This window comes from Ammospiza caudacuta, chromosome 2 (assembly GCF_027887145.1).
Source record: "Ammospiza caudacuta isolate bAmmCau1 chromosome 2, bAmmCau1.pri, whole genome shotgun sequence".
Classification (NCBI taxonomy): domain Eukaryota; kingdom Metazoa; phylum Chordata; class Aves; order Passeriformes; family Passerellidae; genus Ammospiza; species Ammospiza caudacuta.
In genome coordinates this window covers 61,738,574-61,810,662 of record NC_080594.1, presented here as the reverse complement: position 1 = coordinate 61,810,662, position 72,089 = coordinate 61,738,574, and the positions used below count along the sequence as shown (strand labels likewise).

Here is a 72,089-nt window from a genome sequence, read left to right as displayed (position 1 = left end):
TTTCCTCTTGGTGGACTAAGGTAATCAGGCCTCTTGTCAAAATCTGGATTTATTTCCAGGAAGGAAGACATAATTTCCCCTGCTGTGCGTGATCCCAGAAGGATGGACTGGCCTGATAATTTTATGTTCTTATTTTACAGAACACTTACCACTAAGGTAGAGGGGCAAAGTGTAATTTTACTCTTTCAGTCTTGCAGAAGGGGAATTTAGGCCAATATTAAATATCATCTTAGAATATCATATTCTGTTGCAATAGCCTGAAGAAATGTGCAGTACTTGGCTTCACAGTCAAGCCTTAAGACAGCAATACTTCTGTTGGTTTCACTTGTGCAGCAAGCAATAGATCCAGCTGAAATCAGGAGTTAAAGTCAGGGAAAACACAGCCTGGAGATTCAGTGGGGAAAAATAAGTGAGCCTGGGCTCACTGCAACTTGCTACCTCAGGTAATCATTGTCATTTCTACAAGACATTGTGTAAATAGGAACGTGGGACAATGGAGTGTCCTGACCAAGAAACATTTTGTACCCCCATTATGTAAACATCACACAGAAGAAACTGTGGCTCCTGCATGGCCAAAGTTGGTGTTCAGGGCAGAGGATCTCTCCAAGGGCTTTAGCAAGCCTTTTGGACCACTAGAAGTGGTTCTACAGGCCTCAGGGGTTGGTGCAGAGGGGTTCTGGCTTCCCAATAAGCATATTTCTCAGTATTTCACTTACAAAGAGTTCTAGTCTGGCTCTATGGACTAAGTGCCTGTCTACAGCTCGTGCATAATAGGTGATCTCCTCAGTCATCACTTCCAATTCAGTTCCAAGCCAAAATAATCATGAATTATCATGAATGCTGAGATCACTTCACGACAGAAATCAAAGCACAGAACATGATGGAGAGTTTGCTTTTAAGATTATGGAGAACTCTTGGAGGTTCCTAAGCAGTAGAAACACGTTCAACTTACTAATTCCAATAATGCATTTACAGTAGGTAGTGCCTATCACACCAATGACTCCTTCAGTGGTATTAATTGCAATTTGTTATGCATGCATTCATTAGGCCCATTCCTCCAGATCTGGCTGTGCTCTGCTTGATTCAGCACCCGGGTGCAGCATAATTTTCCTTGCACTTTCCGGTGCCTGTACTCATCATTTCAGCCCCTAGCATAATTAGATTCCCTGTTGGGAATTACTGATTCAGTCAGAGGTTGCTCAAAGCAACAATGATCCACCAGTGCTCTTTCTTTTAGGAAAATTTATCTCAGGGTAAGCTTGGTTCTGCACCAGCCAGGGATTACTCCCAGCTTGGGTAACCTCACAGCAGCTCAAGAAGGACAGGATCAGTTTGATTGCATATTTCCAGATTATCAAACCTAATATTTCACTTGCTGTTGTTCTGATTTGTTTATCACCATATATCAGCAGCAGACATTAGGCTTGTGTTCATCATTCCAGATTAAATCTAGCAACACACAAAGTTCTAGTTTTGACTTTTTTTCTTACATCTTGATAAATGTCACAACCCTGTGTGAAATTCTCCCCTTACTTCTTTTTTCTTTTTTGTAATTTTGTCTCTATTCTATGCATGGGATGATGGGATGATTTCTGTAAGAATGTAAAGATGCAGCTCTAACAGAAAAAAGTGCCTAGGAAGCTCAGAGCATTTGAAATCAGAAGATGAGAAAAGAAACCATTCTGCAGACTTAATTAAGGCTTTTGCTGGCAGCAAAAACTATAATGCAACATGACAGTTATTTGAATGATTTTTCTTAAGATGACTATTGCTTTTCATTATCTAATTTGACATTAAGGTTGGTGCTGTATGTCTTGCCTGCAAAACAAAAATAAAAGTTAATAAAACACATGCTAGAAATAGAAAACAAGTTCAGAGGGAATGCTCTGGGAGTTAGGCCTTTCTCGTGCTTTGGGGAGAAATATACTACCATACCCTTGTCCTAATTTTTTCAGTGTAGTTTAGAAAAGGCCTTATGGCTAATATGTCACATCTAATATAATTTGCTATTTCTGCCTTGCATATTATTGAACCTTACTTTTTCATATTATAACTGCTCTGCTAGAAGGGCTATAGATAAAGTTGTGTCAGCATTTCATTATTAACACTGGCTTTTCAGTGCTTTTCAAGTCAGACATTAACATAATTCTCATCCCTGGCTTTAGACTGGTAGATATTTCAAACTTAGGTGAGAATCATTTGGAATAATTTTTAAAGAAACAATCTGGCCTACTTTTTATCCAAAGATCCATTTTTTCTTCTCATCAGGGAAAAAAAAGCAGGAGTTCTGCAAAGTGCTGGAGCTTAAACCCCAATGAAGGCAATTTCTCCTGGTGGTTCAACCTTCCAGGATCTCTTCTTCCCAGTTCTCCAAAGTATGCCAAAAGTCTTTTGAATAGCAAAGCCTGCCCTTTGCAAGGGCTGTGTGCACCTCACACAAAATGAGGATCAAGTGGATCACTGGGGCTCAAGAGTGTGCTTTCACAAAACAGGGAGCTGTGTCTGCAGAATCTGTAGATCCACACAATTGCCACACAGTTTAGTTTCAGGCTTGAAATCAAAGATTAAATGCAATGTTGTCTTAAGGATAACATTTCTAAATAAAACTGCTCGTGAAGGTTTCACTGCATAAGAATAAATGACCAAATCTTCTGGGACTTTTACTTAAAACACAGCAAGAAATAAATAAATAAACACAGTAATTCTCCCTTGAATTATTGAACAATTGAATTTAATACCATCAATGCCAGCTGCATGAAGAAAATAAATAAAAAAGTATTTTTAATGAAGAAAAAAGGCTCTTGTCTCAACTGTGCGCCCTTCTCTTGAGCAACATAGATGCTGAACTGGAATACTGATTGATAGGTAATTAACAAAACATATCTAATTTAGCTGATGATTAAAGATCTAAGTATCTCTTTCAAGTGGATTAAAAGAAATTCAAATATAAGTATTTCATTTGTGAAACTGTATTGCTTAAGTAATTCTGTATTAATTACTTGCAAATGAGGTATTTTTGTTTCATATGCTTTAAACCTCAACAAATACCCTTAATGAATTAACTGATAATAAGTGTCTTTTTAAAGCAGATCAGATACTAATTTGAAGTAGCTTAATAGGTTCTTACTGCTGATATTGTCATTACCTTTTGCAAACATCAGCAAAATATTTTTTTTCCTTTTTTTCACTGTCGCTTTTTACTATTTTCCACTAATGCATTAACATTAACCCTACAGTAAAGAAGATTTCATAAGTTTATGTCTTCGGTATGATATTTTACAGGATAATAGCAGGAGGCCTTTGTGCACATAATGCCAATGAAAAGAACTTGTGCCCCTTATTGAAGGACAAATTAAAGAAAAAATACCATGTTTCTATAAGTGAGTTGGGAAAAAACTCACTTATAGAAAAACTCATTATTTCTATGAAATAATAGAGTGGTTGAAGTTGGAAGGCACCTCTGAAATAACCTCATGTGACACCCTGATGAAGCCAGGGTTGACCTAGCTCAGGGTTTGAGACTTCCTCAGGGCTTGAGATCTGAACACCTCTGAAAACAGAGAATCCTCAACTTCCCATGGAGCATTGCAGGAATTTAATCTTCTCTGCCTTTCTCCATGTATTTTCTGTCTTTCTTTAATGGCTTTCACTAGCCATCCTGCACCTTCTGAGGCAGACCCAGAGTATTCAGTGCCCAGACTCTTTAGATGTTCCATTCACCAATGTTCCATCTCACCTTTCTCTCATCACATCCCCCTCCAAATGTCACTGTTTATGTTTTGGTTTCTGTATCACTTATGAGTAGGTACTATTGCAATTTCCTTAACTGGAAGTAAGGGTTTTCTGACATCTTCCACACTCATTAGGTCAAGGTCAGGATACTTCCAATTCTGCATTCAAATTTTTCACTGGGGTCCTCTTCTAGTGTTAAAATACCACATATTCATATCAGCCTTTCTTATTCTCAAAGTTACATTTGCAATTAGATGTTGACTTAAAATGCCTAAAATGTTATGAAAAAAGAGGAAAAAAAATAAAAGAAAACAAACACAAAATCCCCCAAACCTTCTGGCCAAAAAAACAAACTCTGAATACTGTTAATGAAAAATGCAATTATTTTGGTGAAACTGAGTGATGCTGGCACATGGAATTTAAAACCCCACTGTCTCATGCTCCAGTTCATGGCCATACTCTACTTCCCCTTACATAAACATCTACTTTGAGACAGCTATTTAGCCAACCTTGATAGTTAGGTTGGCTAAATAGAATAAATTATACCTTAGTAGAAAGCTATAATTGTTCCAGAGAGAGATCCAGCCATTTTACAATGCTTGTCCCAAGGTGCTATTACTGCATATGATTTTCTCTCCTTGTCTCCACCCATGAGCATCTCCATCCTTTTTAAGATCCTACTGTCCATCTCTGTGCTTTAATAGTCATTGACTTCCAAAGATCTTGAGAGGATATTTCTAACAAGAAATATCTTGTGTCATCAAGTCCCTTGGACCGTGCTGTTGGCTATTGTTCCTAAACACAGCAAATGCAATCTGTGAAACTGGTTTGGCAGAGCAAATATTTGTGAAATGACAGCTGAAAATTCATTCTGCTCAGTCAGTGAACTTGGAGAAGACAGAATCAAGGCCAAGACAGAAAAGAAAAGAAAGGTGAAAATGCTGAAGGTGAAAAAAGAAGTATGGTTGATGCAGAGAAGCAGAATGGTCTGAGCAAAGAAAGACATGACAGCAAACAAGTCTGAAGTGCGCAGAACAGCTTTCGATAGATAGAATAAAACAAAACTCATCCATCAACAGATGACATGACGACTACACATGGAGAGAAGGATGCACAGCCAGAACAATGAAAAAATTAGGCTGAATATGTCTAGCAATTATTGCTAATTATCAGTACATCACTCCTAAGAGCACTACAGTGATTACACACAAAGATGTGATAAATTGTTTAGCTCAAAAGGGAAAGAGATGAAGCAAAACTGTTCATTACTGATCCTATAAATATAAATTTTTCATATCTCAGTCTGTGTCCTCTGGCAGACTCAGCCAGAAGGTGCATTCAGAGCAGACAATCTCTGAGTGCCATCAGACGTGCAAGATACACTGGTTGGAGGTAAAATGGAAGCACTTTCCCTCTGTCTGGTACAATGTGCATCCACCCACCCTCCACAAGAAAGTGAATATAAATCTGCTGCCAATAGGCTGCTTCTCATCTTTCGTGTATTCCTTCACAGGCAGGATACGAACCTCTGGGATTCTGTGGCACAAAGATACTGATTAAACACCTTTGTTATGTAGCTCACAGGCACCCCTTGGAGAGCAACACTTAATTGCATGGTGCAAGAGAAAGAGGACAGAACAGGCTACCAGATAATTTGGGAGAGTTTGTCTCTGCCCCCCATTCACTCCAGTGAGAGTGACAAAGGCACCTCCCCACTGCCATGGGGTTCCCACTCTGAGGGACAGGACTGTACACTGCACCCTTTATAAGGAAAGCTGGACAGCACTGAAAGAACACAGTAGGAGGGAAAGAGAGTATTCAGCTCTCCCCTTATTTAGTACAGTTTATCACATGTGCTGTCTCTCTTGTTTACAACCTGTATCTTCTGGAGGAGAAGATTCATGTCCAGAAAACTACCTAGATAAAAATATGATACTTTTGAAGGGGAGATATTAAATGCACTTCTGATAAGAACATATATAAAAACCCCTTTTACACTGATTTTCCTATGATTTCATTGATGCCTTGAGTGTTTTATTTGAAATGTTAGACATTCCTTAGACAGAACTGTAAGGTTTGGCTTTTAGCAAGACAACCAAGGTTTTATTCTTTTAATCACTGTCTGTTGTTCAATAAATGTCAAATTGTTCCTAACGCTATATTCTAGCATATGGGTTTTTAATTTGATTTTGTGCTCTGTGTTCATTACTGGCAACTGAGAGCTTGCCATGTAAGATATTCATTCCTTACACTGTCTTGATTCCTGTAGGAAATAAATATACACATGCATTTATACACAGACAGGCAAGCATGCAAAAGATAGGCATGATTTTCAAAGCAGAAAGCATACAAAATTTTTCTTGCAGTGGTCACCGTGACTGAGGACCCCACCAAGAATATAAAAAGAACAAGATAACAACAAATCCCTGCAACACTTTTGAGAAATAGAATTGCTGTTCTGCATGTTTCAATCAGAAAGATAAAAAGACATTTTAGATGAATATACTCTGTATGTTGCAGTGAGGTTCAGGGTGCAACCAGAGGACTGTGTCTGAGCCACTTAGAGAAAATAAATCAGACATTGACTCAGAAGGTGGTTTGGAAGTCACAGAGAAAAGTCAATACACCTTGAAACACCGTGTAAGTTCAGATTGGTTGGACTGTGATATTCAATATGAGAAGGTTTTCCTCTGATCACAGCAGAGAAAGCAGAAATGAAGTGCCTTTGATGAGCTTCTGCAAATGTCAACAGAGAAAGCAGAAATTCTATTCTGCTCCCTGATGTGGGACATCAGGTCATCTGACAGTGAGTGGTTAAATAATAGGAACACACTGTTTTCCTAAAGAGTTTTACAAATATTTCAGGACTCCTTTTCTGAAGAATTTTCTTTGCAGTCATCAAGGAGAGGTGAAATACCTTTCAACTGTCAGTGTGCTGTTAACAATTTGAGCTCTACATGACACATTTGATTGCTTGGGTCAATTCTGAAATACCCTAAAAAGCCTTGGGAAACTGTATAAAGCCAGTTGGGACAGATTCAAGGTTAGAAATACAGAACCCCATGATGGATCACTATAAAAAGCATCACAACTAGTCAGGCTGCGGCTGTTTAGATCCTCTATGAACTGATTAAAAAAGCAAACCAAGATGTCTTGTGAATGCATGTAAGAAAGTAAATGGCAGTTATCAAAATTCAAGGATGAAGCTGGTGCTCAGTATTAAATCTAATTCTGGAAATTGATGTAAGTCAGAAAAAGGAAAACCTTATTGCTGAGCTACCAGACAGGAAATGGATGCACAAACATGAGAACAGGACTTCTGGCATGACAAGAGACTGATCAGACTAGAACCATCAGCACACCACAAACAATCAAGTTTGTGTTGTTCTTCACAGATATTTGTGCAGCCTTAAAAATGCTTTTATCCTCATTCTCCTAGGTGTTTGACTGTCCTTCCAGTCAGAAAATCTTCCTAACTCCTGATCATAGTGGTTTCTTGCTGTAACTGAAGGCTGTGACTGAGGTGCTGTCCTGCTGATGTGTGAAACAGCTCACTCCCTTCTCAGTTGGCACAGTCCTTTGCCTCCTCTCAGCGTCATCTACCACCAGAAAGAAAAGCACTGAGAGAATAGGATTCTTTTCACACATTTGCACAGATAGATCATTCTGAAGTTGTCCAGGTGGGCCACAATAAAGCAACACTTTTCCATGGTGACATGGAAAGAAGCACCAAATATAGAGCTAAGAAAACAATAGCAAAGCAGTTTCTCAAAGGTAGCCAAACACCCCAGCTATTTTTTTACTTGCCACACATACAACTGGTCATCAAATAAAAAGGAAAGGGATTTGATATGCCACAAACCACAGCCAAGTGACAGTAGCCTTTGCACATGCCAACAGCAGCAATGAAGTGTATGGTACACACAATAAAAAGCACCATAGAAACAGATAGCACCACCAGATAAGACTTCATTCTTTTCCCTGCCTTTGCAGCTGAAGTGCAGCCACAAACTAGACCACAGACTCCTTTTGTACTGCTGCAGGAGCCTGCTCCAAGGCCCTGGCTGGTATATTCAGGATGTAGCAAAATCCATGTTGCCTTACCTCTCTGCAGCCAGAAACTGTTGGTAATTTCTGTTCAGGTCAGTTGGTGGGCAGAACTAAGTCCTACAACATTCCAAAAATGCTTCTATTCAATGTACACAGCTGCTGACTGGAACCATGGCCAAGGTTTTGCTGAAAATATGAGCCAAAATTCCAATCCAGCGCCTATTTTACATTACATTTTCAGAAATCTTCCTGAGGCATCTAAACACAATGATGGTTTCTGAAATGAGAGGTGGCATGGGTGGAAATAATTAAGGGCAAGGAGGAGGGGAAAGGACCACAATCATTTTACAGGAAGATTTTAACATGACCTGTGTATTGGGATTTGGAGAAAGGATCCAGGTGAGATAAGTATGATGCCCAGTGGCAGATGAAATGAAGAGGGCTTTAGGGGTGGCACTAAAAGCTCCTTTTTGTCTGCATTAAGCTTACACTGATGGCTTCAAAAACATAATTGCTTCTAAAATAGTCAAATTATGCATTATGAATACATTATCTCATAGATTTTGATTGCTTTTTCTGCCGACAAATAATTGGCAAAACAATCCAGATTTCTGCAAATGTACCCACTCAAAGCTTAGCAAGTGGTCTGAAAACAGATCTTTTCAGCACAGAGAGAAACCCCTCAGCCAGCTCAGCTCCATTGGTAGGTCAGCTAGATAGATCTTCCACTAGACAGTCATTCTCTCTCACACACATACACACACAGGTCAGGACATACTATCCAGCTCCTATATTATGGCAGCCTCCTGAACGTTTCTCAGCTTACAAGAGCAATTGCCATGGAAATGTTGTGACAATCCCCTCAAGGCAAATGAGTGGTCTACACAACAGCATTTCTGCGCTCAAGAGGTCCCTTTTCAAGGCTATATTGAATTGAGTAAGTCACACCATTACTGAGGCAGTCTCAAGACTGGCAGTGCAAAACTATACAGTGATTTGCCAGCCTTAATTGCTTTTCAGCTCTATGCAGCAGCTCTCTGGAAGTCCTGAGACATGCTTTTCCAACACTTCCACACTATAACTGAAGCATCCATTGTTAAGGAGCTGTTTTCAATTTTTCTTAGCAGTCCCTTTTGTGGCAGGGTCAGCTTTTTAAGGACGGCTAACACTCCTTTAGTGTCAAAAGGATCCCAGTTTCCAAGAAAAAGATCCCACAAATTAAAAAGAATTTAAAAGATTATTTAAATAATGTAATACGGTATTATCACAGCTCAGATTATGTCTGTCTTCATTCCTCAGCAGGGCTAACCTCCTCTGCCATTTCATATAGCTTTCAGGTATGAGCCTTGTAGGGGTTTAGGATTCTCTTTATTCTTTCCATTCTTTACCTCTTCACATCTTTTCTTCACTCAAGGTTTCTCTCTCCTGTCATTTTTGTGATACATAAATGTTAAAAATTAGTGCTTATCGTGACCTGCTGTGCAACATCATCTTCCCTCTGCCCTAGAGCTGTTATAACCTACCACAGATCAGAATATTTTCTTATGTCTTGCATATAGGAGAGACTCCAGTTTTCAGTCATTGCCTATAACCAATACTTCTTTGAGATCAAAGGTCAGGAGCACTTGAACTGAGGAAGGGAAGCTTGCCAGATATATAGCCCAACTGCAGGCTCTAAGGTCGTGCTAGCTTACACTCCTCGCTGGGGTCTGGTTCAGTGCCATCTCTCTCTGTAAGGGAGACATAACTGCTCTGTAACTGCTCAATAGAAGAGCAAGAATGACAGTCTGGGAATTTAGGAGACTTGCTCAGGGACAGAAATGATGTAGGATAAGTAAGAACGGGACAAGGACTTTAGTTCATGGTATGTGTCAATGCTGAGTTTGAGGAAACATACCCATAAAAGACATTTATTCTTCTCTGATGTGTTTGCTGATATGCCCAACAATGCAAAGCATTACAGTGACAATGCTGATGTGGGGATAACCTTTCTGTTAAGAGCCAGGCTGAAAAATAATTCATTTCCCACTGGCTGCGAAATGGTCATTTCCACAGTCACAGCCCATGGTATGTAGATGGAGACTTTTGTGTTCAAACTGCACTTGCAGACACCCTGCTCAGCCCTGCTAGGATTACATACTCTCTTAAGGAGAGGAGCCATGATGATGACAACAAATTTTAGTAACCTCCCCATAAGGAATTGGTTCTGCTAATTCACTCCCTGAAACTGCCTCCTGCATTGTCACCAGACCAGTCCCTCCTCACCAAATGGCAATCACTTCCAACATCAGGGCCCAAGCAGAAGCTGCTCCCTCTTCCCACTCAACAGTTACTCTCACCCCTCCAGTGCCTACAAAGCTTGTGTTTACCCACACCAAGGTGGGCAGATCTGAGATGGTCATGACAAGCTCCATGATGCATGTACCCTCTACCTGCACAAATAGAGACAGTCTCAGCTCACCAGGTCCACCACCATTCCCTATTTCTCCAAGCTGTCATATGCCTGGTCCCACTGTAGCCAGACTCATGAGGAAAGTGCAAGTCCATCTTAAAGTCAGGAGCCTGCCCAGCTGTCCCTTCCTAGAGAAATCTGTAGCTCTGGTTGCTAATTATAATCAACAGGCGTGGAAAGGGAAGTGGAAACTTTTGTGACCAAGCTTGGACCAGTTTCATATTTGCCTTGCCTGCCCAAATGCAATACTGTTTTTCTTGAAAGGCTCATTGCTAATATTATAGTCCACATTGGCAAGTAAATGTACACATCGCATTGATTACTAGAATGACTGAAATGAAATTACTTGCTCACATCTTTCTGTCTTTCTTATCTCTGCACATGTAATTTTCCACTCTATTGTACTTGTTCTGAACTCTGCTTTGAAGAGTTTTTCCATTTACTGAAATAGTAACCAGTCACAACAATTTATTTGCACTTCTATTGTGCTTGCCTCCCCTCAGAGAATATCAACACAAATTACAAACATCAGTGATTTTAGCCTCCATTCACTCCAGCAACATAATCCCCAGCCTACAGATGAGGAAACTAAAGCGTGACTTGTCCAAAGTCATATAGGAAACTCACTCCAGAAATCCATGGTGTCTTAAGGATGCTGGAGGCCATGGCTACTGTGAGCATGTGCATCAGAAACACCCTCTGTACGTGCAGTGAGGCAAGCTCCGTGAGCAGGAGGTGTGGATTCACTCCAGCTGAGTCTCCAGTCTGGCCGTGCCACTGCCCAGAAAGTCTGACCTATTTGGCTGCCAGGCTGCTTTTGAAGGAGAGACACAAAACGTGAGCCTTATGGCATCATAACCAAAGAAATCACTGCCAAAAATAAGAACTTAATTCCTGCACAGGTCCCTGCCAGCTGAAGTTTTTGGCCACACTTAAGAAAGTCATGTACACATCAGCAGAAACTTCATTTCATTTTCTTTCCGTCCTAGAGGTGTCTATAGTCCTTCTATCCCTAACCTCACCAGTGGTCTGGAAACAATGTCATTAAACAATAAAAACAGAATCCACTCAATCATCTTGGCTCATATGTTGAACTTTGAGTGCTAGGGTTATGATGAGGCAAATCTCCTAAATTGTGTTTCAGTCCCTAAATATCAAATATGGAATAGTGAAGACTTCAATAGAGAAGTTATGTACCCAAATCAAGAGACCAAATATAGATGGACTACATAACTTTTATAGACTTTTTTCAAAAACATTTATCATTCCCAAATATTTACATAGAAGTCAGCCTTATAAATACTTAGATAATTACTATGGAAGGATCAATTTAAATGGCAGCTTAAAATATAAGCTAAAGTTAAATACAGAAAGTAGGAGAACTAGACCTTATCTTCATCTTGCATGCCACGTTCAGCTTGTTTTGGTTTTCCATTCAATCAAAAACACTGTCAAAATTATTTCCTTAGAAATCAAAATTATTTTCTGCTCATAATCTATGCAGTAAAAATCATCATACAGCCAACCTTTTTAACACAAATACCATGGGAGCTGAATTTTCAGTCGTTCTTTTACAATGTGAAGTCACAGGGAATGAGTTGTCATCTTCCTCTTACAACTGAATTCACACTGTGCTAGTTTTATAAGTTGCCTGCTCACACATGGATCTATCCTGAAAATATAGGTGAATAATAGATTTGATAAAATATGTTGTTTTCACATGATAGAAACTGTGTAAATTTGATTTGCATTTACTTGACATTTCATTTGAAAAAAACAGGAGTGAAACTTTCAAAATGGCACATTTCATTTCAACACTTTCAAAAGGAATCTTTTGCATTTTTTATTTCAAAATGGCTTTTTCATATCAAAATTGACCTCATTTAAAAATAAGACTATAACTATATAGGGAATGGGTGGTTTTAGTTAGCTACACATTTTAGTCATGTCACTATGAAGCAAGTCATATTGTTTTGGGGTCCTGCCTCTCCCCCCAAAAAAGGAGACATGCTCCAGTTTGATGTGAGTTGAGCTACCTTTTTTTTTCTCTCACAGTTTTTTGTCTCAGCCTTGGGTAACATTAATCTCATTCAACTTAATTCCCCCCAAATGCAACAGTGGAATTCAGATATCTACGTGCAGGTGTCCAGGGTGCCGGGTCTGCATCTGAGATGCGTTTCATCCAAGAGCAAAAGAGAATAGAATCAACAGAAACTACAAAGGTAGTAGGCACAACCTAGAATAAGCACGTACACCTGATTACTAAGGAAATCTCCAATTTCAGTGACCATGACAACTGAGGGACCTTTGTTTAGGTATTCAGTTGCCACACACTGTAAGCATCTACAGAATGTAAGCATCTGAAGTGCCCTAGGGTACATTGCCTTGCCTCTGTCTGGTCTAGGCAGATGCATTTCCCACGGCCCCTGTCACAAGCACCTCTTCTAGAGCACCTCAAACAGCCCTAAAAATATCAGGGTGGGAGACAGAAGTAAACCCTACCTGTTTAATCTAACCCACCTAACATGCAAAAACACTCCAGAGTGTTATCTGGCCTACCTACTTTAACTATTTCATGTTTTCCTTAAGGAGAAGGTGAATCAGCTGGGCAGTGTCTAACTCTTTCTATGGATTGTGTGTATTCAACTACCTTAGAACAATATGTGTTTTAGACTGAAAAGGTACATAAAATAAATTTCATTCCATTTGATTCATGTGGCTTTGCGGTACAACAACAAGGGTGAACTTTGAATACTCACAGCAAACTCATCACACTGAGAGGACCATGAATGTTACACAACCAGTCGCAACAAGCACTTCATGAGCTATTCATTAATATTTTGCAAAGAGGAAATGTGGGTTCAGTTTTATAATTAAAGCATCCATGCCAAATCATTTGCTGTGTTATAAGAAAACTACTCATTACAGAGTCATAACAGCACTTAGTTTCACTTGTGGAAGCCCAGGCACTGTTGTAAATGGCACTTGGGGGATTCATGTTGCCAGCTTCAGGCATCCCAGCGAAGTGCCTAAATTAGGAGCCCAGTTTCCCTGAGTTCCTTGCATAATCCACAGGGAGAAAATAAATGGAACAAATCTCCCTGTAGAACACTTCAGTCTCAAACACCAATCCATTCTGCAGGCTTTAGAGCCCTTCTAGCCCTATAGATGATTAAAATCATTAATAAATTAGTTTGTGGTTGCTCTCACATGGGTATTTAGGACCTTGCAACACACCCTGGGGTATCATGGGTATCAGATAGGAAGCACAGACCCCTCTGGAATTGCTGTTGGGGACCAGGCACAACACCTCTGACAGCTCTAGACCTAAACTGCATTAAAGTCTAAGTGACTTCCCGCTTCACCTCAAAGTTCCCAGAAGTTTGTCCTTAATTACCCATGCACACTAAAAGGGAACTCTGTTTTGAGGCTAAGTATTTATTGACTGCCTAAAGCTCTATTGCAGTCCAGGATTAGGCAGACAGGTGACATTCAGGAGACTAAGTCTCTTGGAAAAGTTCAGTGTGTGCTGGTCTGGCAGAAATTCCATGGGAAGCCAAATGTCCCTCTTGCTGAAAAGGCTCTTTGGTGGCAGACGAGAAAGGTAATGTAACGATTTAACGGTAATATTTGAAATTCACTTCACTGTGTTTAGACTTGTTCCCTCCACAGTTGCCTCCCCCTTGTCTGGACTGAACAATCCCCATGATGTAACTATGGAGGTCCTTGAGATGTGTACCATATTTGGGACAAAACAATGCTATTATCATACAAATGATGCTGAAGAGCCTGCCTCTTGTGCAGGCTACACTAAAAAAAAATGAATGAAGAAAAGATTAGATTCTGTGAGATCCTTCCTCGCAGAAACAATGTATTGTAAAGCAGATTTGCTTCATTTCCTTCAAAATCCCTCAGATAATGCAGGACAACGCTTTTCAATGGTTCCCACTATAAGCGCTGTGTGTCTGAGTAAATGGGAACATGGTACACTTCAGAAATCATTGAAAAGAATTACTGTTTATCTGGATAAGGAAGGGTAGTCTTAAGACCTGATTATGCCTACTGATCCAAATGCATTGAAAACTCTGTTCTCATTTTCACATTCCTCAAGTAGCAAAACTTGACATCTGTGCAAAAACTGTTCCACCGAACAAAAAATATGGCTGCTAGTGCCACTAAAAGGGCTAGAGTTTGTTGCTAATGAAACTTTCACCACATTTTTATCTGTCTTTCAGAGGAGTTTGTGGTTATTGTTTTTTTAAAGTTCCCACAGGAAATCTCTGCGGTTTTATCTGCTCTTGGAGGGTCATGTAAAAGGTTGGGACATGTTTGAATGCTGAAGAAATTATTCAGAATGCAGATTTGTAAACTAGGGCTGTTATTTACTCAGAACAATTGAGCCTGGGCATAAAAGCCAGGAAACACATATACAGTGAGAGGGCTAGACGCCAGCTCTACGTGCTCACTGCCTATCTGTGGTTCTGAGCAACACTGAGCATCTCTCAGTCAGTGACACTAATGAGGGATGAGGATTTTCAGCATCTCACAAGCTCTGAGTGCTGCAGGGCTGTTTGGATGGACCATTCCAGAGTGTGCATTCCTGCTATAGTTCATGGAAATATGGCAGTGGGGATATATCAGCTTGCACCTGGACTTCTGCTCTAGCTTTAAACACATGGCACTGGTTCTGACTGCTGTTATTTGTTCATCTCTTTAACACTAGAACTGCCACAGTCACAGTTATCCTCTGTAATTTGATAGTATCCTGGCAACTATCAAATCCTTTTTAATTAAAGGATTATATCACCAAATATTCCTAAACAGTCTTTCCATGCTGTAAAACACGGCTGATGCATCCCTGAAAGACTTGTAGCTGTTTCATGGAGAGAAATGCTGAAGTCAATCATTTGGTCATTTGCGTAGTGAAATCAGTTGTCGACTGTAGTAGGGAGCAGGCTGCAAATGGTGCTGATTTCATTATGCACAAAGAGCAGGTATTGAAATGATTCAGCATTCAGGCTCTGCCTCCTAAAGATTGCCCACCTCACAAAGCAGAGTAATATAGTTAAGAACGGAGGGGTACATTTTCAGAGTGCTTTGCTCAGCAGTTTATTCTCCTGACTCTGATTAAAATTAATGGGAGTCATGCAGCTGAAACCCCATGGATTGCTCATGGTTTGATGACACAATGCAGCTGCAAACGAAGGCAGGATTGTGAAGAGTCAGGTACAAAATGGCAATTTTTGCTCCATTTAACCATAATCTCTTTTCCAGCTCTCAGCACATTAACCACTTTTCTGCTGATCATGTCTGAAATGTCTAAAACTAAGCGGTGCTCTTTAGAGTGCCCTATTTCAGCAGTAAAACTGAGACCTTGTCAATATAGCCACTAGTACCTATGGTAACACCTATACTGTAACTCGTTCCCCAAAGTAGAAGGAATTTTACAATGCGGATTGATGCAGGATGCTTTTCATATTTTTGCAGGCTGCTAATAATTCCTTACTAAGATATGTGAAGGATTAACTCCTGGGAATGCTCCACAGGTGCTACTGCTAAACCCTGTTCAGTGCATTGCTCAATTAACAAACAGTATTTTTCACTGTATGAAATAAACTGTGTGATTTATGGATACAAAATAATTCTTGGCCAAACGTACACCATGAATGTTGTGAACAAGCTATAAACACACACTATTTAAAGGTAAAATTTGTAAAAGTACTTACTTAAGAAAGTACTTAACGTCCAAGAAATTTTGGTTAAGCCTTATTTCTCTTGAAAACTGAAAGACCAGAAACCTTGTGGTCTGTCCTTGTTATGTGTTCACCCCCAAAAGCTTCTCAAAGCCAAATAATTCAAACTCTTCCCATTTTATAACAGACCTGTGTCTGCCACTTTCACTTTTGTCCTGTAAATATCACCTTTAGACTACCTTGAACACAGCACTTAGGACACTCAGCCCAAAACCCACCATAGGCTGGCAGTGGAAAAACTTCTTGCACATGTTTTACAGACACATTTCATATGGAACTCTGTTTCCCAAGATGGAAAACAAAACAAAACAAAACAAAATAGTATATCCATATGATATTCTTGGAGGCATAGAAATCCCCATGCTGGAAGCTGAAGCTATGCACTAACAGATCTCTACTCATAAATAACCAGGGATGAGGAACCATGCTGCACTGCTGATCATCCACACAGTGTTCCTTCACTCACTGTCTCTGCTCTCCAAGCAGATTTCTTCAAGAATTAGTTATGAAAGAGCTGAGGATCTCTCACCAGTGTGTCAGTCTGTGTCATTTCAACTCAGCCCATTCTTCTTTCAGTACACATAGTGCCAGTTTTTTTCCTGAGGGTTGCACAATGGATTTCTGTGATCTGCTTATGAATCCACCTCCATTCCCAGGAGGAACAAGTGCACTTACAAAGCCATTTATTTATGAATCTAACTACATTCAAATGCTTTTAGGAAGGTTGCTTTGCAACAGAAAGACATTCCTTGCTCATACTTCTCCATATAGAAACATGAAGAATTAACTGGATAAAAAAATTAACTGGATAAAAAAAAATCAACAGACAATTTTTTTTGTCTTAAGGCTCTTATGCCATGACTATCACCCCAGATTCCAGACATCACTCCAGGGATTGGAATAAGAAAAATAATTGCCAACCTCCTTGAGCCTTTTTCTGTGCTACAGATGCACATCTGAATCTCTCTGGGCCACTTCACTTACAGCTGATACAAAGAGAAAAGCAGGAATTAGTCTGAGCTACGGAAAAGAGAAAATACTTCCCATCTCCAGCAGAGAACAGACACACAGTTAAAGCCCCCAGGCCCTCAATAAGAAGACATCAAAGAATCACTTCCAAAACATAATCCGGTTGCCAAAGATTTGCACTAAGAAATCCCAGGAGCTGGTGATGCCAGGAACAGTGCCATTCCCCATCCTGGATCCTGTCCTTCATGGCAAGGCATGGTGTGAATCTGCACAGACTGCACCACAAGTTTTTAAGGGAGTCCTATTGCTCAAAAGGGAAAAAAGTCTCAGACAAAAGCCCAGGTACACACACTTCTTTTGTCCTACAGAAACCTGACTGTCCCCCATTCTGGAAAGCTGCAGATTCTTCAAAGGAAGAGAAGCTATCAAAGGAATGTTTTGCAGATAAAGAGATCTTTCCCAACTTCTAGCTGACTTTTCCTCCTTCCCCATTTTTTAAAGGCATGGAATTTTGAATGAATATGAGGATTATTATTATTATATCTTCCATTCCTCACATTGAGGTTTCCAAGTTAAATTACTGCCAGTGAAAGACTGGGTGGCCCACAGAGGAAAACCACTTTGTAAAGAGCTAACCATTATTATTATTCCTATTTTAAAAGCCAAACTAATCTTTTCCTTTTTTCTAATCTTTAAAATACACTAAAATGGAGATGCAGAAAATCCTAAATCAAGCTGCATTTTATCACTCCAAACTTTTCTGAGTTCCAAAGACTCGGCATCTTTAATGTCACTGTTACTTGGGGGTATTTTTCATCACAATAAAACAATTCAGCAGAGAATGTTTCCATCCAAAATATTTCAAATTGCATTCCTGTCAAATTTATAAAATGTCCTGCATTATGCATAAGAAGGATTTGTACCTCAGCTTTGCTAACATAAAACAGTATTTCCAGCATAGGCAACTAATAGAACAGGTTAATGCTCTGAGATCTGTTCATAATACAGATGATAATGATTTGAGCAGCCTGTGTGTGTGCTTCCCACATAAACATCAAGAACCTGAGCTCTTTTCATCAATCTTTCCAACAATGATCTTGTATCACACGGACAAAGGCAGCAATCTTCCATTACCTCGGTCTTTCCAGAGTATTCTTTGGCCCTCCCTGATTACAGGTCAGCAGCTAATTAATTGAGTCACACAGATGCATGTAAAATGAGCCAAGAACCCAGTAGGTTAGCCAAACTGCAGCTCACTAGGAAAAGGCACAAAATTTATTCCCACCCCCAGCTGCAGAGTGTCCAGCACTGAGGAAGTCACCTGTCAATGCACCCACACCACACTGCACTGAAGGGGGTCTCATCAGGAATTTCTAAACAAGCTGGGTCATTCCTGTGGCAGAGTGCTTGCACTCTGGAAGCCAGTTAGCCACATTAGCATAGCCTGCTAGCCAAGTGCTCATGTTAGCATCTGCTAGAACAGCTATCCTGTTCTTCAGCTTCAAGAATCTGCCTATTCTGCCAAATGAAAGACAGCAAAGAGGATTCTGTCCTTGGTCCAAAAGGCACTGGCAACTTTGCATCATCACAGCTGAGTGACTCAAGTGTCACTGTAAGGATTTGCACTGCAGGGCATAGACATGTCTGCAGCTCCCCACGTAAAGCTGTGAGAGACCTGAGCTTCTCACAGGAAGATGCAGAACAACCAACAGACACACTGAGCCAGCCAGAAGAAAATGCCAAAGAATGAAATCTCCCAGCAAGCTGGCACTGCAACACTAGGAGTCAGAGCCAAGCCCCATACAAATCCACATATCCTTCAACTCTCATTACAGCAAAGAAGGGAATAATACAGGTGGCTGGGGTTTGGGTGAAAATTCTCCATTTCCCCTCTGAAAACTGTATTACTGTGCAAGCAGGAATGCAATATCCCTGGGCCCTAAGGGATAATGACTGCCCAATTCTTCTGCACTTCTCTGAGGAAGAAGTGCTAGGCTGGGTCCTCTGCAGGGCAGCTTCTGTGTATCTCATGCATACCATCCATGAACATCCAGTGCAGGAGGCAGGCCATGGGACCCTCCATGTTCAGGATATTGCTTGGGCTAGGGTATTAGCCCTATCTTCTTGGTTTTTTTTCTTTTTACAGCTCCTTAATACTTTCCTTTCAAATCAGATTGGGCCAAAACTCATCAGTAATAGAAAAGATGGTGCCAGTTCAAAGTGCTGTAAACTATGAGATTACAGGTCCATTCTCCTAAAAGACAATTAAAGGAGTTGTAGGTCAACTGAAATGAGAATCAACACACATTTTATAAGGTTTAGAAAACTTGACCAAGGTGGAAGAGGCAGGAAACAGGACTTTCTTTATCTACAAAAGAGAAGATATTGTAACTTTATGAAAAGCATTATCCACTACAAAAATGGTTCTTACACAGAAGAGAATTAAGAGAGTTGTGCTTTGAACATCTTCCAGACAGACCAACAAAACATTCACAAACTTCAGGCTACAGAAGTCCAGTGGCAGGATTATCACTGCATCCTTGTCCTGTTGCTGTACACTTCTGTGAGGCTTCTGTTACTGTGTAGAGATGCTAGGGCAGCTGAGCCTTTGGTCTCAGCAACATAGTCATGCTTATCTCCTTAAATCCACTTAATCTTCAGCAGAGAAGGTTTATGAAAAATTTCCTACTTGTGAGGGTAGTTAAGTGCCAAAAGAGGCCACTAGGGAGACTGTGAAATCTCCATCATTAGAGATTTTAAAGAACAGATTACACAAACAGCTGTCAAAGGCAGCTCAGACATAACATGCTCCTACCTTCGAGCAGAGGGGTACACAGGAGATCTCCTGGGACCTGGGTCTGGGATTCTGCCCTTTTACACTGCTCTAGCCAAAAGCAGTACACTCAAATGTCTTCTTCCAGGGACACTTCCTGCCATCAGCAGATCCACTAGCAGTACAGCACTGTTGTCCAACACCTTCTCTCTCCAGCATAACACATGGACCCAAGGCAGAGAGATGTACGTGGGATATGGCTGCATCCAGTTACTCTATAGGAATCACACCTAGCAGGCAGAAGTTAAGGAAGTTTAGGAGCTGCTGAGCTGGGGACTGTGCCACCAATTTCCAACCTCATTGCTGAGGAAGAGCAATGGTTTAAAGCCAGATTTGTCTTCACATGTGTTCCAAGGACAAGTACAGCCAACCTGGCTGAACATACTGGAGAATGTAGGCCAGTGGCAGGAGCCATTCCCTGAAGGCCTGAAAGAAAGGTTGTCCATGCATCCTCCCTCCCTCCATTTGCTTCCCTGTACATGGCTGACAGCTTGCAAACTGGCAGCAACCCAGAAAGCAGAGGGGAAGACACACACATTCACCCTCACATGTGCTCACTCTTACAAACCGTCATGTTGTAAGTCCTTAATTCTCATCTCTCCAAACCCAGCTCACCAACAAAGCAAGCATTTTGTCCTATTAGGAGAACTCCTAGTCCTGCAAAACGACAGGTTGTTTGGCAGTATGAAACAGGTTGTGGCTGCAGACTCTGCACATGGCTCGCATTTGTGCCATTGCTTTGTGGCTTTCAGGGAGGAACTGTTGTGCAGTGACAAAAAAGCAAAGAAAGAAGGGAAAGAAACCAAATATTTACAGGAGAAAAAGTGATTCTACCCCACATGGTACAAATTTAGGGATGCATTGTAGCTACAGCATGTGCTATAGCTACTGAAACAGTTTCCAACAGAATGTTTACACTGTTGTCTGGAAGCATATTGTTTGTCTACTTTTCAAAGCCAATTTATATGCAGCACACATCGCAGCATGCACGAAAATTCAGACAAAAACACAGATGCATGCAACAATCCCTGGCCAGCTCTGTTGTTCCTCATTGTTTGTTTCTCAGAAGCACCCAGGAAAGAGGAGGAAGGTAGTAGCCCATTATGCTGGTGCTGTACTACCCCAAACTCAAAGACAGGTATTTCACTTGAGGAACATGCAGTCTCTGTTTAAGACAAGATATAACAAGTAAATGTAACACAGAGTGAGGGAGTGACATACGGGAATGAATAATAAGAGAGTTTCTGTGCGCCAGCTTTATGCGCTCATGTGCCAGCTAATTGGATACACGATGCATATAAATACCAGTCTATTGAAGGCAACAAGTTAACTGTAGCCAGTTAGCAATTTATCAGGAGCTTCAAAGAGAAATTAATGAGGAATTTGAAGAAGTCCAGGCAAGGGCATCCCAGAGAAAAGTGTCAGGTGGGATAAACAGAAGGGTATGTAACAAGGGAGCAGGAGGATGAAGGAGGTGGGCATTGTTGCATTGTTTAGCCAGCAAAGCAAGGAGGCTCGGGTAATTTGGTTGCTGAGAGGAAAGGATGTGGAAGTCTTGGATCAAAAATAGAGAGTTTATATCTAACCCATAAAAGGAATAGTGGGACCAAGGAGGACCGCAAAAGACAAAAAAAGGATGTCATTGCACTTTAACTAGACCAGGCAGAACAAGGTGAGTGAGGGCAGGAAGGTCTGAGTGAAAAGGGTCAGACTCCAACTCCTGTCATTGCAGGCAAAAGCCTCCTCAAGAAACAGTGTAGAGCCACCAAACCAGTAAGAGTCTGTGCTGGGAAGTATGGGGTAGGGTCTTCTCCACATCCAAGGAAAAAGGAAAGGAGGGAGCACTTCCTAAGCAAAGCAGAGGTAGCACCAGCAACTGGAGAGGGGGCAACAGGGCCAGCGAGTGAGGCCTGCCCAAGGCTGTGTGCCATGCCCGGCTCAAGAACACACCTTAATTTTAACAGCCAGCTCTACTGAACCACCTTCAGCCAAGACCTGAAAGGACAAGTCTAAGAGAAGAAGTGAAAAGATGTATTACTTCCACTTCTTGAAGTGCTCCTTTGCAGAAGATCCCCTCTCCCCACATGCCATCAATGCATGGATCAGAGCCAAGTCTCCCACCTTAGGTGTCTTGAGATAGGTGGTGTGAAAACCACTCATCAGTGAAATTACCTCTAGGTCCCTGTACTGCAGTTCCTGTGTCACCACACAGACAGATGTCCTCTCCACCTGCCTCTGTGGCAAGAACTATTTATGTTCAATATTGTTTATAGACCCCAAAACCTCCATGGGGAAATGCCAAGTCAATAGGCTAAGAGCTGAAATAAAGTCATTTTGTGCTTTTATTTTTTCTGCTTTTAAAAGGACAGTGACCTTTTTGCAACTCTGCAAAGCCCCTTATTAACAAAGCGCTGCCAGTGCCCCAGGGGCACTTATGTACCTCACTTCCCACCATGCCCACTCACTGTGGGTCCCCCCATCCTGCCCTGGACCCCATGTCAGCACCCAGGGCCATCAGCCCCCAGCCAGTGATGCCACATCCAGCTCCCCACAGCACTGTCCTGCCCAGCCCTGGACTGTCCCCAGAGGAGTGCCCAGTGCCTGGGGCTGCCCTGAGCCTGGCAGGGGCAGTGGGATGGTCCCTGGCTGCCTGGCCTGCCCTGACAGACGCATGGGGAGTCCCCACTGCACCCTGGCACCTGCCACTGAGAAGTGTTAGCGCAGGACAAAAATCTAAGGACAAGCTCAGCCTTACCAGCACCAAAACATCCCAACCCAGCCCCTCTACACAAGATATTTTGAAGTTTTGAAAGTGCAGGGATGTTTCTACTTTCTTTCTGGTACTGAACTACCAAGGGCCAACCCGGCTGTGCTTTATCTACTCTGCAGTGACATTGAGAGGCATTCTGAAGAGATGGCTGCTGTCACAATCTTCCCCTCTCAGTGGTCACAGTTGGAGCCTGGTGCCAAGCCACACATGTCAGGGCCACACTACAGCTGAACACGGTGGGCAGCCAGAGCATCCCCACCTCCAGATCACCATGGAAGCCTCCAGTCCAGGCCAAATGTGGTTTCCAAAGGGGACAAAGCTGTCCCCAGGAGTCATAGAATGATAGAATCATAAAATAGTTTGGGTTGGAAGAGACCTTAAAGATCTTCTAGTTCCAACCCCTCTGCCACAGGCAAGGACACCTTCCATTTGACCACAGCCTGGTTTTGAACACTTCCAGAGATGGGGCATCCACAGCCTCTCTGGGCAACCTGTTCCAGCATCTCACCTCACTCTCACATAAAGAATTTCTTCCTAATACCCAAAGCTGAAAGCCATTGAAACAATAAAGACATTGAAGGAAGGACTTGAGAACCACAACCAATTCATGGGAATCTATTACTTGCATTTTAATATCAACTCCCTCCTTAAAAGATGGTGAGCTGAGGAGCCTCAAGGCCCATGCTGATGACATTTCTTGATAATAAGTGAAGAGTTAGTCACATTCCATGACACACACACAGATGAAGAGTGGATTTTTATTTTTTTTTTCCAGTATTTTCTTCTTTCTTTCTCAGCTAAATCCTTATTTGGTCTGTTGCAGATTATTCACACAGCAGCCCTGCCTGTACTTCCTGATCTGATTACTGCACCAATGCCTCCATGGCTTTCAAATTCATTTCACAGGTTTCCAAGAAACAGATGCTGATACCTGATAAGTGGCAGCACCTGGATTCAAAACATGTTATCAGTTCATCTGCCTCCAATATCTTGAGTAACATCTCAGCTTGGCGAAGAAGTGTTGCCCTAACCAGCTAACATATTTCCATGCAGGGAAATAAAGCTCCTCTTCCACACTTGTTGACATACAGATTCACACCTTTCATTGCTCCTACTTAAGCACACAGAGCCCAAGTGAGTGCAGTGATCCTGTTTCAAATATTTGATGCCCAGGTTTCCTGTTTCACCACAGAAATTACCTATTTGTCACACATAACTTTAACAGCTCTATAGAACAGCTGAGATTCTTTGAAACAGTTTTTTATTAAAACAAAAGCAATCATTTGCATACATGTTGATTTTGATTATCAGAGGACACAGACATAGTTGCATATGTAACAGGAGAAAATTAATCACATGAACTGCTTTCTTTGTCATTTCTAAGCTCTGAATTTCAGTGTTTTAGCTTGCTTTCTGATGTGATGAAAATAAGACATTGTTACAGTGCACATATTCAGAAACTACCACACAATACCCATTTAAGAAAATGAAAACTCTATCATATATTCAACTAGTTTGAAAAGACTTATGTTTTCCACAAGACCTCTTACCTTGCTGTGAGACAGAATTACCCAGGGAACAAATAGGAGCTTAGATTAATGAGGCTCTCAGGAATCTAATTACAGAATGGCAAAAATGTTGAAAAGAGGCACATCAAATAACGTGTCTGTTATTCTATGGCAGTGCGTTATACACACCAAGCGCCACTCATGGCCAATAAAGTCAATGGGAGGATTTGCATAAACTTAGAAGAACATAAAGGAAAGGAAAACAGCGTTCTTTGCACTGCGCTGGCTGGGAAATAGAGTATATGGCTAGATTATAGTAAGACCATTTGTAGGGCCAGGTTTAGACACACAAAATTAATAAGGGAAGCAGAGTGAGACAGAAGAGAACATTGATGAAAACCATACTGCCAGTTTTGCCTCCACAAGCACTCCAATAAGGCAGCCTGGTAGTGCGGCAGCTTGGGAGTGTGAACTGCTTGGAGGCAGCCAGAGTTGGGGGTCCCACTGCATCAGGGCTATCGAGGGCAGGGAGCCCTGTCCCTTCCACAATGCCTTCCCTTCCTGCGGTAGCCCCTACACAGCAAAGGGCATTTTTACCCTCCCTCCTAAAGCCTTGAGCCAGATACCACTGCTTCCAACTAACAAATGGATTGCTGTCTTCCAACCAAGTCTACTTCCTAATCTATTTTAATCCTTGAATTAATTTCTCTGAGGCCTCATTTCACTCTGATGAAGATCAGTGGAAATTCATTCTGTTTCCGAGTGCCTTGCTTGTCTTACTCTGACAAATGCAAATCAGTGGGTAATTAGCTACTTGGTCACCAGATAGTCTGCACCCAGCTATTTCTGCAAACAAAAAGCACTGAATCTAACCCCCAGAAAATGGACAATTGAAAAGCACTGAGCACCAATAAACACCAAGAAAAACCTAAAAAACTCCATAATGCCAACTGCTGGCAGCAATATTAGTGGTCATAGTGGGAAATTCCTTTAAAGAGTATAAGTACCTGTAAGACACCCCCACATAAAGGTCACCAGACTAGATGAACTTTGAACTGACAGTAGCATTGTCTAAAGGTCCATTGGATCGCTCACACTGGCTGCTGCCAGTTTTGTCATATGCAAATGTCCCTGAGGTACTAAGGCTGAAAAGTCACATCGTATCTTACAAGGTAACTATCACTGTAAACATACAGTTTCTGATCTGTGGGGCTGTAATCAATACTCTGGATTGTATCTAACTTTTTATCCATGATGATACTCACTCTGTTTTCTCGGCCAGTACTTGTGTCATACATGTAGAAGATCTCCTCTTTCTTAGTGTTCAACGGCCTTGTGGCGTAAAGAACACCACATACTATGAAAGCATTGGAAACAGATGGCTTGTACTGTCTCGTCTGCCAAGTATTTAGCACATCAAGTGTGGTCTCATTGAGCTTGCTAATCACAATGTTGCCCACGTTATTTTCAGTTGAATATATTACCCATAACCCACTTTCATCCACGGCAAAATCTATGTCCTGCCATGCTACGCCTGCATAAGAGAAACGGTTACCAATAGCAGCATTTGGAAGCTCCTTCCTCAAAACCTCAGTGTTTGTGTTTATATTGTGCTTCACCATATATGTGGAACCATAACGATGATAGTACAAATAATTTTTATAAAGGGCAGCACCACTTCCTTCCCCATACGTTATTCTCCTTTCATACGTGTATTTAAACAGCAGCAAATCATCAAAGGAATTATAAATTCTAAAGTATTCTAAGTATCTACCATCGGTGTTCAATGGTGCAACCCAATAGACATCATTCTCTGGGTTAGAGGGATCATAATCTCTACCCCAGGAACCATATTTGTAGGAAAATCCTCTCCAGTTCAGCTTGGCAACATAAGGCTGGCTAACATTCATCGGTCCACGGTGAACACAGGTACCTGTAAGTAAAGAGAAAAAAACAAAAACAAACAGGTTTTCCAAATGTCGTTACTTGGGAAGAGGTTTTGCAGACCGTAGCCTCTAGACTGTGCTTAGAAGGGAATAGCTTTGTGATCAAGCACACCCATAAATGCACAGCTTTGCGTGTAAAAGGCTCCTTTTGGGCTAAGGTCAGCAACAGGATGGCACCCAGTGTTCCAAGTTGACTCAAAAACTCAGGAAAAAAAAATTGAGTCCATATTATGACACTTATTTTAAAAGGGAGGTGAGGGATTAATTCACAGAAAGTAGGTGCTCGCTGTGCTGTTCCATACAAGGGACAGATTTCTGTTTCTACCCATTTGAGGCAGGCCAACCTGATGCATTAGGAAATCCCCTGGAAAATACAATTTCAGAAGCATTTTAGGTTATTTTCTACCTCAGTGGAACTGAAAGCATGGGAGTTGAGGGGAAAAAAAGAATGAGGAGCATCTGATTTCTGTGTATTTCACTGTGAAGGGGAAGCAAGCAGCAGAAGCAGCAGTAATTCCAGAGTCACATTTCAGATTAGCATTCTGCTGTCAGAATCACAGCTTTACAACTGTGTGTCACAGCCACATGGTGCCTTCCACCTCAGGCCCTCAAAGAAATCTGCAGACATTAACAACCACAGCCCAGGAAATGCACACTGATGTTACTATGACTTTTCATGTGGGGCAACTCTAAAGAAAATATGACTTCAAGCTGAACCAGACACATATCAACTGCAAAACCATTTTCAGCATCATGGAAAAAATAATTTAAATACAAAAAAAACCAGTTTCCTTTTACTCATGCTGAATTAGTGACATTCCTGTTTCCTGATAAATTCTCAATATTATAAGTCACTTGTAGGGAAAAAACTCCACTCAGAAATGTCCCTGGGCTTCTGATGAGTGTGAAGCTGCCACTGGCAAAAACCAGCATGCACTTTTCCAAGTGTTAACATTAGCTTTTTGTATTACTGCCACAAAAGTGTCCCAGATTTATCTCTGTAAGGTTATCTTCACCTGAGTTACTGGAGACAGATATCAAGTGGCTGGCACCAGCTCACAAGCTTAGTGGTACTCCAATATGACCCAGTTCAACAGGATGTTCAAGCCACTAGACAGCCTTCCTTATTAAAGATGGAGTACTATATGAATAGACCCAAGTCTCACACGTAAGTTAGTGAATAAATTAATGGCCAGAAATTTTGGTGTTAATAATACGTCCCTCAAAACAGGAACTCTGTGCTCTGAGAGCTATGGTGGTGATGAAAGTCAAGACTAACTTTTGAGGTTTTAATACTTGGAGTGGGAACTACGTCATGATTTCTTGAAGCTTCTATGACAAGAATAGGTCATAAACTCAGTCATATGAAGGGATGTCTGGCATACAAATAACCTCTGTCTTAGCACAAAGAATAAAGAGTAATAACAGAGAAAGATTTTTTCCTTTTGCCCTCAAAGCTGACCATCCTTAAGCATGGCCAGACAATAGTTATGGAGATGAATTGGAAACTCCTGAAACCACTGACAGGAAAAGTCTAGGAAACATTTTGTTCTCAAAGGCTTTGCAGTCTACCTCACAGAAAGAAGAAAAATTAGAGGCAGACCAATCTGAAGTATTCTACTTGGAATAAGACTGGGAAACAAGATAATTAGTGAAAGAAATGCACAGTTACAAAAGCAGAGAAATTTTTTCTAATCTGCTTTGCGGAGGAGAAAGGTGCTCTGCCTGTGGGACTAGAAAACCTGAGTCCTGAATGTTAGTAGTGTCCAAGCACTGACATTTGTGCCAATGTGTAAAGGTGGTTTGGGCAGTGAAGCTCTGCGTGCCTCCCCCTTGCTCAAAATGTATTATTTCTCTGCTTCTGCTTCATACCACCTTCACTCCTCACAGTTTTGCACTGTCTTATGCTAGTGACTGTGACCTGAGGGACATGTGATTCACCTGCAGCCTTCTCAACATATGTGAGGAAGGCAGGGAGCAGTTTTATATTAAATATAAATCACTGTAATGAGATAAGTCCCTATGTCCCCAGGCCATGTTGGCAACTTCCTTGGGGGCAGTACTGCCCATGGGAGTAGCTCCTCATCACTGAGTCTCCATCTCATCTCTGATGGCAGAGAAGGTGGCACAAATTGTAAACACTCCCATCTCCTCCCCCAGATACTTGTGTCCTGGGTTTCTTGCAGCTGAAACATGGCATGACCCTGGTTGAATGCTGCTTTCCTTCATGCCACCAAGAATCCATTCGAATCAGCATTCCTGGCTTGGAGCAGATGAGCATTTAAGCATGCACTTAAGTGCTTTACAAAGGACGAGGCCCTGGAGCAGAAACCTCATTTCCAAATATAGCACACAAGGCAGGCACTGCTGGATGGCTGGCCAGGCTGGATCTCTGGAAATGGCACGTAGCACGTCTAGTAGCATGGCCTCAGCACTTGGCACAGCTACCAGCATTTGGAGGTGCTTGCACCTCAGCTCATGCAAGGGAAGAAAGCTAAGGCAGCCAGTGCAAAATGGCTTGCAGCCTGCCAACTTCATAAATCAATTTGAACTGGTTTTTTCTCATATCTCTAATATGTATTGTTACCTCTGGCATGAGGACTTCTTTAAAGCTGGCAACATATTGAATATATTACTGTGCTTAAATCACAATAAACTTATCTCAGAATTAAATGGTTATTAAATGTTCTAAAACTTTTCATTTGTTTAAAAAAATGAAGCACCAAAGCTTGCAGGTAGTGAAGCACTGCTAAGCTCATCTATATGCGACCTCGAATAATTTTTCATGTCATTAAGCAGAACACAATTCCAGATTTATTTCAATAATTTATACATTGTTTCATAAATAAAAAACAAACGTGTGTTCAGCAGAGAGACCTTTTTTTACAAAAGAAATAATAAATTATTATTTCTTCTTCCTAAAGAGATCTCTCTGCTGAACACTTGTTTGGTTTTTATTTATGAAACAATGAATTATTAAAATAAAGTTAGAAGTGTGTTCCGTTTTAATGACATCAAAAATTGTCTGAGGTTTCTATAGAGTGTGTGCTTGATTTTTATTTCCTTGAAAATTCTCCCATAATTATTATTTTTTTTAACAAAAATCCTCTGTGGTAGTTGGGGGTGATCTGTCTTTCACACAGGTTCAGAAGGATTCATTGTTGTTTATTTAATCTAAACTTGCCTCCCTGTCTAGATCTTGTGGGAAAAAAATGCACAAAGGAAACAAAGTGTCATGTAATTTTGTAAATATTAGAAGGTACTTGAAATAAATCCATATGCATTATTCAAACTTCCAAGTTTTTAACTCCTTTCTCCATTGTTTTGGACCACAGATAAATGACGTCCTGGTATTTCTGCCTTCCTTTGTCTCGTGCTTATGTAGCAAACAGAGAAAAGAAGGACTAGCACAGGTACATACACACATGCTGTCCCCACAAAAAGAACCAGTATCTCAGCTCAATTATATACCAATCCTTCTGATTCATCAGAAAAGAGCTGACACAGAGTTGTCAGGACTGCAGGGAGCCTGACTTGCTTGGCCAACAGGCTGCAGACTGAGCCTGAGGCACACGCTGCTGGGTCTCGCTTTGCCCACTTCACTGGGAAGCACTGGCAGAGCACATCAGCTTCTTAGTCCAACAATGCAAGAAAACACTCCAGCAGCCTCCTCCCACCAGGCAGCTGCGTCTGATTGCAGCAGAGAAGGGACCACCCTTGGCCTGTGCAGACAAAGGTCACAGGACAAGGTGGGACCCACATTGGAAGGAACTCCCATGAGGGGCACAGACACCAGAAGCAGGCTGGTGCTACATTCTCACACAGGCTCCCAAGCACCAGATGTGCACCCTCCCCCCATCAGATCAACCACTGCATCCAGATGTGGGAGCTGTTTCCTACCTTTACTAGGGCTTGAGATACCAAAGACTGAGCTCTAAAGGAAAGGCTCATCCTGGCTCCTACTGTCTCACTGACACAGAAAGACACACAAAGACGCTCCAGTCTTCCTCCAGTGTCATGGGGGACAGAGGCAGGCTTGCAGCTGCACAAAAGACCTGTGTGGGCAACATCTAATAGGGGATGGGGTTGAGGGAGGGCATCAACTCCCTCCAATGCCAATGGATAAATGCATGTGTCTCCAGGGGTAGTTCAGGGAGTTCTGGGGAGGACAACCGGACAGCTCTTTTCAGGTGCCCCTAGGCATATCTCTCTCTTTGTGTATGGATGCATTCACTTCAAAACACAACCCAAATATTCAAAAAAACACAGACAGCTTAGGTCCATAAGAGGTAAAACATAAGCTAAGAGTGAAACCACTGTAAGACTCCAAAAAGATTGCCAAAGTTTCAGCATTAGGCTACTCCAGGTACTCCTCTTGCTGAGACCTACTCACCAGTAGCTTGAAACCCTAATTTCTGAGTGTATAAAATACAGGAATAAAAAAAACAATTATTTTCTTTTCTTTCCATTTTGCCTTTGAATTTCACCTGACTCACTTCTCCCTGCTTCCTCTCTCAGATCATTTCAGCGAGGTGCAACACAGCATCTGCTGAAGAGTCCTCAAAAGACCATCCTGGGGTCTTTTCTGTCTATACCTACCCAATGCTGCCACATGAGATCAGCCCAAAGGGAAACTAATGGATAAATATTTCTTCCCACTGGAGTGGTGAGGAGAGCGATGCCATGAACCACTGCGGACAGAAAAGCCAGTGACACTTATGGAGATGACTACCTAGATATCAGACACTCAGACACACACCTCTTCAGTCAGGGTAAGGCAAATGGAAACCAGTGATTTCTTTCTGCTATGTTATTTGAGAACAGGCCTGCTCACTCAAAGAAATACAGCAGCAAAAGCCTTGGGGGACAGAGTCAGAGGGGCTGCATACTACAGCAGTGTGAATCAAGAAGCTTTAATTAAACTTGCATTTAGACTCATGATCTTAGACAGCTTAGGGATTAGCCAAGCTCTCTCTAGTTCATGCTGCCTACCCAAAATATGCAGGAGAGAGGATGAAGGGGGGAAGAAAAAGCAATCTGAAAACAGGACAAAGAGTGAGTTTAATACAAACATAATAAATATAACATGAACTAAAATCAGAGCAAGGCCAAGAGGTTTGGCAGGAATTCAAGACATTCAAGCTTGCAGAGAAAACATACTGAAATTGTATTCAAACACACAAATGGGTGCTAGAAAGCTCCAGAGGCTTAGCTGTGAGAGTCTATGTAGCACCTCCAAAATGACCAGGAGATGCAGCTTTCTCACATACTTACTCCATCTTCCCAAGAAAAAATATCTTACTGCTTTTAAGTGTTTTCAGGTACAGTCTGCAGGACATGTAGCTGCTCTACAAAGTCCTCTGCACAGATGATAACTGCACCCCATGAGTCACACAAAGTCACAATATGCTAGTCCTCTGTGAATTAGCAGGGATCTGAGCACAACACCTAGGTTCATCTCCCAGCATGAAGAAAACTTGCCAGCATACAACAGTTTCTCTGCCAGTTCTTTCTGCCATCCTCAGAGACCACACTCACCCTAAAGGAGGCCATGTGCTAACACACCCACACACATCCTCCAACCCCTCCCAGGTTCCTACCTCTGGACAGAAAAACTCTCAGATGACACCAAAGGTTGTCCTCAGCTGATGTCAGTGCTGGTAACTCTCTGGAAGTTGTTACACCAAGTAGGGTTTTTACCTCCTTCAATCTTTTCTGCTACAGAGCAGTGTTGCCTTATGCAAAGGTGCCTGAGCTGTCTGACCAGTCCAGAATGAGGCAATGCTGAAGCAATACCATGTTGGGACCAGATAAAATCTACTCATCTCCCTGCTGTGCCCTGAGAAATAATGCTGAATAAGTCTATTTCAGTCACAATTCCATGCAGTTCCATTTACGCACCCCAGAGCTACCATCCTGCTCTAGACCATGACTTGCCTTTCCCTGCATGGAGCTGCTCTCCAAGCAGTTTCCCCTTTCCTACACAGTGAAAGCTGCTATGCCCCACAGACACAACGACCACCCAGGTGATAAAATCAGCCCTCTCCTCCATCACTCAAGGAAGGAAAAAGTATTCTTGTTCTGGAGCTCAGGACTTTCTCACCAAAACAAAAGCTTGCTGTAGGCTTGAAGAGAAAGAGATTGTTTCTTTCCACACACCATCACCCTCAATAAATCAGTGAGATGCCCTTCAAGTACTTCTAAAACATTGTGCAGTTTTTTCATTGAAATATTTCAAGCCCTTCCTTAAGGAGCAGAGAAAGGCCTTGAGTTTGTTTTTTTTTACTGCAGGTTTTTGTTATGGATTCCTCTCCTGTCTGATTCTCAGACAAGGTGTTACTCATGCATTCTGTCAGAGAAACACAGCAACTGCTTGCATCGCCATGAAGCCCTAAGGAGGGACTGCTCACCCCAAGGGAAGCTTGTCTTTCTTCCTCTCACCTTTCAAATGAGATGTTTGAATTAGCTGACCTCAAGGTGATGAGAGCTAAATGCTGGTAGGGCAAATCTGTGCTCCTTGAAAGCAGGACACAGCTCCTCCTTTGCTATAGGCTCCTCCTTTGCTGATTGTTAACCAGCTTATGGGGAAAAGCAATAATCTTCCCCTGGGTATTGTACACAACACAGCACTTTTGCTCTTACAGTACTCTGGCTAAAGGATGCCCCTGTGTATAAAACACTCAAGGGACCAACCCGGTTTTACAAATCCTCCTGTCTGTTAGCAATTGGGATTCTTGACCTGGCATATCCAATCTAGTGCTCCCTAAATGTTTTGCTCCAGTGTGTCATATCTGACTCTCAAAATCTCTCAGACTATGGTTCACTCACAGTGTGATTTTTCAAACTGAACACAATGCCCAGACAAAAGTTCTTTCAGTTATAAACTAATTACCACACACCCTGTAACTCAACACCATTATATGAACTGCTCTCTGAAAGCCATTGATCCAGGCCCCAGAATAAAACCTTTCCTAGTTAAGAAAACTGTAAATTCTTAGTTCCATTGAACTCAGTAATACAGATCCTCCTTATCTTCCTGAGATCAGAGTTTTCCCCCAGGTCCCTTGACCACCTGTTTTAGAAGGATCTTTTGATTGTCAAGCAAAAGTAATCTCATGCAAAGCTCTCCTCTGGAGCTTACACATCTACAGCTTTAATACATCAACAGTTGCTCATACATTTTCCAAGCAGCATTAGAGCAATATTGCCATGAACACAGGTCACTTTCATAGGAACTACTGAAATCAAAGCTAATTAGTAAAAAGATGACATTCGCCACAGGTAATTGTTCTGAAAATAAAAAAAAAGGCAAGAGGGATAGAATAGAGATTCGCTTTTCAAACTATAGGTAAGAAGACTGAAACTCCTTCTAGCTGGAAACAGCTACTGTGTTTGTAAGAATTTGAGTCCTGCCTTCATTTTCCTTTTGTACCATTCATGAAACATTAGGAGCTGTCAGCTCAATTTTTCAAGAGCTAAGGAGTATCCTTACAATTGTATTTAATATTAACAAAGGGAAGTCTCTGCATTTACAGTTCTAACCATGTATTATATTACCTCTTATGTGTTCCCCAACAGAAATGCTTACCTGGTGGGAAATAAGGAGGTGGTGTAGCTCTGGTTGCGTTCTCTTCACACTCTTTCAACCGATTCTGCAGGGACACAATTTGTCGACGAATTGCAAGGACATTGTTTTTGTCCAGTGACTCTAGTTCATTTACCAGTATAGTCAGATTGGTGATCTAGAGGGGAAAAAAGACAGCAAGTTTAATGCCAGTGTTATTTTACAGATATTTGCAGGCAGCGCTGACCACAGAAGACGCTACAGAAAATGGTTCTAAGAAATAGGCCTCATGCTCGTAGCCTCAGCTTGACATTTCCAGCAGAGCACATAGCCACAAGGATAAGCTTTAAGACTAAGTTGTGTAACAGTGTGCAAAAATAGTGTTATTTTAGTCATAGTGTAAAACTATGCAGTGAGTCTTGGGGCGCATAGCTGTTAAACATAAAAAGTACTTATTCCAGCCTTACAAAGGTATCTGCAAATTTTATTTGCAAGGATAAATAGTTTTCTTAATCACCTGCTTGATGATATAGAGGACATTGGAGCAAATGAGATTTCACTTTCCATCTTAAGTAATCATTCTCTCTAGGTGAGTGATTAACTACAGTTTTGAAAATGTGATTTATAGTCTGCTAGGAAGGTGATAGTCTTTCCCACTTCTTGATTTCTTATTGATTGAGCCACTGCCTTAGCAACCAGAAGCTAATTTTTTAATTATCTAAATTAAAGTGCAGAGGGTTTCAAGCATGGGGGTCTGAAAATTAATATTTATTATAATAATTTAATCAGCTTGTGCGTTTAACACTATGCAAAACTTTTAATTTTCAGGCAGATATTTGGCAAAACCAGAATGGACTCCATTTGCTTTGGGATTGCTTTACTTTTCTGTGCTCTATACCAAGGAATAAGATGTTAATATATTTAAGGTCAAGTTTTCTTTTAATTTATGCTGATGAAATGCTAAAATAATTCCACTAGCTGCAGTAGAGACAGACTGCATTTCTGAGTGGAGACTCAACTAAACACTAAAGAGAGAATGGACTATCTGTGTACTTCAACCCTCTGTGGCTAATCAAAACCTTGGCAATACCTCCAAATATATTTGCTCAACGATGGCATTGCTTCCAACAAGGCTGGGCTTCAGCTGAGTGACCAGCCTCTCCAGGTCATTGATTTCCACTTTCAGTAACTGGAAGTCCAGCTCCGTGTAAGATACACTGCCCGTCTCCACTTGCTGCACTCTGATGGTTAAATTGAGGATTTGCTGCTGATACAGTTCAATTCTTTTTGAGTACTCCCTAACCTGAAAGAAAGAAAAAAAAAGAGATACATATTCAGGTTAGCAAACAAGACAAGGCTGGCTGACACCCTTATTGTATTTCTGAGAAATAGATATATAAAATAGATATATTTCTGAGTACCCTATGCATATCTTCCACATACTTGTCATATATATTATTCACATAAACTGCATAAATGTAATTCTCATCACATCCATTAAAAAATATAAAATTTAACCCACATTTATTGTCAGCAGACTCAAAAAATCCCCTCAGAAATGCCTGGGGATAACTGAAGGCAGAATTTTACTCACAGTCTTCCATTTTTTTAATTCATTGCCAATATTGTCTCTGTGAGCTAATTTTATCCTCAGTATGCCAAGAACTTACATTGGTGAAAATTTTATTAGGAAATCCACAGTGTATTATCTCTCAAAAGCAACCAGAGAAGGCTGCAAAATGCAATAAAGCATCCCCAAGTTTTTCAACTTCATTTCCTATTAACTCTGAATCCAAATAGGACTTTACCCTGTGTACATTTGAATTGTGTCAAACATTGGCAGAACTGATTTGATGCTTTTCTTTGGGCAAGGAGGAAACATTTAAACACAGTGTTAAAAATCAAATCTGGTTTAAATGAAAGTGTTAAATTTATGGCAGGCGTTAGCTGGAGTAATTTATATAGCAGCCTTTTCAGTCTTTGAAGCATTAAATAGTTGTCCAGATAAATATATTTTCACACATATATCTGCTGAGATAAAGGTCACAGCACAAGTATTGTGAAGCAGAATGTTAAGAATATTATATGGATTTGGGACTTCCCTTAGAAATGTTAGCTCCTTGAAATTTAATGCTTTGGTAAAGGCACATAATTTCTCTCCCATATGCTTCATATATCATTATATCACAAAGATAAGTAGGAATAAATGTAAATAGCTTGTTGCACTAGTAACTTCATATTTATACCCTCAGATGGTATTTGTGCCTCTATCTACAGCACTGTAATTTCCATTACTATTATTTCTTCAGCTGAAAGACTTACCCTACATCTTTGCATGCATTCTTGCGTTATCTTAACATTAAAATAAAGTCAACACTTCTTTCCCATTGTCTGAAATCCTGCCATGGTGTGAAGACAACAGACTCCCTGTTTTTCTGCTCTGTCAGTAGCCCTTGAGACATGGACCCAGGAAAAAACCCACATTTCTCAAATAATTCCTTTCAATCCTGCTTGAATCCCTTGGGTACCAAAGAGGAGGTATGGGAGCTCATGGCATGGAAATGTATAAGTTATATAGTGATGGGGGTTAAGGAGGAGAAGCATAAGAGTAAATCCTCTGTTCAGAAGTATAATTATCAATAATGGCACAACTACACCATAAATCTTAAGCCACTACAAAAACCCTGCATGGACATACATAGTATACACCAAAACCAGGATGCTCAGTTCCATGTATTTAAATCTGAGTTTGAAACAGACCTTCTGTTCTAAATGCATGCAGCCAGGCTTCAAGCTGCTCAAAACTGTCGAGTTTCCACAAGCTGTAGCAGAAGCACCCTGGCTCACAGCACTGGATGCTCTACATCTCCCAGATCAAGCCAGGATAACTTCAAATCATTGATTTAGGAATCAAAAGTTATATAATTCAAGTTACACAATTAAGAATCAAAAAATAACAGCTTGAAAGAGCTAGACCTAGTTCCTTGTTACTGGCTAGCAACAGTGATAGCTGGGATCCCTTGCCATAGCTGCCACCATCATCTGGTAGGGAATAGCAAGAAGAACCAATCCTTTTGGAAAAGTCAGTAGTTCTTGGACCTCACACTTTCAATGATCACAAAAATGAATTTGGTGTTGAAAGGATCACAAAAATGAGTTTGGTGTTGAAAGACAACCTGTAAAAAATCATTTGGAAAAATTATTCAAAGGTGAATGTTTAAACTGTGGGTCTAGGGTTTGTTCAACAACAAAAACAACAACAAATGTTAGGATATTATTCCAGCCTGAGAAGTATGAAGCAAGTCCATTTTTGAGCAAAATTGCATTGCTGTGTGAAGCTATGTCTATCACAGAGGTATCTGGAAATCTGTCCAGGTATTAATAACCTTTCTCACAATAATACTGGAAATAATTAATGAACTTTCTCACAGTAATACTGGTAATAATAATGCAATACAGACCAAATCTACAAACCACTGAAACAGGCTGCTAGAATTAATGATGGCTACTCATTAGTGAGCAACCTGTGAATTTGAAATTTTCTCCAGAGTTTTCAGAGCCTGGACAAAATGCTGAGGGCTGGAACAAGGCATACATAGTTATTTCAGCCCTGACTGCAGAATGCAGACCTCAAGTTCTCCTCCCATATTAGAGGATTTTCACTCAGTCAACCATCTAGGTCATTTAAGGACACGTCAACAGCATCCAGCAGAGTATAGCTGAGCCTGAACCAGCACCATCGCTCTGCAGTGCTCTGCACAGCCACACCAGCGTCACAGAGAGCTTAAGCTAATAGCTCCCCTGGCAAATTATAGGACAAATAAAATTTTCTCAGCAGTGCTGCACTAACAGGTCTACACTGCTTTTGCAGATAAATCCAGTACATATGTTAAACACTGCAATGCTCTGTGTGGAGATTCCTGCCTGCTCAGATCTGGTTTAGGAGTTTCTGCGGGTTAGAAATATCAGTTGAAAAAAGAACACAATATTGCTCTGTTGATTGGCAGGCAGATAGATTTAAGCAGCTTGTAATCCCTGCTCTTCTACTGCACCTACCTGCTAGAGACTGCCTGTAGTCTCTTGACAGGCTGGCACAGAATTTCTGTGCATATCCTATTTTTAGGGATACAGATCAATAACTAGTAGTGATTGCTGCTGCATTTGTCATAAAAGCCTCAAGTAGGGTACGATGAGTGCATAGGGCCTGGATTAGCCCCTTATGGGAAGAAAATTGAACCATGTGAGGAACATGTAAGGGGGAAAATCCTCAGTTTCAGTTTTTCCTCATTCCAAGCATTGTCACCTTCGTTTAATGAAAAGGGCAGGAAAAATCTGCAATGCTCATTTAGTGTGTCATTTACCTGCAACTGGTATTTATCAAAACAGGTTTTGCAGCATGCAAGCAGACACTTCCCCAGCACACATTTGGAGAGTACAGAAGGGGGAACAAAGGTGGAAGATGAAGATGTAAAAGAAAAAATGTGAGAGGAATGAGGGGAAATAAGAAAGAAATTACAAACCCAGCAACTTTCTAAAATCATTCAGCCCAGGACACTGGCTTAGAGCAGGTTTGACCTCTACAGATCCATAAGGAGCAAGGCTGGCAGTCTGCCTTCTGAGATGGAGAAGAATTCCATTGCAGGTCCTGTTTTGAAAAGCAGGGGGTTTTGCCCCTGTTTCTGTTAAGTCAGAATGTTGTGGCCATTGTGAGCCATGTTCTGAGGCACATTCTCTCCTTGTGATCGTGTACTGACCCACCCCTGTTACAGAATTGTCCTCTCCCCCTTCCTATTGAGAGGAACAGCCAATTCCCACTTTGCTTTAAAAGGTTAATTTTCTTCTGTAATCATAATTATGCTGGCAAAGGTTGATGTGACAGAGGAAAAATTAGCCTGGTATTTTCAGCCTACAGTTTGTACTCACTTGGCACATGAGAGCATCTCTTTATCTGCAAGCTTCCTTGCCTGCTGATTCTATAAAAGGACCCCCTTGCTTTTTGAATTAGCCAACAATCAGGCAAAAGGTTAATGATTCAATCAGGTTGTTTATCTGGGACTTTTATCACATGGAAAGCATCCTTAAAAGGGTCCAATCCTGCAGCTCCAATCCAGGAAAAGTTCCCATGAGTTTCAGAGGGCGTTTTAGCAGAGCAACAAAAGCATGGATTCTCAGAGCCAAAAAAGGAAGGATTCAGTAGAAAGTCCCACTTCTATGGTGAGCTGGGTTATGTCTGAATGCAATTCCTTAGGAATTTGCTCAGGATCATTTCTAATAATGATCAATATTGAAAGTTTGGGTTTCCTCCATTTCATTATTTCCTGGTCTCTATGAGTATAATCATGACTGAATTAAGATACAGGATTGCATAAGAAGCATTTTTATACCATTTGAAAGGTAAAGAATTTTTGAGCATGGAGATTTATGCATGACGGGATCTCAGAATACTTAAGTTCAGATATCAATAAGGCAATGCTCAAAAACTCTCTTCTTTCTATAAAAGAATAGAACATTATAACTGAGAAATCTTACACACATCAATTTACACCAAAATTCACTTTCTGACCTAAAGTGTCTCTGTGCCCATATTACACCAAAGTATATGTCACACTTCAACTAGATGCATTGTAACACTGCTTGGCTGATTGGTCTCGACAGGATGAAATTCAGTGAAGCCTGAGCTAGGTCAGGAATTTTCACTGTCTGCAGCAAGAATTGCAAGTCAAGGTCAGTGTCTACACTGCGGTACACTGCTGGGCATGGAAGGGTGACAACAGCCACAGCAGCTGACACCAGCTGGCAACCTAGACATTAAAGTCTAGGGTGGGGCTGAGTGCTTGCCCTGAATTTAGAGATGAGTTCCAGGTACAAATCTGGACACCTTATTTTAGGTATCTATAGCAGTAACTTGTGTTTTTATATGAGCAAGATGTCTGAATTCATTGGAGAGCTGAGGTTGTTCACACAGAGAAGTCAAGCAGCACTTGAGGTGCTCTCATATCTGCCTGGCACTAGCCTAAAGGGAACATGCACCATTCTGAGTAAAATACCAGTAAGAGATGGGTTACAACAGCACAAGAGACTGGGAAAGGTGGTACACAACCACCTCAAAGAATCATGCCAATGATTCTTTAGCTAGGAATCATGTCCCTCATCCTATTCCCCAGCACAATTACTTTCAAATGCTTGCACTGACCACAGTGAGAACAGTATGGGAGCCTGAAATCTCAGGGGTTTTCATGGCTCATTAACCCTGAGCTGCACTTCCATGCTTCAAGGGATCAGGTAACTCCTGCGCTTGGAGGCAGCAGGACTTATGTCAGTTTGCCCTTCATATGCCTGCTGGCAGCTGAATGTGTTTCACTGTTAGCTCCAGCTCTTTCAAAACAAGCTATTTGAACTGAAAGATCTTACCACAGAATCCTATGCCTGTTGTTGTGGGTTTTATGCACAACTTCTTATCTGTTCTTGATTATGCCAGAGAAGGGTTATGAATATTTATGATTAGAATTTATAATTTAATGCTTTGCCTTTTCTGCTGATTAATTCAAGGACACTTCGTTTCTTAAGATGCTTGGTTTCCAAAGAAAACACTTTCTGCTGGACACCCAATCTGAATCCTGAATATTCATCTACCATAAAAAGTCAAAAGCAGACTCCTGTCTTCACAGGCAGCTTCACCCAGTGCACTTCAGCATGTGTAGGTTTGCCCGAGTTCCTCAAAAAATGGATCTCAATTCATGCAGCAAGCAACCAAAGCAGTGTTTGTCTTCAACAGAAATGCATAATTCAGCAGCCTCACTGCCACAGCATCAGATGTTGAAAAGAATGATTTTTTTAAATTTTTTTATTTTTCCCTATGAGAGAAGAAGCAGTGAAGGGGCAATTATTCACCTACTTCTTCACTCTGGACTGTGATGACCTTTCTCCTCTTTCCCTTCACTGCCTTCTCACAATCTGGCTGGCTTGATACAAATAATAACACATGAAAGAGCAGGAGGCTTGGCTTCCTATAGCATCGTGTAGCAATCACAAACTAATAGAACTGAGCCAAAAGAGGAAAACATAACCATTCTTCCAAAACATACCATATGCCTCTAGCTGAAAAGGCCTAGAAAAGAGACCTGAGAATATTCAAATGTATGACATGTTACAATGTCAAAGATTAGAGATTTAGTCACCTTTCTCCTTCTTCTTACGGAGCTCTCTTTCCCACTCTTTTAAAGACACACCACAGAAAAATGCTCACTGCTGTATTTTTTGTGTAGGCAGCCATTCTTAAGAAAAGATGCAAATGTTATTTTTAAGACAAAAGAACACCTTACTTTAGAAAGCTCTGCCTCAAACTTCTCTGAGAGCGTTGTGGCTATAATTTCCAGTTGCTCAGCCTTCTGCACTGGAAAGGTGGTATCTGGCAAGTACACAGAGCACTGACAAGTTCCCTCATCATTCACAGAGCCGGACACGTTGGCAAAGAGCTGCAAAAACAAAAACAAATCGGTAAGAAAAAATGTGTTAATATTCTTCTCTAGAATCAGTACATATTAATGTCTAGCAATAATATGAGTTGTGTCAATCATGAGATCAACAATTTCTTTATTAGTCATCTTTCACCTTTTTCTTCCAAGGAACTCAAAATATCCAGCAATTTTTATTACTCATCCTTACAAATCTCTCTAAAAATAGTTAAATATTGCTTTAAAGATTTTACCATTGGAAAAATGGAGACACATAATAGTCCTTACTTTCCCAATCTTATGAACAATGTTCCTAAGATAATGAAATAACTTTTCCAGCATATAGAAAAGCAGGCAACAGCAGGAAAATAATAATGTAGTAAGTTAGGTCATACAGCTACTATTCTGTTCATATAAATTGGACAAATCATTTAGTCATTTACATCCATAGAGAAGAAAGCACTGAAATAGAACTAGTAACCGGGAATGTTAAAAAAAAAAATCATTCATTTGAAGATTTGCAGCCAGTCACAGCAAACAGACACATGCATTTAATTATACACCACTGAAAGGTGATGAATTAAATATGCAGGTTTGGCCTAGGGTAGAGATTTTTATTTTTCTACAAAATATTGCTCATAACACCCACACATCACAGCTCGCCCATCCATCCTCGTGGATAGTTGGCAAAGCTCCTGCCCATGAATTGCCTTGTCCCAGTTGTCTGCATGCTCACAGCATCATCACCAAGCAATGTGCATGAGGGACAGAAAGGTCAGGGCTGGCACCTCCTGATCTTGCCATAATTTACAGCCAAGACACACTGTAGTCTATAAACACCAGGCTGAATACTGAGTGTGCTCAGAACAGTTCTTTTTGTTTGTACACAAAATGTTTCCAATTCATAAACCTATCACAAATTTATTAATAAAGATATTTGATGTTACTTTAAAATATTCTGGCACACACTTCAATGCAGCTGCATATTTTAAAGCTACAGACTTGCTCTTTAAAAACACTTCTTTTTATAATCTCTTCTGCCTTGCAGAAATCCCAGCGTTATTCATGTGTTTTCTCTTTTTCTTTCCCTCTTAAAAATAAAAAAGCAAACAACAAAACGATGTCCTGAGAGCTAACATTTCAACACTTCTTCCCTTGCTTTTTCACAGTTGCTTTCAACTAATGCTTTCACTGAAAAACCAGCCCAGAACACACACTGATGACCAGCACCAAAGTTGTCTTGATCTGTGAGCCCAAAAAGAGACGAGCAGCAAGCAGGAATGCTCCCAGTTCACACTTCTGGCAACCTCTTTGCTGCAGCTACACAGCATGCATCTCATTTTGAAAGAAAGCATAGAAAGACATTTTATCTGTGTTATTCAAGCACCATGGGTCTTAAAACTTCACTCAGACTGCTGAAGACATTTAACATGAAAAGAAGCAGAGAAGTATCTCATGGCATTCCAGAATGTCCCAGCACATAACTTGCATTGATTTCTCTGCCGGCAGGTTAACAAAGCACTTCTGAAAATCCCACTGAGAACACATTATGTCTAAGTTTCCACATATTTTTGAAGATATGGCTACCAGTATGTAAATTACTATGAAAAATTAGTTCCTATGTCACTTAGTCCTCAGTGATTCCTCAGTGCCTTGGCATGGTTGGGATGGCAGGCAGGTTGCTCAGCAATAAAAAAGGAACAGATAGGAAAGACCAAAAGAAGAAATAAATGTGCTTAGTGACTATATGGGAGCTTCTTCAAGACTGTTGCATATTAGCATGCTAATTTTTGTGTGGAAGGTATTGTGTAACACAAATATGAGTACATGTCTACAAGAGAGAGTATGCTATACATTATGTAGAAATAGTGTGTGGTGTACCTTTGTATGCATTATACACCCTGCTGTAAACTACAGTCTCAACTGTATTATACCAATCAGTTTTCTAGACTTAGCCTGCCTATTTCACGATCTAAAAAAATCATTCATAAATGTATTCAGATATATCCAAAAAACCCCTTGAACTCGTGCTTTTAACCTCCCTGTGAAAAACAATCATTATATTTTAACATTTGAGTTAGGAGGGAGCTTTGAGTTGAAGGCAGAGCTTCACTGCAGTAAGTGCCACTTATATTGAAGCCAACAGTTTCCCCAAAAAACTGCTTCCCTTCTTCCACTGACATTACAAACATTAGGATCATGATGTTGACATGACCAAGAATCATTGTTTAGTTAAAAGCCCCTTGGGTCAATAAGTGCTTCAATCAAAATATAATACCAGCCAAATGACAAGCATGTAACAAAAATTTCTTTCGTCATCCTGTAGAAAAATACATGAGATAGACTGCTACTTTTGATGGAGTTGTACGGTTTTTAAAGTTTAATAATTTATACAGAACGCTCAAAAGAGAGCAAACTGTCCTAGCCTACAGCAAGGACTTGACAGCAACATTTCACTCTGCAAAATTGTTACATATACGCATTTGAAGCAATGAGAAATGCTCCTTCTCCACATCCCTTCAAATTCAGAAAGGGAGTAGGAGCAAGCAGTTACTCAGTATTCTGAAAATCAGGAAATCTGTAACTGTAGCCTAGTGATATGTGCAGCTCTAAATCAGCTATTTGCTCATCCCAAGACAAAGAACGGGATCCACAGAAAGAACGTAGCAGGGCCACAGCAGGGACAGAAGCCACTTCAGCTGGGCAAGGAAATGGATAAAGTTTGGTTCCTGCTAACCAGACTCGGAAAGAGAGCCCTGACTCCATTTAAAACTTTTTAAGTGCTCTACTGGAGCCAGAGACTCAACTCTGTCTCAAAAGACGTCCCTCCACGCACCCCAAATGCCCCACTGGGCTTGCCTGGACATAAAAAGATCTGCTGTGAAGCTGAATGTATGCTTTAGACAAACTCTCCTTTTGACAACAATCTGCAGGACCATAGAGAGCAATTGTGACCCACTGAATCTGCTCCACAGTGAACATGTTAATGAACTGTCACTGACAGAATGAGAGAAAGAAACTGAATTCTGAAATCTGCAGACCATGAACTTAAGCACTGTACCAGAAGGCACAGAAATAAGATTCAGGTCCCTCTATCATCAAATAGCTAATAATATTTTAACTAGGTAAAACAGGGAGAATCAAGATTTTCTCACTCCCAGCAACCACAAGTGGGCACCCCTCAGAAGATACTTTCAAGGTTCTGTTCTGGTTTATGAGAGAAGACTTCCTTGGGGAGACTGTAATCACCAAACTGTTTGCCATATTGGCATTAAATCCCCAGGGCCCCATCTGTTTCAGGTCTGTGGTTCACTTCAGTAGTTACAAGGTTAATGCCAAAGTTTTGGATCTGACTTAAGGCATTGAATGACATGGTAACAGCAGTGATAATTTTGGAGATTCACTACTTCCTTAAGTACTGGATACACAACACAAAAATGCTTCTTCCAGGCAGCACAACTGGTTTGCCTGTATCAGAGTTAAATCACTTAGCAACTGTGTAGCATTAAAAGAAAAGTACATAAGTTCCTAAATTTTGTCTTTTCTGGGCTATATTGAAGAATAGTAATGGTTATACCTTTGGGGAAGGGAGCAATTTGCCGTTCGTATTCCCAGGCTGAGTCAGATATGGAAGCATCGTACTGAGATGACCAGTCTGAAAAGCAAAGGAAAGGTTGTTTTAGTGTGATTTTCTGCATATGGCACCATCACTTCCCCACCAGATAGCCCCCATCCTGCAGCTCCAAAGCACTTTGGTTTTATTATGGGAGCTATCCTGAGCAACTGTAACATTTCTGATCTGCTGCTGAGGCGACAGTTTCCCTGGGCACAGTGTTGCTTCACAGACACCTCTTCCTGAGGAAAGGCTCTGTGTGACCAGAGCAAGGCAGGGGACACTCAACCTGTCCAGGAGGTGTGAGCTGAGGATGTGAAGGGCAGCTGTGGCAGATTGCATGGCAGTCTAAAAGGACAGTGCCGTGCCCCTCCGCCCTAAATCCAGAGAATGCTGTCCTCCCAGCAGGAATGTCCCCTCCTCACCACCCAGCTCATGCCCCAGCCTCTAAGCAGAGGACTCACTGCCCCTTTCACACCAAGCTGTCAGGCTGTGAGCTGTGATGGCTGAGAAACATGTTCCACTCTGCTACTAGCACCATGGAGGTGACAGCATCCCACTGTGGAGAGAGAGCACCAGGAGAAGACACCACACTGCCAAGGATACAGCCAGATCCACCCTGGGAGCTTTATAAGCAATAAGAATATACACATTTCCTTTAACTTCCATCTGTGGCTAATGCCTGCCTTCCTGCCACAGCAAGGACAGCAGCTGTCACCCTGGCACCATACTGGGCATTACCACAGCCCCACACAGTGTGAGGAGCACGGTGCATTGCTGTGATGCAGCACACTGTCACCCATAATGGGATCTCACCAAAACCTGGGCCAAACTGGGAACTGGAGCAAGACACCCTCAATGTCAAATGGTGTAACAGAAGGAGCATCAAATGGGCTTCCCCTGCAACAGGACACTCACTGCTGGGTGTTTCTGCACTTCCCAAATCCCAGCTGCAACCCTGCTCCTGAGCCAGGGGATGGTGGGATATCCAAATGGCTGGCAAAGGGCAGCTCTATTAAGCAGTGTAAACAAGCTTTGTGGGACAATTTGTCAAATAAACCCTCTTGAACAGGTACTTATGTGCTCATACAATTACACTGAGCATGATGGGCAGCTGGTAGCAATTAACAGTGTTAGGGCAGAGAGCATCCCAAATTGTGCAAATTACACAAACTCAGGACTACCTTAAAGCTAAGCAGACTAAGGAGGACTTTTTCCCTTTCTCTCCTATTAACTTTCTATCTTCAGCTTATCAACATATATTTACACCTCCATCTTGAATTTTGCAGCTTTTCATTCCTTGAGCAGATAAAAGCACCTTCCCAGGAGGTGCTAACTTCACTGCCTGCATCCACAACACTACCAAACTTTAAAAAAAAAAAATGTAACTAGGGGCACACAGGAATTTTCTGGTTGGTGAATAAACCAGATAAATTAGAAAGAATTATCAGGAGCCAAAATGGGTTTTTTTCCAAATTCTAAATAATAAATACCAAAAAGGCAGTCATTTTTGATCAAACAAAACCAAAATGCTTTGCTTCATTTGAAAAATTTCTTAAGATATTCACAAACTCTTTTCTTGAAAAACTGAAGCCCCATTTTGAATTTGAAAAAAAAAAGGACAGTACAAAATCAAAACTATCTTTCATAAATATAATTTTTTGCTTTTAAAAAACCATTTTTCAAAGTTTTCTCCTTCCCCCCTGAATTTGATGCAACTTTTGGTTGGAGATTATTGTGGGGTTTTTTTCTGATTGGTCTCCTTTGAATTTCTCTCTTGCCCATTCAGATACAGTTTTTTAGGGAAGAGGGAGAGCATCCAACAATAACCAAATAATATGGCTTTCATGTGCCTGGTCACAGAGTATGACAGCAATCATGCAACTGGGAAAGCTCCCACCTCCCAGTTCCTTCCACATCAAAGATGAAGATCTGTTCCCGCTATAACCCCGTGCTAATTAATTAGAAGCTACACAGAGCATTTAATATCCACTCAGATCCTCACTGGGAGTTGCACTCATCTAACCAAAGGCAGAATTTGACTCTGACTTTAAACCTGTGCCTCACTTTTACATTTATTACCCAGTCCCTATACATTAGCTGGGGGGAGGATAGAGGAATACTTTAAACTTTCTCTATTCAGAGACCTCAACATTTGTAAAATAATTTTCCAGAAACCTTAAAATAATTTTCATCAATCTAAACTAGGTGAGAAGACAAGAAGGCACCATAGTTCAGGTTATGAGACCCCTGTCTTACCACTCCTGTTGCTGCTGTCGTCTCAGCCAGAGCACTCACGCCCTGCATGAGGAAAAGCACAGCCACCAGTGTGTGCTTCATCTTCCCAGCCTGCAGTATGACAGCACAGGGAGAAAGGATGCCTTTTATAGTACAATCTGGGGATTTCCCCAACCAAACCTTAAGGAACTTGTATAATATTTTTACAGATTTTGGATAAATGATGTCATAAACTCATATAATAACCAAATTACTAACGTACAAAGAACATCAGTTACCATCATAAATTAACTCTATTCAATTTTCTAACAGGAAATCTTTTCCATGGGGTACAGTATCTGATCTTAATCTTGATTCTATAGAACATCAGGTGCTTATTTGCTATGAGAGGTAAACAGACATTCCCCTTACAGTGACTCAGTCATAAAAATCCTTGTAGATTATTTGAAGATTCCTTCAAAGTTGTGCAGACAATACACATCATTGTGGTATTATTTCTTACATGTACAGAAAAGAGCAGGTCAGGCTAGACTGCTCACACACCAGAATCATGTTTCTCTTGCCCCATAGGTCAACAGATCTTTGCCAATAAGTAAAATACACTGAGGTCTCTACAGCTTTTCAGTTCCCTTAACTCTCACATAGCACAGGTGGGACACAGACTACCTCCCATTTCATTCCCAGCAGGTTTGTGAGTCATATATTAACACTATGTGCTCATTAATGCTTACTAGTGCATTAACACTGTGTACCCATCTATGCTTACCCCCCTGCTCTCTTTTCACGGGGCTGCATTCCACCTGACCACAATGATTCACTGTCCTGTCTCCAGAGCACTGATCCAGAGAGATGAAAAAAGGTCACACGCAATTAGCATGGCCCCCACACTCCCCAGCTGTGACACACCACCCTATGAGAGCCAGCAAGCTGCCTGCAGTTCCCACAGCACCCAACCCACTGTGGGAATTCTCCACTTCCAACAAGCTACTGCCTTGATAGAGTCAGCTGCAAACCTCCGGAGCAGAAGAAACTAAAATTTCTCTGCTGGGTTCTTTGGATCACTGGGAAAATGAGTTTGGTGTTTGGAAGAAAGGTTCTAGTTGGGACTAAGGGAATGGCTACATCTATGCACTTATAAAAGTCAAGTCTCTAGACCAAAACATGACCATGACAAAACATCATTTTCCTTTTTCTTCTTCATTCTGTCAGGCTTAGTTGTTCTACTGAGTCAGCAACAAAAGGCTACAGCTGTGCCAAAGTGAAGAAAGGGGTTAGGAGACTCTTACTCCTTTCCAAAGTTGGTGGGCAGAGGTCAGGGCAGGAGCAGCAGTACTTCTGTGCTGCCTCATATGAAACTCACGTCCCTGGTGAGGAGCTCTTAGGGCTTCCTTGAACTACCATAGCATTATCATCTCCAGGTGGCAATGGGAAAGCTGAGGCTTAGGGCAAATCCATACTAGAAAATTCTTGAGAGAAGCCATGTCCATTGGAGTAAGTAACATGCTTTTTAACCACAGCTTTGCATAAGCATAAGCTTCCTGACATATTCACAAGGCTGGCAGCAGCATCTTGCAGGGTAAGGATATAATAACTTCTTGCAAAGACATTTTTTCACAGCAGAAGCTGCATCTCTACTGGTGAATTTCATGGCTAATAATTCAATATAAGATAGACAAGACCTGGAAGGCATGTGATAATGTATAAGCAAAAAGAACCAGAGCCATGCTGGTAGAGCAAGAAAATGAATCCAGGCTTCTTCCTCTCAGGTTACAGCAGTGTGCTTTCCTGTGTAAATCACAGCGCTGTCAAGGGAAGGGAGAGACTGATGCTGTAAGTACAGTCAGGAATAAAGCCCTCAGCTCCAAGAGAAGCAGATTGGCCTGTCAGAGCAGCTGAAGGCTGTGAAATATCCTTTACAATATTAAAAAAACTCTTTGGCCACACCAGAGCAGAGTTCAGGTGCAAACCAGCACATACATGTTGCAGACAACTGGTAAGCCTACGCTGCCCACCGGAGTAGCTCCTCTCCCAGGGTGTGATAGCCTGATATTGCAGAATTGCCACTTCCTTCCCAGAGTTTGGGGCGCTTTTTTGAGTGAACCAACTGATCTCCATACAAAACCAAAAGAAACTCTGGAAACAGATCACTCCCAAAAGGTGTCATGGATGAGGGTTTGTTGCTTATCAGCCCCCATCAACTCTCCAACTCCTAACATCAGCCCTTCTGTCACATTCACTTGTTATGAAAATGCCACCCTGATAGTTTTCAATCCATCCCTCAGGTTCTTTCTGATGCTCCAAACAAAAAGAAAGACCCACACCAAAAAGACCTACACAAACCCACACAGAAAAGTAGAGATCACATCTTAGGACCAGAGGAGCTCTAAGAGGACAAGTGTTTCACCATGTGGATACAAGGGAAACCACTGGGCTGTTGCAAGGGAGCAAGCTATGAGCAGCATACCAACAGGCCACTTTTCCTGAGGCCCAGGCATTATTCCAAGGGGTGAATGCATTTAGCATGATAGATGAAGCAGCAAGGGAAAGCACAACACAGAGACACAGGTAAATCGAGCTGACAGTGCAGATACATCTGTGTATACAAAGACTCCAGGTTAGTAGCAGGCTCCATGCTCCTTGTCAGCTTGCAAACTGCCTGAAGGCAGCTGCCCATGGCACCTACAACCCCACTGGCCTTGCTGAGGCACCACAAGTCCCGCTGGCTACAGAGAGGGCAACTTCGCAGCACACACGGCCACACTCACAGGCTCGACTGCGTAGCAAGCAAGTGGAATTTTCTAGGCAGCTTTGTGCTGTCAGCATAGACAGAGCATAGAGTTCAGAGCCTGATATCTAATCAGGATAAAAACCTGTTTTCTGAGCAGAACAGTGAGTCTCTGTTCTTTCCAGAGGCTGGGACTGCAAATCACCCACAAAACATGAAAGTTTCTCAATAGCTTTATGTTTAAAAGGCAATTCCAAGACAGGAAGCAAATATTGGCTAAGTAATGACAGTTAATCTGTTGCTTTGGCATTTTCCGCAATATTTGTGTTTGCACATGACCTTGCAGAGACAATGGGGACCTACATTTTTATTCCTAATTGAAGAGTAATTAATACTAAATAAAAGTACTTTCTCTGGATCTGTGTAGAACTCCTAATCTGAAAAAATAACTTAGATTTATTTTCTACATTTTAGAGGAGAGAAACTTTATTTATATGTCATATAGGAAAGTTGCACTTAGGAATTTCCACTTGGGAAAACAGGGAAATAAAAGGAGTTTCTCTTGGTAGAGCTGCACCCTCACCAGTACTTCCTTGTTCGCACCTGTCCTAGTGGGCAATTCAGGACAAAGTCCCTTCTTTTAGAACAGACCTTGTCTTTGATTTCAGTGGGAGGTATACAAAAAATGCCTTCTCAAAAAGCACACGTATGCCTCCCAGACACCTGTTCAGCAGAGCCCTTCACAGGGCTAACTTATCACTAAACCAGCCTAACTTATCACTACTTTTATTACAGCATAGATTATCATTATTATTATTTAACAGAGAGATAGGTGATTTATATCATTTGCTCTCTAAAGCTCAACCCAAAGTCAGGGAGTCAAGTATTACTTGATCATGCTTGGTGGTATGAACACGACCTTTTACATCTCAGTTTCCCATCAACATTTGGAAAAGATAGTATTTCCCTGCCTTAGAGCCATGTTTTGCAATCATACACATTAATAAGACTGAAAGGCATTCAACTATTAGAGAACAGGGACCACATTAAACATGCAAAAATGCCGGCCAAAAAAAACACTTGTCCCAGTTTATTAGGCCAAAAGCAGGATGAATTGAATGTAGGTTATGCATCTTGGTGGTTCTATCTATCAAGTCAGCGTCCACATATATGTTTATCCTAGCTGATGTCAAAATGTCAGATTCTTTCTGAATTGTTTACTACATCCCCAGGACGGGTGTATGGCCTGCACTTTCTTAAAACAAGAAAATAAAAACCAGTGACTCCGAAGTGGAATATAACACCTCACTGTGCTGACTTGCCAGAATGGTTCAGACAGCAAGTACTGCACTGCACATTACATTTTGCAAGTCTAATGTAAAAGAATTTTTCCTGTTTGCCTGCAGACGCGATAAGACTCCGAGCCTCGTGGAATCAGCATTTCAGTGCATGTCGTCCAGTACCCTCTATACTGTGGATTTAGCAAAGCTTGCCTAAAGCTTGTTAAATCCCTCCTCCCACCAAACCACGTATTCCTGAAGTAAAGCCAAAAATATGGAGAAAATGTTAATTCAAATTCATCCTATGATACAAGAACATAGCAGCTAATATTCTTTTTATTTTCTGAAGGTGTTTCTTTCTGGAAATAATGAGTCTGGCCTTCTTTGACTGTAGGATCATCCTGTAGTGAAATAAGGAGGTATGGGGGGTCAGCTTTCTTCACTAAGGTGTTGAGGAAAAATTGTCATCATGAAATCCATTTATTTCATGATACCAATGTTCAACATAGACCTGTTTTACTCTGCTAATCCCTTTGCAAATTGCTTGCACTTTTTCCCTCTCCAAGTGATTCACATTTTTATGCAATATATTTTGGTGTCACCTATCATAAAGCTCATCTATTTGGAAGACATTATGCAAATACTTTCATTTAATCCCTTTATCAGTAGAATGTCAGGTTAGTGTTTTAAAAAACATCCCTCTGGGCCGTGTTCAAAATAAGAAAGTGTATGGGAAAATATTAACACCTAATTTAAAAAATATGTTGGTAAGGGTGAACCTCCATTTTCTGACACTGTAGGAAAGGGGCATCTTCCTGAAGCAGAATGAGAAACAGAATAGAATTTGCAGAAAGGGTGAAATTTGATTTGTGTCAAATCAATCTTAAAAAGGCCACAGACACCAACTGGGCTGATTCATCCACCAAAAAAGAAAGAAAAAATTAACCAAAACATCAAAAAAGAAAGACCATCACTAAGAAAGATATAAGACCACGACAACAGCAGCTGAGATGCCACCAGCCAGAACAACAACAGATTATTAACCACAGTTTCTGTGGCTTGGCAAAAGAGCTTTTGTCTCTGAAACAAAGCAATCCAGAGAATCTGGATAATCTGAGTTCAAAGCCAAAATGCACCAAGAAAGTATAGTCCTGGTCTGGAAGAACAGGAAGACAACAGGCAGAATGGAGAGTGGATGCAAAATGGTAAGAGCGTACATGAAAACTGGCATATTTTGTTAGAGAACATCAAAATGCATGAAAAGCAAAATCTAGAAGAGTAGTATAAGGGTGTATATATGAAACACTGACAGCAGTATCAAAATATGCTGGGGTGGTAAGTGAGAATCAATTCCCATTCAAGAATGCTTAAGAAGAAATAATTAATTCCTCAAAAGAAATGAGAGCAAACCCAGAGAATAGTGTATATTCATACAGGATGGCAAAGGAAGGCAGAAGAAAACATCCAGGAGAAGGAGTGTTAGAGGACATTTGCGTTACAAAAGAAGTATACGGCTGCCTGGGGATTATGATAGATTTTCATGGACAGCTAGCCACATGTATAAAGGCAGGAGAAACCTGCATGCAAATTTTTTTAAAGAAGAAGGAATAATTGTTTAACAACAACCTGGGGCAATGACAAGGCAGGGGACATGTTACTGCTGACAACAGAAAACTGCTCCTTCAAAAGGCATCTTAGAAACAGACCTAGCATGACATTGAAAGAAATTATTTACTTTGCTATTACGCTGGGGATAAATAATTTTCAAAAATAATAGTTGACATACAATTAGAAAAGACCCCAAACTAATAATGGTTTTCTTCTCATCTGAGCAGCTATTTGTTCAACACTTCAGTACACTGCAGTTCAAACTCCCAGAGTCTTACACTCATTTTGGTCCCTTCCCCCTGAAAATGTATCCAGTGAAGAGAATTCTTACTCTCTCAAGAAAAATTTGTCCTTCATACATATGTCCCTGTCCCGAGGAACACAGGAACATGTCCTGGATGTAATCTGAGTCACTAATATGAACCCAAACACTTACTAGCATCTATGTAATAAAGACTTAATACAGAAAGCTCCTTGAAACATCTGTTCCACACACCATCATATCACAAGTCCCAACAAAAATAAGATCTTTATTCAAAAAAGAAAAAGCCATTCCTCTAATGCCTGCACATGCCTGTGGCTGGTGAATATAAATGCAGCCACTTGGCCAGAGGGAAAAGGTTCCCAGATGCTTTTCACAGCTTTGCACATGGCAGGCAAACTACTGCCTCTGTCAAGTTGCAGAGCAGCACCAGCAGCCCTGGCTGTTTTGTGACCAAGGAATGCAGCTCCAGCCCAGCCTGGAGGTAGCAAGTGTTAGCAACCCCTCTGCACCTCGATATGCAGAGCTAAGGGACAAGAAATAAAGAGAATCTTCTCCCCCACAACAACCCCATGTCTGAAAGCTGTGGCACTCTCCTTTTTACTCCTCCTACTCATCTGGAATCTCAGATCAGGGTTGTCTTGACCAGCCTAAGGAGGTAACGAGAGAAATGTGTTTTCACGATAGTTCTAGGAATAGTTGCCTTCCAACAGATACAAAGAGACTCTCTTCCCTCTCTATAGGCCAAACAATGTCAAGTATTCAGTCACACAAAAACATTAACGAACACTTTCTCTTCAATTGACAAAACCTTCTGGGCTTAGCATGGTTGCAAAAAAAGTCCTCCTTCAGGTTTTCATCTTCAGCCAGATATCACAACGAGGACAACATGGAAAATATCTGAGATGAAATAAGAGATGAGGAAACCTATAGACCATCAGCTGGATACAGCTGCAGCTTTGTTTAGCCTTTAGCATAGTGAATATTTTCACATTAATATTAGATATCCCTAAAGAGGCCTGTAGCATGCATTTCAAAGGCCTCTGATCCCAGGCAAGGAGAATATTCTCATCTCTTTCCTGTGGCATGCACACAAAAGTTAAACCAATCCAACACCTACTCACTCACCCTCCTCGGAGCACTGCATCATCATGGCATTATTACAACCAGGATCAAGGTGTGACCATTTTATCTTCAAACTGCCCAACACTGTGGTACAGACCTGATCTATTCATGTCAGATGGGCTTGGTTATACAATAGACCAGACCAGCAGCTATTCTCTTGACTAGTCCCTTCATTTCAGCCACATTCATCATTCAGGGAAAAGAAAGCTAACACCCTAATAACACTTGACGCTGGAAAAGCAAGTTATCATTTGGTTTTATAAGCTATTCAAATGTTCTGTTTTGCAGTACCTGTAGACATGGACATGTGTGCTCTGGGCTTTGCAATGGACACAATGATACATTCTGACTAGATACATAATTTACATGCTAACTGTAAGCAATGCCAAAACAGTCTTGGTTTCCCAGAAATAAATAGATGGACCACACAAGAATGTGCTTCTTGGGCAGCACAAAGGGGAGTCATGCTCAGAGATATTCTCTGCAGCTGATTGACCGAACTGTAAATATAGTGGCATGCTAGATTTCTGCAAACCTCAGGATGGCATAGGCACTGTGTCACCTGCAGCTGCTCTTATGCAACTCAGACTACTTCTCAGAACAAATTAACATACCAGCTCAACTTTTCAGACAACTGAAGGAAATAGAGTTGCCCAAACAGCCCTGGGGACCCTGGAGCAAGGCAAGCTTTCCTCCAATAACACTCACACTATAACACACACCCTGATTGCTTTCTCCACTGTTGACTACTGCAGACTTTCTGTGGGCTCCAGAGTTTATTAGTCCAATCCATCCTCAGCTGCAGTGGGTTTAATCCAGTCACAGAGAGAGCACAGGTAATGACCCCTCTATTAAGACATTTACTAGGGCAAATGTCTCATTTTCAGTCCTTTGTAATAAGGCCAAATTTCAAGTGTCTGAGCTCAGTGTCTGCCTTAATGATTTTTTAAGACCCCAGGGGACCAGAACAATTTTTTGTTGCTGTTGCTTTGAGAACAAGGTTAAAGGAGAACAGGCAGTTCTTCTGAATGCTATTTTTTAGCAGAATTCTGAACAGCCTTGCTGGCATCCAGAGGAATCTGATATTCAAATGAACCTAGAGCAGGGGCTGAAAAACCCTGCTTGTTGACCCCAAGAAAACCTGATTCCTCTATAGAAAAATATCAAAGACACCATGAAAGATCACCTCTACAAGGAAGAAGAAAGAATATGAGTATAGTGCTCAGATCCCAGGTGAGGCACTGAGCCACACCACCTCTCAGGCACCTTGACAAAGTGCTGCACCTTGTTAATGTCACTCCAGCAGTGCCTATGTTGCATCCATCTTCTGCCCTGCAACAGCTTAGCAACCCCAAAACGAGAGTCAAAAACCCAGAACTGCATCCCCAATCACATTTCACTTCATAGTCCAGTGTAACTCATTAGTGAATCCAGGTTTGTGCTGAGAGACTACACTTCTCACTGGAACTTGAATGAGCTGGTGCTAGATATCTGCCACCCTGGCAGGAACTTCTGATGGACCAACTGTGATAAACAGCAGAGAAGTTGGGAAGTGATAACATCTTGAATTGCTATAGGTTGAATTGCACGTGAATGTGAGTTGGAGTGCTCACAAGAGCTTGCAAATGTAATTCAAAACATATGGTACGCTCTCCTGGGCTTGTTTACACCACAAAGTGTGTTTAAACTGAGATAGTGTCAGCTTTGAAGAAAACTAAGTTTTGCCTCCAAATTTGAATAGGCTCTCTTATTTCAAAATGGGTTTAGTCTGAAATAGTTTAAATCCATAGCTACTGGAGTTAAGCTAACTTAAAAACAAGACAATCAGTGGAAGTAGTGCATCTGCCAAGAGAATGCATTGCTGTTAACAGATATAGACAAGCCTAAAGAAATTTCTAAAAACACATATCAAAAACAGGTAAGACTAGAGCATCAGATGAAATTATGGCCAAAGAAGTAGGGAAAAATCAAAGTTGATTTTAAAAAAAGGAATTATAATGATGTTCAGTTATTTAAGCATTAATTTCTAGAACCACACTTCATGTACCATTCTGAATATTCAAAACAAATCTGAAAAAAAAATATTTTTTTTTTCCCCACAGATCCAACCTCTGGAATCTATTTTTTCTTTACAGTCTGGATTTCAGCTTCTCCCTGAAGGTAAATGAGTGTCACACCATAAACTTGACAAGGACCCATCTGCATGTCTATGTATTAAAAACTCAGTCCTCTTCCCATTAGGCTCACAACGGCTGTTTTAGCAGTACAGCAGCTAATTTCCCATAGCCTGTGGAAGTTTGCCATTGGGTTTGAAATTTCCTGCCAGTTTGTGGCAGTATTTATGCAGCTCTATCATTATGATATCACCAGGAGTCTGAAACAATAGGAAAATGTATTTACACAGAAACACACTTTACCTTGTTTCCTCAAAAATACACATTATATCAAAATAGTTCAATTAGTCCACAAGAAAATTATTTTATCTTCCATCATGAATGATTCTGTGCATTCCTTTATAATAATCATAAATTAATCCTCTATATTTTTCATCAGCAGTTTTTAAAGAACAGCATTAGCATCCTAGTCAACTAGGATCTCAGTTCTGATCTCTTCAGTTGTTTAATTAAAAAGTAGATCTTCACCCTTCTTATATATTAAGTTATAGACTCAAAATGAAAGTAGAAAGTCTGCCCCTCCTTTAAAATGCAATTAAAGTTTCTCAACTCATTAGTTTTCATTTTAATTGAAGTAACATTGCTCCCTGGGTTGTTTAAAAACAGGAATGAAACATCCATCCGTCTTCTTACACCACTTGTTCAGTTTCTGCCCATCTGGACTCTGTTCTCATTATCAGAGGCATGTCAACAGAGCTTGCTCAGTGCAAGTCTGGGGAGAAAGGAGAAAAACTCTACCATTTTTATACACCAAGACAAGCTGAAATCTGAGAGGCAAGTCGTGGCCATTCTTGGCATGACATTTACACAGGTTCTGCCTCCAACTGTCCCCTGCACCACTCTGCTGGCAGTACCAACATGGCAACACAGCAGAAAATGTGACCCTCTCCAAGTCTTCTGTGCTCATATCTCAGCTTAAATGGCTGGAGGAGGCAGAGTCTGCATGCAGGATGGGTTACCCTTTTCTTGCTGCCTCTTTGGTTTGGAGGGGGGAAGGAGAGCCTCAGGCAGGGTCAGGAGTGAAGAACTGACAAGGACTGCAACGCCTCCCACATGGCTGAAAGCAGTGGCTCCAAGCTCCTAAGAAACAGGGTGTGCAAGGTGGAATGGGAGAACCTGAGGCAACACAGCTCTGAGGAACAAAGCATAGTGTGAAATGAGTCTCAGAAGGGGACTCGCTTCCCCAGTTGGTTCAGCCACCCAGCCTGAGGGTGAGGTCATCTCTGCAAGCCCAGTAATGGGGCTGTCTGATGGCAGAGTGTGTGACAGGTCTCAGACCGTACCATGGGAATACCATGGCTGAGAGATGTTTCCTATTTCCCTGCTACTCTCACTCCAAATGTGCTATAGATATTATACAAGCAGCTCCCTTCCGTTGGATTTGCTTGCACCTGTTATAATCTAATTAGGAGGAAATTGGACTTCCTTTGCTAGCATCATAAAAAGAGGCAACATAAACATATAAATCTTTCTCTCAAATTCCTTTTTCTTCTTTTTGAAATGCCAGAAAACTGCCCTGTGAACCCAATGTGCAATTTTATTTTGCATAACACGTTGAATAATAGATCAAGTTTATGTCTACCACAGATGAAAATCATGCTTTTTCTGAAGTCCATTCACTGCTTCATGAGCCCCAAATCCTCTAGGTGCTATACATTTCAACTGTCATAAATCCATGCAACGCTTCTGTGCATGACACTATTCATTTAGACCACCAATTTAGTTAAATTGAGAGATGTGAAAAAAACACATGTAACCAAACAGCTCCCCAGTGATCATACAGCTGCTGATACTGAAGGGACTGCATGCTTAATTCAGTGACAGTCAGGCACTTCCACCCACATTTGCCACCTGCTGTCAATACAGTGTCAGGCGGAGCTGTGCCACTCTCACTAAGCTTACTTCTATTCAACATTCCCAAAAGCTTTCACAAGCAAATTAAGTGCAGTAGTTGGGATCCTGCACCCAGTTTCCCTGTGGCTCATAAGAATCTCCCCACTGGTTTGATCACGGCCCAAAGACCAGCTCTTAAAGACGAGGAAAACGAGCATTTGGTCCACTTTCACTTTCTTTGCAAAACACCCTTGTGTGCATCAAAAATAACTCAATGAGAAAACAGAAAACACGCTGAGCAAAGGGAATTTATTGCCCTTATCTTTGAAATCTAGATCCTGCCACTCACACTACACTTCAACAGTGCAGTAGACTCTGCTTGGAGCTCTGGGCACTCTTAAAGTAGTTTAGGGACCTTCTCAAACTAAGCCAGACAAGGTATATCAAAGCAGATTATGAGGCCCCAATTCAGCAATGTCTTTAAGCAAATTCTTATGGCCCCTTAATGTAAGTAGCCAAGAGCTTTGACAGCTCAGGTCTTCAAACAGCAAGGAAGCCACATTTTAAAGCAGCACCACATATCTCTAAAATGACCATATGGCTCTTAATGTTTTCTGAAAGGCTTTTGTTTCACAATATGCATCAATTTATTGTGCAGCATCCAGTTTTCCACAATTTTTAGCACAATGAAAGTCATCAGGAAAAACTAAGTTTGCTTTTCAATAGAATGAACGAAATGCGTTCAGATTAGATTTCATTTTGGCATACAACAAAGAACAAATGGAGGACGCGCTTTCTTCACACAGAATTCACCATTGTCTCTCTCCAAGTGGTAGAAATGCTTGCTTTTATGTTCAAATCACTATAAATCAGCTTTCATCATGAACTTTCTGCATAATGTTAGCCTGCCCAACCACATAAATAAATAAATGAATCAATGTAACATTGTTTTTATATGGCATATTGTCATCGTTCATTAGTAATTTAATTCTGCATGTGTTCTGCAGTTTGATAGACAAGTTGTGCATGGGAAAAAAACCAACATTCTTAAGACTTTGGCACCTACAGCAAAGCTATTAAATGCATATTAATGCATCAAAATAAGTAATCAGCAACTCTGAAATCAGGTCATTCATTTTTGTGCCTAAATTTAGATCTAGATGATTAACTTTAGGCATTCACAGTTGAAAAATGTTCATCCAAATGTGTCATCAGGGAGGGTTGAATAGATTTCTAGAAGAAACACTTGAGAGAAAAATTCTAAACGATAACAATTTAGATGATAAACAGTATTATAATTTATTATTCATATAGTTCTATTGGTGTGCCTGGCATTCTAAAGGCAAGAGAAGAAATACAGCTAAATATGTTATTCTAAATATACTTTAAAGGCTAGAACTAAGGCTATAAAGATTTAGAACACAATTACTGGTGTTTAGCTGATTGTAGTATTTTTCAAAGGAAAGGATTTAAATAAGAGATTTGTCTCCTCTACCCTTTGAAAACATAAAATAATACTTGTGAACCTAAACATCATAAAACAAAGTTTTTCAGCTTTGACCTATATCCATAAAGATATTTAGATGCTCAATTTCTATGTCAACATCCAGCTTCACCTTGGTATCAAGGGATAAACAACCGGAAACAGGGATGGGATTCATCTCTAAAATAAGTAAATAGCAAAGTAATTCCAAGGAATTACATACATTAGTGTTTTAAGGCAAGGGCCTTGGAAAGATTTATGATATGACTCTTTCTGTTAATCAGAGAGGAAGACAGATAGCTAGTTTCAACTGGACTTCTGACTTTCAGAGGTGAAATAAATCCTTTTATTGGTGCCTACACCAAAGCTGATATTCTTTCACAAAGATTTATTGATTTTGGATTGAAGCACACAAAAACTCCAGCATTTCTAGATGCTGAAATTTAGGAATATTCAGTATCCAAAATACCATGGTTTTGCATAAAAATTCATGATGTCTCAAGGCCAAGAATAAAGTATTTTAGTAGAGACTTTATAAGTGTCAACAAACTTTTTCAATGGGAGCAGTCACACTCTTGACAAAGCAAAAAGCAAGTGTTCACTTGAACAGAAGGGAGAAGACATGAGCACCAAGAAAAGATGTGCTTCTTTTTAAAGATGTGTTAAACAACTCACATTCCTGGTGAATCCCACTCCCAGCAGGCAGGCAGTGACCAATTGAGTTTCACTCTGTGACAGCTTCTGTGTCTGGCATCGCAGCCAGTTAGTACAATGGATTGCTCTTCCTACAGATCTAACAGCACTAATGAAGAGGTACTGAACAAGTCTAAATGCAAAAGAAAATGCATTATAGCAGCGGCATTCACAGAAATAACTTAATAAAAACTGCCCATTTTGCAAAGAGGAAGATGGATGTTGTTTAACGGGGTCTTTTTGTCCGTAAAACATTCACTTCTATCCCTCTAGCAAAATGTGTCACTGTATGTTACAGAGAACTCTTTCCTTTTGTGTCTAGGGACAAAACAGTTGCAGTGTAAAATTTCCCCATGAAGACAGTAATGAGCCCAGAACCTGGAAAGCACTTTAAATGTGCACACCTGGATTACAGACAAGAAGAAATGCTTACAGATTCAAATCCCTCCTTGCTACCCCTCCCTGAGATGACACAGGCAGCAAATGACCTCTTAAGTCTACCTTCAGCAGGGACACTTGATTTCTTGTGGAGTGTTGCAGTGTTGGACAGAAGACATTTTCAGTCAGTACACATGGCAAAGGTGTGGCAGGGTGAGGCTCAGGAATCTGTTAACTATCGATGATGAGGCCACCAAATCCTTTCATAAATGGAGGAAGCATGAGCTGGTTCAGAGAGGATCAAGTCTGTATAAAACAGGCTAGCTGGATTAACTCTCTCTCCCCCCCCACTGGCAGTGGAGTCTAGAGGCAAGCTATCTACTTATAGGCTAGACACCTAGCTTTTAGACAGTAATATTTAGGTAAGACCAATGCAGTAAATAGCCTGTAGCAACTTTAAATTAGGGTAGATTAAGGGTATGTTTTGCTGAAACAAAAGTAATTCTCATAATCTGCTTTCTGAAACAAGGAAAGTAATAAAAACACAAGCAAACCTCAAGCAGTAGCAGAGCAAACCTATCTATGACAAGCACACACTTCTCACATCACCACAAAACAGCATGTAAAGGCCTGCTACCCTCACAGCACAGCTAAACAAGCCAGGGATCAGCTGGTTGCCAAATCAGAAAAGCACAAGCTGTCAGAACTTTCCTGACAGCTCCCAACTCCTGCAAGACTCCTCCCATGCCAGCAGAGCCTGTCTTTGCACAGTGCATTTCCCACCAGCAGGTCATACAGCAGTACAGTGGGGAGGGTGCCATGGATACAATGCCAGCTCCTGATCACCCCGTCAGAACAAAACTGACTACTCTTCCAGTGCTCCCAAGCAGCCTCTGATGAGGAACGCCTACTGGGAGTTGTCATTTTGATAGAAGGCATCAATGACCCACCTTCTCTGACTGACACCTCTGGCAGAGGTCCCACTCTTCCCTCCATTGTCTTGCACATCTTTGATGAGAATTATTAAACTCTCACATCCTCAGAGTCCTTCCCACTCAGGCCCTCCTTGCAGCAGAGGGAAACAGCCATAGTGAGACTGAATAAATCTGACACAGTGAATATCACTTTTCTTAGGACTGGTCCAGAGAAAACACAAAAAATAGCTTTTCATCAGTAGTCTCCATAAATATTTTTTGGGTCCAGCTAATCTAGGCCCAGGACAAGTATTTTGTGTCTAACTAGGCAAACCATGCTCTAAAATCAATATAATAAAAATTCATCTTAGAAACAGATAGCATTGCTTGGAAATTGTAGTGATATTTTACAGTAACTCTATTACAAAGAGCATAGAGAAGTAAAGTTTAATTATTCTATGTTTTAAACAATTTTTTACTAACTTTTGTAATTTTATGTAAATTTTTGACCACTTACAAAGGCAAATATTCTTCTTTAACCTACTCAGTGTTGATGGGAAAAGACAATAAAGAGGATGTTTGCAGTTTATGGCTACATCTGGTAATGCTGCAGCTCATGAGCCAAATTGATATTATTTAATTGAGTGTCATCTACCACCAGTTATATACAATCCTCACAGTTCCCATGCTAAAGAGCTTCAAACTGGGCATATTTGAATCAGGGTTTTAAGTTTTGTCCTTCTTGTCTTTCCAGACATTTAAAAAGGAAATGGTAATTTCTAACCATAATGAGTAATTCTGCTGCCAAGCCCCTAGGATGGAAAGGAAGCAGGCTTCATACTTACAAGGCCTTCAGATAGTTAAGAGCATGTAACCCCAGTGACCTGCAACATTAAATGAGAAAACACAAGCTCAGTCTTTCAGCTTTTATTTTTATGCACTCTGAATCTACAATTAGCTCAATTCCAAGCATCTGGTCTTTTTAACCCCATACATTCAAAGGTCATTTGATCTTTTACCAGTCAAGGTTTGCTGATACAACAAACATTTCAAGTTTATTAAAAATGGAGACAAGTTAGTGACATGTAAAATTGACTATCACAGGGTTATATGTTTTTCTGATTCTTCCTGTTATTTGCAATTACACTGAAATGCTAAAAATAAAATTAAAAGTTCTGTCCATTTGCATGACACCTCTTCTAGCAAACATGCAATGGTGCACGAGAGTTTACACACTGATCAGAGTTAGCAATTTAGAAGTAGTTCCAGTGGTCTTTTGTCTTTCTTTCAAGCATCACAGAGGTTAGCATGGAGTGGCTGGTTTGGTTTGAGCCACTGCTGCTTTTCTAACTCCATTAGGTGCTGGCACAGATGAAAGTAGGTCTCTGCTGCCACTGAAAGCAATAGCAGAGTTCTGTACTACAAACAATTGGCAGAGAGACAGTCATGATTCTATATTTTCATCCTAATATCCACCAATATCAAGTATAGTGCAACCACTTGGATCTCTGCTCAATATGAGTGAAAAAAAAAAACAGGTTTCAGTCAGATTTTTTGAATACAAAGCTTTTAAAACAAAGTCTGAGAATCTTAGTGTTTGAGATTCATTTGAGACATATCCTTAAATCTCCAATAGTATGAAAATATTTTTCTGACTGTTTCTAACACTAAATGAGCCAATCTGAACATTCATTCATCTTATCCAGAAACAAACTCTTCATTTTATACTACATAGCTGGTAACTATACAAGATCCATCTCCTTTAAATACTTGGATTTCATTATCTACCTCATGGAAGTCAAAGGGGCTGTTAGGTGCACACCTCAAAGCACTTGGGTTCAGCACCTTATTTAGAAGGCTGTGAAAGAGATGAGGAAAAAAATAATCAATTTAACTTAATTTGAGACAATTCACTGATGTAACATGGTAATAAATAGGGAATTCAATAATCTTTAGTGATTTTATGCAATGGATAAAGCAAAGACAGTATCTCCAGAGAAGAATTCTTGTTAAATCACTCCTAACTAGCATTGTCACACTCCCAGCCAAATACTTCAGTGCAGGATTCATAAATAATACCAGAACCAAGCCATCTTTTTCAGCTGCTTCTAGATTACCATTCATACCAGAATTAGCATATCAAGGTAGGAAGAAATGCATGAATATTTATTATCTCCATTTCTACATGGAAGATTAAATGAAGAATTTGCAAGAATATGAGGGGCAGACCTACAAATATTATTTCTATGTTGAAGCAAAACCTTTGAGCTAAAATTCTGATGGTACAGTAATGACTTTGAAGGAGTGAAAAAGCTGTGTCTGTGAGCATGTTATTTCTGTGAGATATCACTGAAATAATGGCAACAATTACTCTAATTGGCTGTACTGACAATGAGTAGAATTCATGGAGCCCTTGAAAATAGGCAGCTAGAAACCAGAGGAAGAGCACAGCTGAAGGCAGCTGAGCTATGGCAGTGCACATAAGCCAGGCAATATTTTGGCACAGTGAGGGCACATGAACTCCCAGTCCTTTCTCCTTTTCAACCTTCAAATTTTCAGTGGCAAAACCTCCAACCACTGCCCAGCAGCTCCTCCTCATTGCCAAGCCCTCCTTTCCCCTTGCCAGTCACTGCCCTGAGGACCACAGGGAAAGCTCTACCACTGTCCATCCTGCTGTCAACAACCATCAGACTTTCCATGGAAAGGTTCAGGGTAGAAACCTCCTGTCTCCATTATCTCCCTCCAAGATATCAGATAGCCATGGATAACTCTTTACACTGTCTCAATATCATGTGGCCCTTCCCAGCCATTCCTGTATCTTAGAAAAGACTGGGAGATCTGGTGTACCACCATGAGACTCCATTTTCTTGAACAAAGAGGAAGATCTATAATCCAGGGGATTTGCAGATGTGCCCACTTTTCTCCACTGATTAAAGAGAAGGTGTCCCCTGCAGGGGGACAAGATTATCCCTTCCTCCCAGGTACAGGTAGCAAAAACATAGGCACATTTGTACTTAGGTTAGGTAAATACTATTGTAATAGCAAATCCCACCTCTAAATACTACAGAGGGATGCAATAATGTTTTATTACATCATTTATGATTGTCACATCACAGAAAATCCCTAGCTTATTCCTGCATTTTGCCTAGTAACCTGCCAATGGACTAAAAATAATACTATGTATTCATCACATCAGAGCAGCTGGTCCACCTCAGACCAAGCAGCATCTGTTTTGATTTCAATAGTGGAGAAAGCATGAGAAAAGGGAGCTTTGCAGGAAGGAGCAAGAAGGGAAAGACAGGGAACCGAGACAGCAAAAACAGAACAAGGAGGGGGAAATGAGAAAGAGCATCACTGAAAGCAACTTTTACTGCAGTTTAAGATTAATGACTGCTCATCCACAGGCACTCTACAGTCTGAAGTAAGTGGAAGAAACTGGAGCTGCTACTCAATAGCTAGTGTAGCCCTTTGCAGACATAAAAAGCAGTACACTGATGTTCCCACTCAGACATATAAAACCAATGTGATGTATGTAGCTTTTAAGTGTTGGTGCAGCATAAAAGTTTTATTGCTGCTTTGGCTTGAAGAAAGCTTCAAACCTCAGTTTAGAAATTGCAAGCCCCTGTAAAAACGGTTATGAAAGGCATTTTTCCTAATCACGTTAGCAAACCCTTCTCTCCATTTTCCCTCTCATTAAAAAGCTTAAATATTTTACAGCTATAGTGTGCAGGCTTATGTCCAGATTACCCTTCATTAAATGACTTTTACAGTAACTGGATACAAGCCTTTTCTATTATTACACAGCAGCTAATTATGTCTCCTTTGTTTTCATTTCATCGTTTTAAACAAAGCTTTTAGGGACCCAGCTACTCTGTGAGAGGTGTTGCCAAGCTGAACACATTTCCAGCAAATCCCAGCTGGGCTGCATTCATTTCATCTGATGATCTTTGCAACATGAAGTAGCTTTTTGGAAAAAGAGAAAAAAGGGAAAAAAAAAAAAAAAAGAAGAGGTAGACAGGAAGGAAGGAAGGAGAAGAAAAATAACATCCAACCTATAGTGCTCTTACACTGCTTTAGTGCAAAGACAACTCACTGGGGAAAAAAATCCATCAGGATGTTAGCAAAGAATGAAATATGATGTACAGCAATTCTAAACATCATAGCTAAGCTATGTGAATGATCAGTTCTATCAGGCATTTTCTGAATTCTGACAGCATTGCTGTTTTCAGATTACCACAGTAATGTTTCCAAAGTGTATTATTACATTCACTGCAAGAAAAGAAGGGGAGGAGGCCTGAAAATTACTTCCCTTCTGGCAATGAATTGTCATTCATGTCCCACATTGAGCCAGCTCCTCACATTGCCTGGGAAGCCAAGGGAACCAACAAAAAGATATGATTTCCCCAGAGACAGGGAGCCAAGGGAAATGATCAGGCATCTGAAGACTCCCTAGGGTGCAAAGAGCAATAGCAAAAGGCTTTGCTAAAGAGATAGTTTTCAGTATCTGTGCAAATAAAATCTACATTTAGATTTTATTTTAATTGCTCCTTCTCATCCATGATACACTGAATAATCAAAGTAATTATATCAGAAATTTTAAGATTTGTTATGTGTGTTTCCATGTACAAGGCTGTATATTGTGCCTCCTGAACAGTGTGCAAGATGACTGGCCCTTGTTCCACAGAGCCTTAAGGACCCATAAGTGTACAATTCTTCTTTTCTCCTCCTCTTCTCATGGGCATTTCATAACACTCCTTTAACTTCTTTTTAATTGTTCTTTCATCCTTTTAAGCCTTCCTTGACCAGGGAGCTTTCTAGCCCTTCTTGAGCAGATGGTATTCAACTAGCCCTCGAGGGGAAGCCTTGCATCTTCCTGCTACCAACACTCTTTGGGCCTGTGCATCCCACACTTCACTTGCTATATATTTGCAGTTCAGGTCACATGTAAATCTTTCTAGGATTTAGGGGGTATAAAATCCAAAAAGGCATTAAACTTGAAGATCTTCTATTGCTAGGAGTCTAGAAGTTGATAGGATTCTTCAAGAAAAGTTAACCTTTCTAAAAGGTTCCCAAAAGATGTCACTGTAAGGAACTCAGTAGGAAACTGAAAAGACTGAACACTTGACCTTACCTCTACAGAACAGAGTAGATGGTTCACAAAATATGTGATGCTTTTCAGTGACTTACAGTGCCACCACATTTTCACTCCCAATACCAATGGGGAACCAATCCTTCTTTGCCCCCGGAGCACCCTCTCATGTAGACAGGGGAAGAAATGAGCAGCCAAAGGCAGTATATATAACAGCCCTTCTTCAACCTTCACATCTTGTAAAGAGGGTATGCATGGATGGTTTTGCTCATGCCGTCCCATCTCAAGTCTTTCTTCAGCTAAATAGGAGCCAGGATAACTAACCCCTCTTCCCAAAAATCACCTCTAGCTACCTAAATAGTCCACTATAGCCCTTCATCCCAAATATTGCCAGAGCAATATGACCAGCTCAAGAGATCATTGGTCAGTGTAAAGGATGCACTCTACACCAGGAAAGCCCCTCTCTCCACCCACTCTTACTAACACCAAACTTCATGGATTCTTTCAGAAAGACCCATAAAGTGTGAAGGCACCTTTATCTTCCACTGACAGAAGGCAGGAAGCTGCCTCCTGCTCTATTAATCCACAGACCTCCAACCCCATTTGTTTTATACAACAGCTAAGAGGCACAATTCCCTCCCCTTGTTTCAGATGCAGGAAATGAAATAGGAAAATGAAAAATGGTTTAGCAAAAATGTAGCTCTGCAAGATCCTTAGCGAGGTTACATTTTCAAATCATGTTTGTTTTCCAGAGATATTTGTTCATGCAATGGAAAAAATATGGAAAACACCCCATTTGCCCACATGGGTGTGGCCTTCATTTTCCTCTTAAAAAACCCTGACGTTTTTCTCCCTTTTCAGACCAAAAGGAGAGGGCTAATCACATAAGGAGAGCCCCAAAGCCTGTCTCCTCGTTGCTGTTCCACTGCACGGGCTTTGGCAGAGACACAGCAGGGGTCCGATGCAGCTGTTGGAGAGCCTGCCCCGCTCTGCCTCTGCTCCTGCTATTCTGCTACTATATAAGCTGTATAAATACAAAAAAGAAAAGCCTGTCAGGCAGACCATTTCCCATTATTTGGAAATTAGCAAGCTTTATACTGTTTCTAAAACTAATTGTTTCCATTATCAAAACACTGCAATGCCGTATGCATCCATAAGAAATCATCACACAAATGTATTTCTTTCTTCAATATACTGGGTTTGTTTTCTTCCTGTGAACAGTTTTCCTCCCTTTTTTCTGAGATTTCATTCAAGAGAAATATAATAAAAAATCAAGTACAAACAGACTGTTGGAAACTATTTGCTTGTGCCTTTCAGTACAAGAAAATTTGTTCTCCCTAATTTCAAAAGAGAGCAACAATTAATTTAGCTAATGAGAATTACAGAGGGAAAAAAAACCCACATACTTCAAATGATATCTAACCTATTAAAAAAATCTTATTTTGGTCCTGATGCTAAAAAAAAAAGTTTTTGCATAAATACTCTTACTGAAGCATAATCTTTGAAAACTTATTCCCAGGATGTGCATTTGGCAAATGCAGGCTTCAAATTGCTGTTGTATTGATGAACTGATTTGCTTGCAAAGTCCTTTTTTAAGGGAGGTATTGTTACCAAGCTAAATGCTAAAACACAAGCCCATGACGCTACCCAGGAGCAAATGGGGCAAATGTTTGTACTTTCTGACAACAGCACACAGACTTAGACTTTTTAACTGTCACTTTACTAAGGAGAAGAAGAAAAAAGAAGTGCATTTGCTGGTTCAAACATCCCCCTTAGCAGAAAAAGGCCTGCAGGGAAAAGAAAACATATAAAAATGCATTGAAGCAAAGTAATGCTCCTTGAAGCTGGCTGTGCCCCTAAACTATGCTCCTGAGATTATATTCCGAGGCAGCAGGGGGCATGGTTAAGAGCAATTCTCCCCGGCTCTGAAAGAATGAAAGCAAGTGTCAGCACTGCCATAAAATCAATGCACGGATGATTGCTCCCAGGATGACTCGAAGCAGGAGTGACATAAGTCTGGACATGGTGCTGGTGAGGAATCAGCCCTAATGGCTTCCCATCTGATCCCTGGCTGCAGGGGTCAGTTCAGCTGCACGGGGCTGAAAAGAGAGGTCACAGATCCGATGAGTCAGTGCGCAGCCAGCTCGTGACACTTGTTGAGCTATAAAGACGAGATTGCCAAACAGGATGGTGGAGCTTAGGACACAACACAAATCTGGCAGGCTTCCTTGTACCCTGGTAATCCACTGTTCCTATACCTTACAGAGCCCTGTTTAGTGAGTTTTTCCTGTTTTTGAATTACATTATTTCCTGGTTCCTGAATTACAGCTTTTTCAATAGTTAGATGATGTTAAGAAGGGACAGATTAACATGTACCATCATAATATAGGGGAACTTTTAACCTTTATAATATGGTGATTACCTTGGGCCTGATATTCTTTCCAGGATGTGCTAGCATGGTCTAGATAGCACAGACCAGAGTTACACACCACTAACAACATCTCTCTGCTTACTGCCAAGGTGACTGTGATCTTGCTCACAAGATTTGCACTGGTGCAATTAAAACTGGTTTTCAGATTGACTCAGCCTTGAGCCAGCACAGTTTCTTAGCACAGGGGCACTTTCATCAGTTTACCATCATGTTAGAGTAGCTAGCCCAGGCATCAGTCCCGTGAAGCATTCAAGACTGACCCGCTCACCAGCTACCATCTGTCAGCTGAACCATGACAACACATTATAAACCCATTCCTGGCCTGCCCCTAGTGTCTAATAAAATGCTGTTAAAAGCCCCACTCTCATTCCTCTGACTGGCTTTTCCAGACCACACAGCACCCTGGGGTATGTCAAGCATAGCTGGGTCCTCTCAACCCTGCTCTCAGAACCAACAAAGCAGCTCCCCTCATTCTGACAACAAGCTTAGTACCTTCAGCTCTTTTCCTCTTCACTGCACTATGCAACAGACCTGGAAATCAAGCCTTTGATGGATATCAGTGACTATTAAGAGTGAATGAGAATTCTAATTACAAGCACTCATATCATGAATGGGGTAATTTCCCTACACTCCCTGAAGGGCATCAGGAGGTGAAATGAAGGGAGACATATGCCCTGAAATCCCAAAATGGCAAAACAATTCCCTATCTTAATTGTATTCTGCCACTCTTCATGAAAGAGATGACAAGAATAGTATGACCACTGCTACAAATAAACTGGACTCAGCAGCAAGAGATATTCAGACCAGGTGTGTAAGCAGGAGACATGCCATGTGTGGGTAACAAGACTCCCACCCTTCTGATACTGCCATCTTTCTGTATTTTTCACTCTTCAGCTTCTTGCAGTTCCTCTGGCCACTCAGAGCAATCACTGGTGGCAGCTCAATAGCAGGCAGCAGTAGAAGTAACTCCAAGGGGGAATATCAGAGATGAGGGCAAGGCTGTTAGGGACAGACTGCACCATTTCTTCATCATTCACACATCACAATCCTCAGCATCTGAAGCCACCTCTGACATCCTGGCCTACCCTGGCCTAATGCCTGCACAGCAGCAGCAGCCAGAGGGACTGCTGGAGAGCAGGCAGAATAGGACAGCAGCAGCACATCCCATATGTGTGTGGGCTGAAGCAGATCTCAAAATTCAGCCACAGCAGCCCACGGCAGGGCAACTCCCAGGGGCACAAATAGCACCTGCCATAGGATGCCACACAGGACTGCAAGGCTACCTGCTGTCTCCAGCTGCACTCCATGGCTGCAATGGAGAGTTTGGAATCTTCCTGTAAATGCTCTGGGAAGTACCAATGTCAAACTAGAAAACTCATCCTGGTACACAGTGAGTTATACTGAGGAAGGATCTATACTGGGATTGTAACATGATACCAGTTAAAATCAACAGAGACTTATTTTTATTTAAACAGTAGTAAGCACAGCTTAGAACCTGCGAGCTGTGAAATATGGATTTTAGTCACATGACTAGGTCCCATAGGGCTAAAAGGTCACACTTCCCACACACATCAGCAGAAACATTTCCATTAATTTTAGCTGCAATTTTTAAATAACAGTACCTACAGACTAAGAACAGGATTTGTCCCTCTTAGTGCTGAATGTCTAAACCCAAGGTATCTCATCTGAGCTCACTGCTCCAGGCTAGCCTAGTCAGTGGGAAGAGTTAAGCACGTGCAGTTGGGCAAGTCATCTCTCATGGAGCAGGTGTTGAAAACATGCCCTTTAGTAGTGCTAGCTCACAAATAGACAGCATTTAAACTGCAGACTTCTTGAGGCAGGTGAGATGAACCCTATGCCATACTTTTAAATAACTGGGCCTAAATTCTTTGAAAGCTACCCCGTAGTTTTAAACCTTTCTGTTTTGACACTTTCCGAAAGGACAAGCCAATATTAATGGTAAATAATTTATCTGGGGAACCATGTCAAGGTGCTATATCAAAATAAGAGATTTGCAGAGCAGCCACATCTACAGTAAGCCCCACCTCAGTCCTACCCAAAGAGCCTCTGTCAGAGAAACACCATACCTCATCAGAAGGCTTCTGGCATCTACCCATACAGAGTAACATCTCACCCCTTCAGAGGGCTGCAAGCATCTGCCCCTCTTGGCCTTTAGCCTTTTATACCCCTGACGGTTCATGCATTGCACCTGTGTGCCCTCTGTTCCCTCCCCTGACTGGTCAGTACAGCCCCTGGCTCATTGCCTCCAATGCTGCTCACCTGCCCTGCACAGCTGTGGCCCATCAGGGATGAGCTCGGCCACAGCCCCACTCCCAGTTACCACAAACTGTGTGCCTACACACCATGACCATTTCCTAAAAGGACAATAAGAAATGAAGGTCTTCTTCCAGGAATGCCAGAGAGAACATTTACCTTACTAAATCTACATCTGACAACCTACATCTGGTCTACTAAAACCACCAACTGGAGTAGTTTTCCCTTTCCCAGACATACAACAGCACCATAATGGGACAGCTTTATGTCAGCTAACTCTAGCTGCCAAAGAATGAAGCATCTGATGTAAGCCAGTTGCTCCCTGGGCTTCCTCCTCCAGAGTTACTGTGAAGATTTATTTCTTGGTGCTCACCAGAGGTCACTGGGTTTTGTGAACAGCTAAAGTTGGGTGAAATGAATTTCATCTGAAATTTGCAAAGCAATTCAGCAAGACTTACTAGAATACCAGGAATAAATATGACATTTATTATAGTGTGTTCACTCATCTCCACATTAAAAAAAGACAAACCAATGTCCTCTCGTAGTTACAGAAAGTGGAGACCTTAAATAGGAATATAAAATGTTACATGAATACTTAAGACTGCCGTGTTTCTGCCCATTTTACCTAATCACTTATCATAAGATGTAATACTCAGAAATTCTCACTCTGTTCCCTGCATATGCCTGCTTTTGTTTCCTGTTCTTTTCAGGAACAGGAGGCTTTTCCATGCAAACAATTACTACAAGAAAAAAAATTGGTTATTGCTAGGATGCTATATTAAATTTTTAGAGGGAATCTAATGTACTTAAGAGAAATAATGCTTTTATAATGTTGGAGGGGAAATTGTGATGCAAGTTCTTTTTAGGTCACAGTTTAAAGATCTGCAAGAAAAAAAAAGTAACACCAGGCAAGACACAACCCAACCTACCTGAATTTG

At 41.0% G+C, this 72,089-nt stretch overlaps 1 protein-coding gene across 1 annotated transcript; it reads right to left on the bottom strand.

Moving 5' to 3' along the window:
- Positions 1 to 24,558: 24,558 nt before the first annotated feature.
- OLFM4 (olfactomedin 4) lies at positions 24,559 to 71,017 on the bottom strand. Its single transcript, XM_058800206.1, has 7 exons — positions 70,965 to 71,017; positions 62,203 to 62,241; positions 44,609 to 44,686; positions 40,900 to 41,052; positions 34,668 to 34,880; positions 33,602 to 33,755; positions 24,559 to 26,000 (listed from the first exon to the last, which is right to left on the bottom strand). The coding sequence occupies exons 3-7, from the start codon at positions 44,666 to 44,668 to the stop codon at positions 25,207 to 25,209; spliced, it is 1,374 nt and encodes a 457-aa protein (XP_058656189.1). The 5' UTR covers positions 44,669 to 44,686; positions 62,203 to 62,241; positions 70,965 to 71,017; the 3' UTR covers positions 24,559 to 25,206.
- Between the last annotated feature and the right edge of the window lie 1,072 nt (positions 71,018 to 72,089).

What these genes read in the sequence shown, in the direction of transcription:
- OLFM4 (XM_058800206.1), bottom strand. Translation starts at nt 44,668, where the DNA reads ATGCTTCCATATCTGACTCAGCCTGGGAATACGAACGGCAAATTGCTC. An exon ending in TTGAGGCAGAGCTTTCTAAA is followed by an intron (nt 34,881 to 40,899) that starts GTAAGGTGTTCT and finishes TCTTTCTTTCAG; the next exon opens with GTTAGGGAGTACTCAAAAAG. An exon ending in ACCTCCTTATTTCCCACCAG is followed by an intron (nt 26,001 to 33,601) that starts GTAAGCATTTCT and finishes CTTTACTTACAG; the next exon opens with GTACCTGTGTTCACCGTGGA.